Source organism: Apium graveolens, chromosome 2 (genome assembly GCF_009905375.1).
Source record: "Apium graveolens cultivar Ventura chromosome 2, ASM990537v1, whole genome shotgun sequence".
Lineage (NCBI taxonomy): Eukaryota > Viridiplantae > Streptophyta > Magnoliopsida > Apiales > Apiaceae > Apium > Apium graveolens.
The window spans coordinates 206669099-206741187 of record NC_133648.1 but is presented as its reverse complement, the minus strand read 5'-3'; the positions used below and the strand labels follow the sequence as shown (position 1 = coordinate 206741187).

Here is a 72089-nt window from a genome sequence, read left to right as displayed (position 1 = left end):
TTGGGGTGTTACAGAAATGGTATCAGAGCTAAGCGTTATAAACCTCAGAGATGATGTGGTGTTAAGATAATAAGTTCACTAAGATAATAGGAACTCTTGCCAAGTTCATAGTCAGGCTACCTAACGTAGTTCGCTATAGTATATGGTAGCGGGACTCCGAACCCTGAGGTTGAGGAGCAACCGCCCGATGATGTTTTATTACTAATTGGAGATCGGATTGTGGATCCGATAGAGCGTCCTAACTCAGGACCGGATGATGTTCATATTGAGGATGTAGCGGTTGAGGATGTTATCTTAGAAGGGATTGTTGTTGAGGAGGATCCCGTGGAGGATCCTGACAAGAATGAATAAAGGACCACTGATGAATTGATAATCATGGTTAGGGAGACTACCAAAGGTAGGATTGGACGGTCACTACCGGAGGTTCGTTCAAGTTTGTAAAGATAGTAGCCCCTTTAACGCGGCTTACTCTTAAGACTGAGAAGTTCGAATGGACAGAGAAATTCGAGAACAGCTTTTAAGAACTGTAGCAAAGGTTGGTGACGACCCCTATATTGGCGTTGCCGGATGGAAAAGGAGATTTTGTGATTTGTAGTGACGCTTCGCATAAGGAATTAGGGTGCTTCTTATACAACACCACAAGGTAATCGCGTACGCGTTAAGACAATTAAGGGAATAAAAAATTCGATATCCCCACCCATGAGCTTGGGCTCGTGGAAATAGTTTTGCCCTAAAGATTGGAGGCACTACTTGTATGGAGAGAAGTGCGAGATTTACACAAGCCATAAGTGCTCTAGTGGATTTTCACGCAGAAAGAGATCAACATGCGCCAGAGGAGGTAGTTAGAGCTAATTAAGGATTACGATTATGAGATTCTTTATCATCCAGGGAAAGCCAATATGGTGGCTAATTCCTTAGTAGAAAGGAGAGACTCAAGATGATAATGACTTTGGGAGAGTTGATAAGAGATTTCGAGAAAATGGAAATAGAAGTGAAGGTAACCGGAGCCGGTACCGAAAAGCTGTTTGAGATTGTAATGCAGCCTGAATTATTGGAAAAGAAAATCATATTGTGCCAAGAAAAAGTGATGAATGAAGGCAAAGAGCCAATGACTGGAGAAAAGATTAATACCGAGAAAGATGATAGGGCAATAATGAGGTAATCCTACAGAATTTTGGTTCCAAACGTTCAAGAGCTTAAGGACGAGATCTTAGATGAAAGCCATAGTTCGAGGAATAAGATTTAGGGCAAACCCTGAATGTGATAGTCAGGGAGGTCGCCATCAAGAAAGAAAGAACCCATAACATAATGGAAAACAAGGATTTTAACGTATAAGATAACCCTGATTATGGGAGAAGGATGAAACATTTCATACTGAGAAAACAGAAGTCGAGCAAGATAGGGAGAACCGGGATGGTACTCCTATGGGACAATTCATGGACCTGCCTAAACAAAAATTATACTTTTATTCCCAAACACCACCCTGAGGAAACAATGCGGTGGGAAATTCTTTCAGGACCTTTAAGTCACTAAGCTCTCAGAGTTCCAAGGAACAAGCTGACCTAGCCGAGGCAAGAGCCTGGCCAAAGGAAATAGAGGACTGATTTAATTTTCTAAATGATTGATGAAGCGCAAAAGACTGTTTTTGTCACTTACCTTCCTAAGAGAGAGGCCACCCGCTGGTGAAAGGCGAAGAAAGACACGGGGCCAGAGGTTATAATAAACCGATTAAAGTTCAGTCAATTGTTTTCGGGAAAGTACTTCCCAAGGTTATAGAGATAGTGTAAAAGCTTTAGAGCCAGAACAAAGGCGGACGGGTATGATGAGTTATGAATCTAAGTTGTAAAAGTTGGCAAGATTCATCCTGAGGACACGAATCCCAGAATGACTTGATGTTTGCAGTAAATGATTAGTGGGTTCATGAAATGTTTGTAAGAGAAAGGAAAATAAAAAGAAACTGAAGTGGAAAGGAATATAAAGGCAATAGAGTTTGAGGAATGATAAGGGAGTTGGGTATGAGGAAACCCTAAAGACTCATAGTAATAGAAATAGAAAGGTATGTAATCATCAGGATGAGGGTGATTCACCATGAGTTAAAGTTGATGGTTGAAGGCATAAGAGATATATATATTGTACCGCCTTTAAGTTGGGAGGATTCGAGGAAACCTTGAGATAGTTCGAAGGATAAACCATGAGACGCGGATAGATTGAGGAGACAAGAAAGTAAGAAATTAGGAAAAGTTGATGAAGGAAGTGACCTTCAAGAATGTGAAGTGTAAGACCGGGGGCATGATACCCAGAAAGGGAGATGCCGGGTATGAAAGATATCCCAACATTGAGATGTCATCTCAATGTTAAGATAAACAACAAAAGTAAATTGGGATTTATTAAGAAGAAGTTCACGTTGAACAAACCCAATATCTTCCAGAATATCCCTGCTATCATTACTAAATCAGGCAAGAAAAGCGGATAACCGTTGTTATCTTTTGGAGGCCATATTGATTGACCTCATTTTGAATAAGGATGCTATTGTGAAATTTGGTATAGACTATCGATATGGGAATGATTAAATAAGATAATCTATCAAGGATATATGACTTGATTTATCCATGAAAGGATGCATGTACCTTTTTAAAGGTGAAATTAAGGATAGAACATTGGTAACTTAAAATGAATCGTAGGGGAATGCATAAAGGTTGGCAATTCACCCTTAATAGGGATAGTATGAGTTTTGACAGTATGAATTGGAAAGGATTAAGGTAACAACAACCTTTAAGGATCAGTGGAGAAATTTTTCAGAAGTATATAGACAATGATTCTGGTATTAGTAAATGGTATCTTGATATGCCCTGTGCCTAGGGTGTACCTGATGAAGGATTTAAGGATAACCTTAGAGGTTTTACAAGGAGAAAGGTGATGTTCAAAGTTCTCAATAATAGAAATTTTGATGAAGGAAATATGACGTAATTATAATAATGCCAGGTAGGGCACGTGTTGAACCATAAGAAAGTATAGATCGACCCAATATGGGTCGGGATTGGTGAAAACAAGAAGGACCCAAGATAAGAGACGTCCTAAGTATGATCGAGAGTCAGTCGTGACAATGTTCACATCTGAAGACTAAGGCAATGACTTATGGAAAAATGGTGATTTTTTTTCTAACAAGAACTTAAGAAGAGCATTTTCACATAAGTAGTGATTGGAAATAAGGTAGAAAATTTAGTTGGAAGTGGTTCAAAAGACATTGATTATAAGGAACTATTACTATCATGAAAGGCCAATGAAGTGGCCGACATTTTAAGTATAAGAGAGTAATTATAGGCGCTCATGCCAGAGGAATACAGTAATGATGATTAAATCCGTGAAGGTTATATTATGGTGTAAAAGATTGACATTCCTTCTGATGATTGTGCAATACTCAACCATAATAGTAGGATGGTAAAGATTTAATTCATGTAATCACCGTGAGCGGGCTATCTATCTTAAAAGGTCCTATCTTGAGAATAAGCCAGGACCATGTTTCAAAAAGAACTAAACAAACCTTTGAGTTAAGTCTTCTATTGAAGGCATATGATTAAGAATGGTATTAACCTGCTATCGTTGCTTTGATTGAAACTCTTCTGCAATTTTATCTGCTTCATGTCATGTATGTACGTCAGGATCTGGAATGTTCTTCATGAATCATGAATGGTGATTAAGTTACCTCCTTAGAAGAGTTTTATACTATATGTATGGACTCTGTATGGTTAGATATTAAGATTTCATGGAAAACGAATGAATACAGTAGGTCAATGGTGGACTATAGTAATGCTACAATGAGTCTATGAATAATGAGACGATGACAACTGTGAGAGTTGTATTGTAATGAATGTTGAGATTGTGTACCACTAATCGGGTCGTGGTGATGTATAAGTTATTATTGATAGGCTATTTAAGTCGATTATCTACCTATTGTATATTTATTCCTTCTTATCAATAGAGGGTCGTATTACTATACGAAGAAGGTTGCGATGCAAGCATAGAATTCTAATAACGATGATGTCTAGAATGAAATCCCAGATTCGATTTTTGATGTCGAGGGATTTTCAAAGGTGATTGTTTATAAGCTCGGGCGAGAGCATGGGTCCATAGAACGATGGACGGAATAGTAAATATTCAGACACGTGAAATATGATGCGATAATACTTGATGTTGAGATATATACATATATATATTTTATTCTCCTGTGATAAACCTCTATAGTTCAGGGGTAGACTCCAAGCCAGATATTTTGTGGCAGTATTTTTTTATATATATAATTCTGTTCAATTCGTTCTTTTCTCCCCTTTTCATTTCGTGTAAGCTGAGAAGAACAACCCTTCCAGAAGGGGAGGTATTGCCGAATGACTATCTATATGTGTGATAGAAGCCTAGTAGGATACCACATGTTGTTTAATTGCTTGTCAAGTACTAAAGGCTAGCCACCTTCTGTACTAACTATGCAATAGAACAAGTGTTCATGATCATAGTGATCTCTCAATAAATTCTTTTACTTCTATACGAAGGACCAAGCTTTCGAAGATGGAGGCAGCTAGAGATGAAGTGGTACCAAGTACGGTGGTATTCCGATTCTAACGCGTTCATGATACTAAGGTTGACGCGATTATTAAAAAGGTTATAAAACTCTAGCGAGTAAAGGTATATCTGGAATAGTATTCTGTACGGAAGATAGTACCGATTACAAACTGGAAAAGAATGGGCATTGAGAAGCAAAAGCTATAATGCTAGAAGCTATGATGAGAGTCTGTGCAATAGACTTGAAAGAATTTGGAATGATCACTTAACGCGGATTGGGTTTTCTTACAATAATAGATCATATGTCATTATCGAGATGTCGCCTTATGAGATCCTTGAGGGAAGATAATGTCGATCTCCCTTATGTTAGGATGAAGTTGCAGAGCGCTAGATGCTCGGACCAGTAGTGGTCCAAAGGACCAGGGGTATAATAGATCTAATCAGAGGACGGCTGGTAGTAGCCCAAGATGGACATAAGAAGTAGGTTGATTTGACATGAAAGGACAAAGAATAGGAAGTAGGGGACCTAGTGCAGTTATAGGTATTCCCTTGGAAAGGATGGATGAGGTTCGGAAAGGAAGGAAAGCTAGGCCCACGAATTGTTGGACCCTAGGATATATTAAGTCATATTGGGAAGTTAGCATATGAGCTAGCCCTACCCCGAACCTATAGCAAGTTCATAACGTGTTCCATGTATCAATGTTAAGGAAGTGTAATCCGGATGCCAGACATATAGGGGCATATGAGCGCATAGACATGCAACCAGACGTAACCTATATGGAGCAACCAGGGAGGGTGACCAAAAAGGGACAAGTGCTTAGAAGAAGGATTATCATGTTAGTTAGGGTTTGTGGCAGAACCACAATGTGGGAAAATTGACTTGAGAGTTAGAAAGTGCAATGCTAAGAAAGTATCCCTATTCATTTTCTATCTGATTCCGGGACGGAATCCTTTTAAGGAGGGGAGACTATAATAACCCAAAAAAATTTGGACTTCTTGCAAACCTTATGAATAGTGATTTTGCTGATTATGCTGAATAAGAAAACTTTTCATGCCACACTTTGTAGAGGTTCTTTTATTTTTATTCTGAGATCTTATTAGTACTCTATGTGGTATATAAGTGTATGTAAAGATCGTCAGAATCCAAATTCGAACACTTTGATTTTTCCTAAAAATCCACCAGATACAGAAAGAATTGAGTATAAGGTAACAGGATAAAAAGGATTTAAATTCAATGATTATAAGAGAAGATTATAAAAGGAATATAATGTATTGAGAAAGGTTAAGGGAACCCAAGTAATAAGATCCCGGATATGATCCCTCAAACAACGAATGAGGACGAGAGTTAAGCGAACCGTAAAATAAATAAATGACTAAGGGACTAGCACATACAAGTAGAATGGGAAGGAAGCTTCCAAGAGAAGCTAAAACAAGTGGTTAAAAGAGAAGGTGACATCATCAAACCATAAGGGAAAGACATGTGGCTTAGAGGTGAGGTCATCCAAGTGATGTCATCACTTTATCAAAGAAATCTCCACCAAGTATTCATTTCGCAAACACAAAAATCAAAAGCAACCAAAACAAACACATTTTCTTCTTCCCCCATATTTTTGCTTCAGCTTTTTGAAGAAAAGCAAGGAAGAAAATTCCAAAACCTAAGCTCCACTTAATCATAAGTCAAGAGGTTTATTTCTTTAGCTTCCATAATTCATAACTTAGATGAGCCATAAGTTTAAGCTCAAGATTCCATGTTTAACATAGCTAATCAATTCATCAAAGTTCTTGGTGAATAGTGTTTTCAAGAAACTAACTTTGTGTTTTCTTATGTTTTCTTCAAGATCCAAGCTTAGTAGAGATAGTTAGTGGTTATTTAAGGCTTCCTAAGTGATTCTCCACTCTCCAAGGAAGGTATAACTTCTCAAACTCTTAGTCTTAAGTTTTGTTGGTTTAGATTTCATAATGTTTAGATGATGGGTTAGTGTAATGGGTGTGTACTCATGTTTAGAGCTTTGTTTAGTAAGTGGTTTTGTTAATTTTGGAGTTAGGAGTGATACTTGTTGGATTTGATGTTCTTGGTCACATTTTGACTTGGTTTAGATGAATAGGTTAAGATCTTGAGTTATAGTTAAATGATCTTGTATTGTAGTTGAATGATGGTGGAATGGTGTTGATTGGTGGTGGTTTGATGTTGAATTGATTTGGTAAAATTTTGGGAAATCGCGTAAACATAGTCGTCGTAATGCCCGATTTACCTTAGACTATTTTTTTTCTTAACTTCAGGACCCGTTAACTCACTTCCATGAATTGACCATTACCGTGTTTAGATAGTTCATGTTACGAGCTTCGTTTTGATATATGGTTCACTTGAATCCGATGTACGGTTTTGGAGAAACGACCGTTTTAAGTAACGGCATTTCGCGAACGAACCATTACCCCTCACCTTACTTTGAAACCTTGGTTAAGGCCCTTAAATGACTAATTGGAGTATGAAACAATTATGTAAAGTGGATTAGGAAGTTGGTAGGGTACTCGCGAAAGTATCGCCTTAAAATTCTTAATGGTTAATTTATTAAAAATGGTGGAGCCGAGGGTACTCGAATGACTTATGTGATTCATTAAGCGTAGGAGTGACCATAAGCGAACGTTAGGGTTCAATTGGTTAAAGTCTAGTTTCTTAAGCGACCGGGGTTTAATTCCGACTTATGTTTTGTTCATAGGTTATCGGACCCACTCTAAGCTTAAGTCTATCCGGGAACACTCAGACAAGTTTTCTACCCGTTATACTGTTGTTGTGATGTATATATGTATATGCATTATCTTGTGATAAGTGCATGATTGTTATTAGCAAATCTTGCGATATATTGAAGCATGTTGATATGGTATATATGCATGCCTGTTTCGTAATCTTGATATCTAATTATTGATTCAATTGCTTATAAACTGCATAATACATATGCTAGAGATAAGCAGTAGTTGCGTATACCCTTAGTATAGGGGACCCAAAGGTAAACATTTTCTAAACGGGGAGTCGATATTCCCGAGTATAATATATATATATATATATATATATATATTTATATTTATATTTATATATATATATATGAATAGTTTTCAAGACTATTATTCGAATAATGTTTATTCGATAACTTTATTTTACTTAATGAATATTTCATTCGAGGACTTATGACTCCGCTTATTTTATTTAATGCATATTATTTTGAATATTCATTCGAGGGCTTATGACTCCGCTTCTTTTATTAAATAGTATTCTTTATTTTATTAAAGAATAATGCTTCGATAATCGAACTTATTTTCGATTATTCAAATAAAGATCGTAATTTCGTATAAGTATATCTTTGGTTATTTATTATTCATTTCAAGTATGAGTTGTAAAACTTCTACTTCAATTATTTTTATAAAAGATTATCCTTATGGGAATATTATTTAAATAATAATATTCAGATATTTTCATATATATCGGGACTGATTTATTTTATTAAATCAGCATTACTCCAAACATACTTAAAAATGTTTTCGAGTCTTCAAAATGATTTTAAAAGTCAGAGCGGATCCCAAAACTCGTTTTCAAATTTAAGATCTTCCTTTCGAAGGGGATTTAAATACTCGCTTAAAATCTGAGGGATCCGGCTCCGTGATGTATTTTTATATTCGCAACAAGGCTGATGTTTTGATAAAAAGGGTTTTTGATTACTTACCCAACACTCGGGAAGTAAAATTCTTGGAATGAGTTTAATCCATTAACAGGCATCGCCTGGGAAATATCGGTGAGCTTTCCTTTCCAACTAGATACGACTTCTTGGTGGAGCCTTATCAACAAGTTTCTAGTTGGGGAAAGGGGGGATGAGCTTTACGTTTCAGAGTCATGGATTTCATCTGAACTAGGAGTGGCGTAAGTGGTTGAGTGGCGTCGGCCCAGCCTTATTATATTGGCCCAAATGGCCTGGAAGTTCCGCTAAGACGGTCCATTCCTTAGGAGTCCAGGGTTCGGTTGACAAGTAAATCCGACTGTTCTCCTCTACATGTAGAAAATGGCGGGGTTGCACTACTGCGACTGATCATCGTAAGTGGTCTTCCTGGCGCAGCAAACTCCCGTAATGAGTTCATCATCCAGTTTGGATATTTCTGCAACACTACCCGGAGCATTCGATCGATAGGCTACGGATGGGTGATTGCTGAAGCATTGACAGGGTCAAACAGTTATAATGATGTTTCCCTCAAATGAAGTATCTCATAACTTCATTTCTTTTAAACAACATTTCAAAGATTGAATCTATTGAAGTCTTATCTTGTAGTCTCATCTATATGATGAACTTTCGAAACTATTTATACCTTGAACGGTGGTGGTTCAAGTAGTATTCGGAAAAGATATAAGTATATTGGAGTATCTTGTAACTTCATCTTTTCAACTTATATCTAGTTAATTATTATCTTATGCATGACAAAGATTTTCAGAAAAACGTTGAGACAAGGTTAGATATATGAGATCACCTTGCAACGATATTTTTATACAGTTATAAACTGGAACTCTGTGTATATTATGCATGGCAGAGGATTTTAAAGATTTTGAAAAGTATGTATATATATATACTAAATATTTTGTGACTTGGTCGCATTAAGAGTTCAAACTTGGTTCATCTCTTCTTGACCAAGACTTTCATGAGTACTATGAGAATGCTCATATATTGTTAATTATTATACATATTATTTCGGTGGGCTTGTTGCTCACCCTTGCTTTCTTTTTTCATCACATAACAACAGATAGACAAGATGAACAGGACCAAGCTCCCAATTTACGAGCGGATAGGAAACATTCCGCAATTTCCTGTAGGCGTTGATACCGCTGTAGCTGAGGTAGGAATTACCAATAGGCTAGGCTTTCAACTTCTGATGTACCGGACTTATGTATCTATATGAATTGTAATAATGGCAAAGAAATGTAAATTTATTCAGAAACCCTTTTGAGGTGTAATGGCTTATAATTGTGGAATAAAACGACTTGTGTTATTTTTGGTATTCATCTCTGATACTATAACTTGTGGTGTGTGTGTGTGTATATTGTGGGGTCACAGTACGCAGTAGTTGGTTGTTTATTAAGATTAAGTGTTATTAAGGGAAATGGAACTCGTGACAACCCGGATCCCCGACCCCGGATTTGGGGGTGTTACATCCTCGAAAGCCAAAGGAATTAGAACTAAGTCTTCTTCTGGATTCCCTCTTTTCTCATCATTTTCACGGATATCTAGATCTTCAATAGGCAGAACCTGCCCCCCAACTCCATCAGCCCTAAGAGAGGCCACATAACAACTCTTTGCCATCTTTTGATCTCATCTCTCTTCTCTAATCCCATTTCGGGTGGGAAACTTCATCACTGAATGGTAGGAAGAAGGGACTGCCTTAAAAGCATGTATTCCCGTTCTTCCCATGATTGCATTGTAAGTCGATCCATCCTTTACCACTACAAAGTCCAACATCTGTGTTGCTTATCTTGGTTCCTGACCTATGGTCATTGGAAACTTGATTATCCCTTCCACAGGAAACTCCACTCCTGTGAATTCATATATTGGCATATCGGTCAGGATTAATTGAGAATTATTGTAACCCATCCTTAAAAATGTAACATGGTGCAAAATGTCCACCGAGGCACCATTATCTACAAGGACCCTCTTCACCGGGCTGTTCCCTATTATCGGTGTTATAACCAGCGGATCATCATGAGGAAATTTCACACCCTCCAAGTCAGAATCATCAAAAGCCATTGTCACTCTTGTCCTAGCCCTCTTCGGGGCTTCCCCAATGATATGCATAACTTCTCTAGTGTATGCTTTCCTTGAGTTTTTGGATGAACCAGCACCAGTTGGTCCTCCGAAAATTGTATTTATCACAGGCCCTCGGGGTCGTGGTCCTCCAAATATTGCATTTATCACCGGTCCCCTAGGCTGAGGATTTCGCCCCTGATCGTCTTGATCCCTCCTACGATCATCAAAATTCTTTCTTCCATTGTTATTCATATCTCCTCCATCTCCAGTATACTTGCTCAGCCTTCCTTTTCGAATGAGGAACTCTATTTCATCTTTCAATTGCCTACACTCATCGGTGTCATGACCAGTATTCTTGTGAAACCTGCAATATTTACTTTTATCCAACTTGGTATGATCAGCCTTCAGGGGCTTCGGCCAACGAACATCTCTATCTTTCTCGATTTCCATCAAGATCTGACTTCTAGGGGCGTTCAACTTAGCATATTCAGTGAACTTTTGTCCAGGTCCTCCCTTCTTCGGGGTTGAATTATTGATTTGCTCAGTTCTAGGATACTTATCCTTAGCAATATATTTCAGATCAGTCTTTCGTTTCTTGCCACCAGCAGGCTCGTTATTCACTACCGTCTTCCTCATGCTTTCCTCCACTTTGATGTACTTTCCAGCCCTGTCTTGGAGCTATAACATGCTTTCAGGGGGGCGCTTGGCTAATGACATCTTGAAGAACTCATCCCTAGTTCCCTGTTGCAGTGCTATCATAGCTACATCGTCATCAAGGTCTGGGACTTTCAAAGCCTCTTTAGTGAAACGATTCAGATAATCTCTCAAGGACTCTTTTGCTCCTTGCACGATGCTCATGAGGGATGCTGAGCTTTTCTCATGCACTCTCCCATTGATGAATTGCTTAATAAAAGCTTGACTTAGCTCTCTGAAGGACCTAATAGAATTCAGAGCCAGACGGCTATACCATCTTTGAGCCATTCCCGACAGGGTTTGAGGAAAGACCTGGCACTTAATAGCGTCATTCATGGGCTGCAGCAACAGCGCATTAGAGAATGTCCTGACATGATTAGCGGGATTTCCAGTACCATCATAAGCTTTTAAGGTTGGCATCTTAAACTTCCTTGAGATATGGGCATTCATTATCTCTTCAGTAAATGGTGGAGTGGGATCGTCAGGATCTCCTAGGGGCGGAAGATCACTTGGATCAGCCCTTGGAACAACTTCCCTTCTCTGCTGTGGACCATCCAGGTCTATGATTGGAGGAGGATTTCTCCTCCTCGGTGGTAGTGGGGGTCTGGGGGTCAGGTGCGCCTTCAGATCACGCTTCATCCTTTGAATCTCAGCCTCGCGAGCCCTGATTCTATCCTGCACTTCTTGGGGATTCGTCCCTCGGGTGCTCCTAGGACGCTAGCCATCATCAGGCATCGGTTCTTTGCCAGTACGCCTCCTTCTTGGAGCCACATCATCATCCGAAGATTCAGAGTCTCTCTCAGTGTAAGGGCTAGAGAATTATTGATCCTCCGGGATAGGAGCCAAACCACGTATATATTAGGACATCTGCCCTTGTGCTTCACTCCGATTAGCATGTCCACTTCCTCCAACCTCGGGGTAAAGGGGAATCCCATAAGGGGGTTAGTGGTCACAACAGTTGAATACTCATACCCAACATGTCGAGAATTCACAGGTGTATGTAGCTGCTAAAATTGGGAATTCGCCCCTTGAGAAGCTGGGGGATTCGTCCCTTGTAGAGTCGGAGGATCTGTCCCTTGTGACTGAGGCTCGGTTACCCCTATCGGGGTTTCTCCTTGGGTTGCGGCATAGGACGAGTGTGGGGGTATCTCCACCGTTGACAAAATCGTTTGAGTAGTCTCGGCTTGTATTCCTTCAGGGGAGTTGTTTCCACTCCGTGTTCTCACCATGGTTGTTGTTATGCCTTCCTACAGTCGGCGCCAAATGTTATGGATAAAAACTTAGGGTGTATTAACTGTTGTATTTATTACTAAGGTTCGGGAGCTCAAGGCCTTTAATGGTTGCTCTTGTGTTTCGTAGCTTAACTCTGCCTTTACGAGATGCCTACGTATCTCTGTGAATTAGAGAATCAAGCCAAAAAAATGTAATTCTGATTGATGAGGTGATTCCTTTTATATAGATGTTGAGAGTCCTTGAATTGGACTAGAGTTAGGAGACTTTTTGAACAAGTTCTCAGTCCTTGGATAGACTTTGAAGTCCTAGAATAAAGGAATCACACTCCTAGTCGGTGTAAGTGCCCTTGAGGCTATCTTTTATAGAAGCATATCATTGTTAGGACTTATTTAATGAGCTGGTAATCCTCCCTATTTATTAATTATGAAATTAATAAATAATCAGAGCTTTGGGCCTCATTAATTGAGCTTTGTTATTGGACTATATCAGGTCTAATTAATTCGACATTAATTATATTTCTAGGCTAATTTTAAGCCCATATCAATAACACTTTCACTAAAACATTTATTTATCTCAAACCGTTAACTAAATCGATGCACTATTTTCGTGTGCACGATCTAGATAACATTTAGAACAAATTATTTGAAAATGATTTTCTGGGCAAAACGGCAAATTTCTCAAAGTGGCATTTTATAGGTAGTAGGTGTTCTTGGTGATCACTCCATGCGCGACCTTGGCTCCGACATTTTTAAAAAATATAAAAATTAACATCTATAGCTGAAATTTTAAAGAGGGCTTCCTCACTGTATAAGTAATCTACTGACCAAGTTTCTTAATTTTAAAAAATGTTTAATGGCCTCAATTATACCCTCAAAGTCAGCACGAGGCAGCAGTTTAGTTTTCTCGACTATGTTCACTAAAATGAACTTTTCTCCTAATCCGTAAATCATATTGGCATGTTAGGTCACACAACACTATAAAAGGGGGTTGAATATAGTGTTTATACAATCAAGTCGATTTAGAACACAAGTATGTAACAATAATCAAGTTTATTCAATATAATAAGCTCTGTTACAAAGTAGGTTAAACTACTCTCTCAGTGATGAACAATATCACTTAGAGCTGCTAGGTTACAATGTATAATCTTTCTCGTGAATGATAACACATATAGTGTAAACCCTAAGCTATGTTTATATAGTACACAGTTTCAAGATGTCTTCTAATTGATATGGAATATAATTCTGTCTCCTAAAATATATCAATCAGATATTATCTTCTACAAGTCTTCTAACTGTCCAACTCTTCATACATATCTTCTATTGTTTTAGTCATGATCCTCTCCTGTAAATCAGCTGCATTCCTTATCTGAAGTATCCGCACTTAAATCCTGATATAAATCATGACGGCCTTAAGTTCTGATATAAGCTCTGACTTCAGTAAGTTCTGATTTCCAGTAAGTCATGATATTAAGTTCTGAAACTAAACACAACAGATTAGACATGACATCACAAATATCTAACAATCTCCCCCAACTTGTAAATTATGAAAAATATACAAGTTAATAGATTTGATGATGTCAAAAATATTTAAGTACAAATGCAATAAGAGTTTATTTAGACAACTAATTACAACTTACAGTCCTTGTAGCTTTAACCAATCTTACTGAGTCAATCTGAATCCAAAGTGATTCTTGACAAAGTTTGATATCAGCTTCTCTTCTGCATTCCTCAGGACTTGAGCTAATGTAGCTTTGACTTACTTCATTTCTTTATCTTGACTTCCAATCTGGTAGACTGCAGTCCTAAGTACTGAGATGTGATTTCTTTCTAATCCATTACCAAGTCTGATTACTCTTGGATGAAATGAGTCTTCATTATAGCACAGACATTTCTCTTTCAGAATAACTTCAAGTTTAGCAGAATCCTTCTTCATTGGAATTTCACTTCCATCATCTTCAACTATATTTGGAATGAATTCTGTAACCATTGATCCAGAAATTCTTGCTTTATCCCTTATGGTCTTCATTATGAAATTTGACCATCTTCTAGTAATCTCAGACTTTATCTCCAAAAGACAATAAAAGAATTGAAGTTCTTTCAGAGATTTGTTCAGCACATCTGATTCTGACATTCTGTATGTTCTTCCATCTTCAAGAAACAGAATCAGCTTTTCTTTGACATTACTTTTATCATGAGCATCCAGTACCACTTGAACAGATATAACCTTATCAAGGTATTTCTGTGTAACTTCTTCAAGAGGTTTGTCAGTCAATAAGAATGGATCTCTTGTAAGTACTTCAACTCCTGTCTTGATCTTGGCTTCTTCGAAACCTAATCCAGCTCTGTCTCTTGCTTCTCTGGCATTCAATCCAACAGTTATGAAATCAGATAACATTTGACTTTTCTTAGGATCTGATGGATTAATATTTTTCCATAGGAGTTTTCTCTTATCAGTAACTGTCATTTTGTTCAAATCAACTTGAGCACTGTCAGAGGTTGATGTCTTGATGACTTGATCAGAATTTGCTATTTCTTCCGTAGCTTGTTATTCTTCACTCTGAACAACTTGAACTATATCAGAGGTTGTCTTAGATTCTTCTGTTATCTTCCTTCTTTTCAGAGTTTCAACAGTTTCATCTTCAGTGGCTGTATCATCAAAAACTTGAACCATTTTGCACACTCATTTCATCAGGATTTGAGGAATCTTCATCTCCTGTGTCTTTGTTGGTTCATCAATCTTTCCTTTCCCTTTTGCCTTGGGATCAATTTCAACTTGTGATCTTGTCTTGGGCTTTGAAGCCTTAGAGCTTTCCCTGATCACAATGCCTTTTGCCTTAGGCCTTGGAGGTTTCTTTGCATTAGAAGCTTTAGACTTAAGATTTATCTTCTCAGCTGCAAATCTAGCTTCTTCCTCCTTGAGAGTCTCTAAATCCATTCCAGGATTATTCTTAAGAAATAATCTTCTGGCAATTTCTTCATCAAGTGTCTGAATCTTGGGATCTTTATAATTGACTGTAGTCTCCCTTCCCTTGAGCTTCAGAGTTTGTAAAAACTTCTGAGAGTCTTAACTATCACCTTGAATGAGAAGATCAGAACTTGATATCAGACTTTGATCATTAGAACTTGCTTTCAGAACTTGAGCATTCACAGCTTCAGAACTTGTCTTCTTTTGTGTAGAAGATTTGCTAGAATCATAATTTGCTTCTTTGAAGAAACTTTGCTACTTTTCCCTTGACCTTGACCCTTGCCCTTGCTAGGGTTTCCCTGATCATCTTCTTTATCATCCTTCTTCTTCAGTACTTGACTAGTTGAGCATTTGGACTTCACTACCTTCTCCCCCTTTCTGGCATTATCTGGTAGTAGTAAAGAGAGAAGAAGTTCTACTGAAGATTGGATTTCATTCAGTTGAGCTTGTTGAGAGGCTTGATTCTGCAGGACCTCAGTCAGTTGGGCCTGTTGCTTTTCTTGAACTTTCTTAATAGCCTCTACCTTTTCATGAATAGGTCTGATAAACCTGTTCTTGTCTAGCTTGATCATCACTTCCAGCTTATCAGCATTTTCCAGTAGTTTATCAACCTTAGCATGAGTAATGTAGTGTTGACCTGGAAGACTTTTAGTACTGAGAGCTGTGACTTTAAGTTGAGCTTTAAAATCAGAATTTGTCATCAACTCATCAGCCTTCGCAATATGATCTGATAGAACTTTTGAGCTTGGAATGAAATCAGATCCATTCCACTTCTTGGTCCATTCAACTCCTCTGTGAGTTTCTTCCCATGGAATAGGAGCTTCTTGTTCAACAAACTTTTTAAGCAGTGCCTCCTTTCCAAGAGTTTGAGCTGGTGTGATTACTGGAGCTGACTCTCCAAAACTTGTAAGAAACTCATCATCTTCTGACAACACAAGTGTGTGTGTGGCTGTAGGAGATTTAGGTACAACTTCATCTGTTTCCACATCCAGAACTGGAGTAGTTGGAACTTCAGCATTTATTGGAGAAACAGGTGGAGTTGTCACTTGTCCTTGTGGTGCTTCCAGAAACAGAACAGATGGAATGATCATCCTATGAATGTCAATTTCAGGACTTAATCCTGAATATTCAACTTGAACATTTTCTTTTATTGGAGAGACAGGAGATGTGATCACTGTGTCTGAAACAATGTCTTTAGCTTGAGGTGGAGGTGGCAAAGCTTCAATCACTATTGGTCCTGTTGAGATCAGAGATTCCTGATCCCCTTCCTCAGCTTCCTTAGCATCCTCAGAGTGAGGTTGTGCCATATGCCTTCCTGCTCTCATTTTCTTTGATCTTCTGGATGGTGGAGGAGTTGCTTGAGCAACATCAGAACTTGAAGTTCTTTTCCTCTTTGCAATACTAGAACCCTCAGCTTCAGTTTCCTTCTGAGGAGTTACCTTTTCAGCTGCTACCTCCTTCTGAAAAATTACATTTTCAGCTTCTACTGTCACAGATTCTGATGCATGAACCTGGACTTGCTCCTCTTCATCTGATTCATCCCTAAGAATCATCTTTCTTCTCCTTGGTGGAGATTTAGGAACAGATTTTGCTCTTAAAGGTATGGGTCTAGATGTTGTAGCAGATGGTTATGGTTGAGAAGATTGTGCAGGTTGGAAATAAGTTTCGATGGTAGGCTGTGGTTGAGGTTGAGAAGATTAAGCTGGTTGAGTATTTGTAGTAGGTGCTGATGGAGGTTGAGAGGGTGCTACATCAGGATTCTGTATGTGAGAGGATCAGAATTTACTAAGAACTGTTTTACTGATTGAGGAATTTGGAGGGGGTCTTAGTGTAGTCTTCTTATTATCAGTAGATTATATGTCTGTGAAGGCCCTTTTAGCAAGTTTAAAGGGTTGAATTGTCTCACTATAGTTTTGAGGCTTATCAGGACAACAAAAACTGTAAATTAACTGACAAAATCTAGCAACGTACACAATATTTGGGTCCTCATTCATCCTATCCCCAATAAAACCAAGAATAGCAGTAGCATAATCAAAGTGAGTTTGATTTAGAAGTGCATACCCTATTTGCTGACTGAGAATGGAAATGGCATCAAAGTTGGAGCATTTGTTGGCAAAAGCTCTGGTGATGCAGTCAAAGAAGTAGCTCCACTCCTTTCTGATGTATGGCCGCTTCAGTTGTCCAAACTTGGACAAACCTTTCTCATAGCCAAGATTAGCCATCATACTTTGCAGAAGTGGCTCCTCAATCTGAGCATTGAAAGTACAATTCTCTGGTAAGTGCAAAGCCTGTCGAACTGTTGACAATGTTACCAGATGCTCTTTTTCCCCTGTTGTAAAAATAATACTTGGGGACCCAGCTTTACCACCATCATCATAAACACCAGTCCTCCAAAACTCCAATATTTGAGTTCTTGAAAGTAATTGTGGTTGGGTCAGAGCATACCCAATCTCACTTCAAGCCAGAAAGTCTTGAACAAAATGAAGATCTGATGGAGCATCATCCCTGCTGAGAATAGCCATGTAATTGTTGGGGATGAACTTGGCTCCATTAAAGATGATGTCCTTGGGTGCCATTTCTATAAGAAATTAAGTGAAAGTTGTGTGTACGAAAGGTGTTTGATAAAATGCCTGTAAGAAAAAGCTTCAGAGAATATTAGAGAGTGAGAGAGAGAGAGAATAAGAGAGATTAGAAAGTAAAAATAGTAGGTAAAAGATTGTAAAATCTTTTAACTCTCTTATTTATACACCCCACATGACAACGGCTAATTTTGTGAAGCAGAACAGACTTTTTACACCTGGCAGCATGGAAACAGTCAAAAAGTAATGAGTGGGCACGGTAAACGTGCAGTAATTATTGCTCACATGTTGTTTCCAAAACAAACACGCAACCCATAAACCAAATGATTATCACTGTTTTTTATCTCACTAAATTATTTTCTGACAAAATATAATCGTTACAGTAAATACTAAAAATAAGCCAAGTAATTAAATAATGTCATGCAAGCATCAGAGTTTCCATCAGGATTTGCATCAGAACTTGACTTTTATCAGAATTTAACGGTCATTGGAACATGGCTTCTGTACTCAAAAAGTGAATGTCTATATCTGTGATTCTTCACACAAATACTGACTGGTTGCTTTAGAGTGTAATCATCAAAACTTGTCCTCAGAATTTATGCAAATAATACTTAATTGTTTGTCAGAAACAACTTAATCACCACAGTAATTTTCATCATTCATATGGAGTGAGAGTGTGTGTATTTGCAAATGATCAGATAAAGATTAAAGTCTGATAAACTTCAGATATCTTAGAAATAAGGCATAACTAAGAAAAATGCTTAAAATCTGTCTTTAATTTTAAAGTCTACTATAGAATAAATTTATGCAAGAGTCCACCTCAACTGTTTTTGCTCATTTTATGCATCTTTTGACATTCTTTTTAAAGTGGCTTCTTAGTGTAAATGAGTCACAACTGCTATCAACATTTATGCTATTATCAGAGTATTTCTCCAGTAATCAGAGAATGTGAATAGTCACCAAGAAAAATTTATTTGCTTTTCTAATGCATATAACTTAATACCAGCAATGCACTTGGGTCTTCCCTTTCACATATTTACTCTAGATCTCAAAAGAGTGCCTGACTTCAATTTTTCTTTTCTTTTTTTTTCTTCAGATAAGTGAGGCTCATCAAGCATGTAGTTCATCCTTAAGATTTACTGACAACAGAATTTGACAGATGAGAAGCAATAATCTAGTTTGTAACTTAGTAATAAGATACACAAAGTAAATTTGACTAAGATCAAAATCAGAGTTTGCTTGTGTTATGGATTTCTACATAAATAACTAATTCAAACGTGGGATACACAGTTTGTTAAAGACTACTAAGTCAGCATCTAACAAATAATCCTCATTGGAGTGAATAGTCACAGAACATTCAAAACACTATCAAAGGTATACAGAATCACATCAGATAACAATCAGTATTTAATATAATACATTTTAAGCACATATTACATAGAGATAAAATAATCTGTAAACACTTATCATAAAGTCTGATGCATGAGAACAAAAACCAAACAGATTTTGAGAAAGAACCTGAAACCATTCCAAGTTCATTTATCAGTCTTGCAAAGGTAGCTTCACATAGTGGTTTTATGAAGATATCTGCTAGTTGTTGATCTGTTGGGAAAAAATATAATTCCACCGTACCTTCCATCACATGTTCCCTAATGAAATGGTACCTAATACTGATGTGCTTTATCATTGAGTGTTGAACTGGATTACCTGTCATAGCAATAACACTTTGATTATCACAGTAAATGGGTATTTTAGAAAATTCTAACCCATAGTCCAGTAATTGATTCTTCCAGTTGATGTGGAAATTGATTTCTATTTCTTGCTAAACCAAGAAACCAATCTGCCTCCAAGAAACTGGTAGCTTCCATTTGTGCTTTTCCTGTCTATTTTGCATCCTGCAAAATCTGCATCTGAGTAACCTATTAGCTTAAAATCTGATTCCCTAGGATACCACAATCCTAGATCATTTGTACCCTTGAGGTACTTGAAAATTCTTTTCACAGCTATTAGATGAGGTTCTCTTGGATCAGCCTGAAATCTTGCACAAAGACAGGTAGCATACATGATATTAGGTCTACTTGCAGTTAAATAGAGTAAAGAGCCAATCATACCTCTATAGTTAGTAATATCTACTGATGCTCTAGTATCTTTATCTAACTTGGTTGCAGTGGCCATGGGAGTGGATGCAGTTGAACAGTCTTGCATTCCAAATTTCTTGAGTAAATTTCTGGTGTACTTGGATTGATTTATGAAAGTACCTTCTTTATTTTGCTTGACTTGAAGTCCCAGAATATAGCTAAGTTTTCTCATTATACTCATTTGATATCTTGACTGCATTAGCTTTGAAAACCTTTCACAGAGTTTGGCATTTGTAGAACCAAAGATGATATCATCAACATATATCTGTACCAAAAGTAAGTCCTTTCCATGGTTGAGGTAGAACAGAGTTTTGTTAATTGTGCCTCTGGTAAATCCACTTTCCAGAAGGAATTAAGCTAAAGTCTCATACTATGCTCTTGGAGCTTGCTTAAGGCCATAAAGTGCTTTATCAAGTCTGTAGACATGATTAGGAAATTTTGGATCTACAAATCCTGGAGGTTGTTCAACATATACCTCTTCTTCCAATTATCCATTGAGAAAAGCACATTTTACATCCATTTGAAGGACTTTAAACTTCTCGTGAGCAGCATAAGTCAAAAAGATTCTTATGGCTTCCAATCTAGCAACTGGAGCAAATGTTTCATCATAGTCAATACCCTCCTATTGAGAGTAACCTTTAGCAACCAGCCTTGCTTTGTTTCTTGTAATTATGCCATCACTGTCAGTTTTATTAACACCCATTTTTTGCTAATAATGGATCTGTTCTTTGGTTTTGGCACTAGGGTCCAGACTTTATTTCTTTCAAATTCATTTAACTCTTTCTGTATTGCTTGCACCTAATCAGCATCTTGAAGAGCTTCTTCCACTTTCTTTGGTTCAGTTTGAGATAGAAATGATAGAGACATTCATTTGATGTTGATATTCTAGTTCTGACACCTGCTTCAGGATCTCCAATTATTAAGTCAGGTGTATGTGCTTTAGTCCACTACTTGCAGATGGAAGTTGATCTCTAGAACTGGATCCTCCTCCATGATCCATGCTGTCTCCATCAGCATTTTCTGATGCTCCCCCTGAAGTTATGCTCTCTGAAATTTCAGAATTTGAGTTGGATCCTTCAGGAATTGAAGAATCAGATTTTCCAGAATTATCAAAATTTGGCTCATCAGAACTTGATGAATCATATTTTGAAGAACCAGTGACAGGTTCTGATGCTTCTTGAGAGTCTTGAGATGTGGTATATTCATCAGCTTGCTCCCCCTGAACAGGTGCATTTTCCCTTGGAGTAGTTACCACAGTTTCAATGACATCAGAGTTTAACCCGTGAGAACTTACAGGTGCAGGATTTAGGTCATCAGAATTTACAGAATCAGAATTTACATCTTCATTTTCAAATCTCAGCTGATCATGATCATTGAAATCTTCAAGTCCAGTAATCTTTTTATCATCAAAAGATACATTGATAGATTCCATGACAACCTTTCTTCTTAAATTATAGACTCTGAAGGCTTTTGTGGAAAGTGGATATCCAACAAAAATTCCTTCATTAGCTTTTAGATCAAATTTTAACAGCTGTTTAGGATGAGTCTTAAGAACAAAACACTTGCATCCAAATACATGAAAGTATTTCAGATTTGGCTTCTTTTTCTTCACCATCTTATATGGTGTTTTTCCATGCTTGTTTATGAGTGTAGCATTTTGTGTAAAATAGGTAGTCGACACAGCTTCAGCCCAAAAGTAGGTTGGTAGCTTTGCTTCATCAAGCATAGTTCGTGCAGCTTCAATAAGAGTCTTGTTCTTTCTTTCTACAACTCCATTCTGCTATGGAGTTCCAGGTGCAGAAAATTCCTACTTTATTCCATGTTCTTTACATAACTCTTCCATGATTGAAATCTTGAACTCAGTGCCATTATCACTTCTTATTATTTTAACATAATCTTTGACCAACTTATCCAGCTGTCTGACATGATCAGTTAGAGTAGATGCAGTTTCATTCTTCTTGTGTAAGAAATACACCCAAGTGTATCTTGTGAACTCATCCACTATAACCATAGCATATTTCTTCTTTGCAATAGACATGACATTGACTGGACCAAATAGATCGACATGCAGTAAGTGATAAGGCTCAAGAATTGAGGATTCAGTTTTGCTCTTGAATGAAGATTTTCTTTGTTTTGCCTTTTGACATGAATCACAAAGACCATCAAGAGTAAATACTGATTTTGGCAGTCCTCTCACAAGATCTTTCTTTACTAGCTCATTTATGTTGTTGAAATTTAAATGAGAAAGTCTCTTGTGCCAATTCCAGCTTTCTTCAATTGATACTCTGCTTAACAGACAGATTACAGAACCATCAGAGTTTGTTGAAAGTCTAGCTTCATATATGTTACCATGTTTGTAACCTTTCAGAACCACTTTGCTTATAGAATTACTTACAGATTTGACTCACACGTAGCAGATTGTGTTTAAGTCCTGAGACAAGAGCTACTGATTCAATTATGACATTCCCAAGATTGATATTGCCATATCCCAGAGACTTTCCCATGTTGCCATCTCCATAAGAAACTCTTGGGCCAGCTTTCTCCATAAAGTCTGATAGCAGGGCTTAATTTCCAGTCATATATCATGAACATCCATTGTCTAGAACTAGGATGTTTTTCATGTTGCCCTGCAATCACAAAGACCACTATTGGTTAGTTTTAAGGACCCAGACTTACTTGGATCCTTTGGCCTTTTTAAGTTTGTTAGCATTTGCAGCGGATTTGGTTTCAGAGTTTATGCTAACATGCTTCTTATCAGACTTTATATCAGACTTTGCATCAGAATTTACACTAGAAGGAATTACACTAACTTTCTTCAAAGAAGGTTTTATTTGATAATAATCATAGTACAAACTATGATATTCCTTACAAGTATAAATAGAATGCCATAAACTACCACAATGAAAATAAGGATTTTGTGGTTTAAACCTAACAGACTGACTCTTAACTCCTGATCTAGGAGGTAAAGAGTTTATATCTTTATTTTTCCTGCAAAAAGAAGTAAGATGGTTAGAGTTTCCACAATTATAACATTTCTTTCTAGGAGCATTAGGAACAGGCATATAATTATTGCTTTTATTCACACCTTCCTTTCCATTCCTATTTTTCCTAGCTTCCTTTACCTTGTTCATATTTCTAATCTCTTTCAGCTTATGCTTAAGCTGCTTCTTAGTCATTAAACCTATGTTTACTAAAGCTGGTTTGTCTTGTTTTAAATTGTCAGAAGTTGACTTTTCTTTGACTTCTGTCTTAGAGTCTTTCATCTTTTCAGAATCAGACACAACAGTTTTTGCTACAAATTTAACAGGATTAACTTTTGGCTTTTCAGCTTTCTTGGTAAAGTTTGGTTTAGATGACTCAGTTTCCTTTTCTTCTCTATCATCTAGGTAACCTGGACCTTCTTTCCAATTTCCATTTTCTAAGATTTTCTGAGTTGTTCTTCCAGAGTTAGTCCAAGTTTTGATTATCTCCTTTTCCTTTTCCAGTTCAGATTTAAGAGATTTATTCAATTTTAGCACTTCATCTCTAACATACAAAGCCTCATCTCTTTCTTTCTGAGTTTGATGGAACATAACTAACTCTTTTTCTAAGTAGTCAATTCTGTTTCTAAGAGCAAGACTTTCAGATGTTAATCTTTCATTTGTTAAAGTCTGATCTCTAAAACTAATGAACATGGTTTTAAGATATAATCTTAGCTCAGAAATATCATCAGTATGAAAAGCAAGATTTGATTGAGGTATCTTTAATTCAGTAGCATCAGAATTATTATCAGCATTTGCCATTAAGGCATAGTTCACCTCATCTTCAGAATCTGAAGTGTCTTCCCAGTTTTTCTTCTTTGTGATAAGTGTCTGGCCTTTATCACTTTTTCCTTTCTTGCAGTCAGAAGAGATGTGGCCTCTTTCACCACAATTGTAGTATTTGACATTTGAGTTATCTCCTCTGTCAGATTTTCCTCCTTTTCCTTCAGACTTTCTGAACCCTTTCTTTTCAGAACTTCCACCTTTCCTTAAAAACTTCTTGCCCTTTTTGAATTTCTTGTAGGCTATCTTTGTGATACCCTTCACCATAAGATCACACAGTTACATCATCTCTCCATCAACATCCACTTCAGATAAATTTTCAGATTCTGAATCTTCATCATCAGAATATGATGACTCTGAATCAGACTGTATGATGAGAGCCTTTCCTTTGCCCCTCTTTGAGACAACAACTTTAGGAGATTCCTCCTCAACTTTAAGAGCAACTGTCTTTGACTTTCTTCCATGCCTTTTTCTCCTTTGATCCATCTCAAGTTCATGAGTCTTGAGCATACCATAAATTTCATCAAGAGTAGTTTCAGCAAGGTCATAGTTGTCTCTTATGGAGTAGACTTCAAATCCCAATTTTCAGGAAGAGCTAAAAGGAATTTTAGATTTGAATCTTCAAGATCATATTCCTTGTCCACCAGTGACAGATCATTCAAGAGTTTGGAAAACCTGTCATATAAATCAGTTAATGACTCATCGGCTTTTGAGTCAAAGTGCTCATACTCTTGAGTGAGTATAGTCTTCATGTTCTTTTTGATTGCATCAGTTCCCTGGCATCTTGTCTCCAAAGCATCCCATATCTCCTTTGCAGTCTTACATCCAATTACCCTGTTTGACATGACATTGTCAATTGCACTATGCAGCAGATGTCTTACCCTTGCATCCTTGGCAATAGATGAGATGTCTTCAGTTGTGTACTCACTTTTCTCCTTTGGTATCATCTTTGCTGGTTGATCAGCAACTGCAACAGAAAGCTTGGTAGGCTTATATGGTCCATCATTAATTCTATCAAGGTATTCTGGATCTGTGGCTTCCAGAAACATAGCCATCTTTACCTTCCATATAGGATACTCAGATGCTCTCAGTATGGGAACCCTAATACTCTCATATCGACTGTGAGTTTGATTGTTTTGAGTATCTTGAGTTTTGGTGGGCTTTGGTAGAGTTTGTGTTTCTTCAGACATGATTGTAAACTGGATCTCACTGTTTGTAAATCAACAGAGAGGCTCTGATACCACTTGTTAGGTCACACAACACTACAGAAGGGGGTTGAATATAGTGTTTATACAATCAAATCGATTTAGAACACAAGTATGTAACAGTAATCAAGTTTATTCAATATAATAAGCTCTGTTACAAAGTAGGTTAAACTATTCTCTCAGTGATGAACAATATCACTAAGAGCTGTTAGGTTACAATGTATAATCTTTCTCGTGAATGATAACACATATAGTGTAAACCCTAAGTTGTGTTTTTATAATACACAGTTTCAAGATATCTTCTAATTGATATGGAATATAATTCTGTCTCCTAAAATATATTAATCAGATATTATCTTCTACATGTCTTCTAACTGTCCAACTTTTCATGCATATCTTTTATTATTTTAGTCATGATCCTCTCCTGTAAATCAGCTGCATTCCTTATCTGAAGTATCCGTACTTAAGTCCTGATATAAATCCTGACGGCCTTAAGTTCTGATATAAGCTCTGACTTCAGTAAGTTCTGATTTCCAGTAAGTCCTGATATTAAGTTCTGAAAACTAAACATAACAGATTAGACATGACATCACAAATATCTAACACAGCATGATCTGTATATGGTTACAAACTATAAAACAATACCTTTATATCAATGTTAAGAGGTGTTTAAAAATATTAAATTTAAATTTTGTATTTATTGCTTAAAACAGTCCTAAATACAAATGGACATTACGACGGCTATACGCGCAATGATTCCCGATTTTAACTACGTTAATTTCATTGACAACAACTCAAATACCAATTCCTTCATATTTCTTGCAATATCTTTCCATAAACTATATTAAATCATCACTAACATAAATCCATAATAATCAACCATCCAAACCCAACTTTTTACTCAATGAATCAACATGTACTTAAACATAACTCAAACTCAATCTTATAACTCAAGTGAATCAAAGGGTGGATGATATTAATACCTTTATAGGAGCTTATTAACACTTAATAAAGTTCTAAGATCCTTGATGAGATCTTGATCTATCTTTAGGAGCCTTAAACTTCCATGAAAATCAAGAAAACAAGTTTGTGATTTTCGGAGTTACTATTCACCCTCAACTTCAAAAAAAATCATAAATTGAAAATTTAATGAATGGCCTTGAAATTTTTTACGAGCCTTACCTATGATATGGAGGAGCTATCATTAAAATTTGGTGATTTATGAATGAGTAGAACATGGAATTTGAAGTTTTCTTTCCTTAGTGTTCTTGAAAATCAACATTGTGTTCTTGGGAGAGAGGGGGAGAGAGAGAGAGAGAGAGAGAAATTGTTGCTTGCTTGCTTTCTTCTTGGATAAGTATTGGTTAATTTGGTGTATATAATCTAGATATTCATATCTTTGATCAAATCTAGTAGCATGGTCATTTGACAAAGCCTAAAACCTTAGCCAAGTACTACTACTATGCTCATTTACTATTCACCACAACTAGTTACTATGCTTCCTGGATGTTTACTATTTAATCACAATCCTTGGTTGCATTTCATATTAATTAGTTTTCATGGCATGAAAGGGAAGTTGTATGTGCTTGATACGTTTATTTATTTATTCGCATACGTGTTCTCTTGGTCGCTTATTCGTTATTGTGACTAATCCTTGTAAGAGATTCGCGGGGTAATTCTTTTCTTATAAATTCTTTTATGCTTTGTAATCTTGTACTTGGGTTTTAATTTGTAGAATTCTATATTCGTGATTGTAACGTGATTCTCGTATTCCTTGATAGTTCATAAGATAAGGTCGTTTTGCAATATTGGGTTTCTTCGAAAACTAACAACTTTTACATACACTCATTTAATACGTATAACCACAATATGAACTCGAAAACTTAATTTTTATACTCTAATATAGTGTGGGCTAAAAAAATTCCTCAATCGTCAGGATTACTATTCGTTCATCATTTTAAAAAGTCCTAAAAATCTGGGTTATTACATCCTCTCTCTCAACCTTTCAGCTAACTCAGCCTTCCTTATCCTGGTAAAAGCATCCTTTGCATTACCCTCTCAAGCTCTACAATGGAGTGGTTCTCAATAACTTCTTTGTTTAGAAAGTTGAAAGTCCCATTCCTTCTCTCAAAAATTCAACACAGACTTTGACTATTTCTTCAGCTAGCTGTTTGTGGTAGTAATCATCTGATATGTTTCAATATATATATTGGATTTGCCATCCTGATGAACAACGACATCTTCTTCTTCCATAAGGTGTAGTTCACTTTGTTAACGACAGTAATCTTGATATTGCTAAGTTTCTGTGTACTCATACTTCCAATATCTAATCTGTTTACTTTTAGATTTTTCTCTGATACCACTTGTTAGGAATGAAATGTAACACATATGAGGGTGAATGTGTTTTCTTTGTTTTCTTAAATTTACTATTGAAAATCAAACAGTGTTTTGGATTTTGGAACTTAATAGCTAGATATCAATTTGTAGTGATAAAAGACTAAATGTAAAGGCAAAAGTAATTTATCAAAACTCATTTGATTTATATTAAATCAAATTTATTTGTGCTACAAATCTGTGTTCTTGAAAATAAGAACTCAACTACTTCTCTTGACAGAATACAAGGCTTCTAGATATGTTTTTGTTACATCTAAACAAAGAACCCGTGACATGTTTTATAGAACAACATACAAAGATTATACTAAAATGGACAACCACATATTCTAAATCTATTTATCTATTTCCACTTTTACTGCAATAAATTTTCATACAATCTAACAGGTTTGTGACCTTTCTTTGTCCAGTTCATCTTGCCCCTTGATCTTGCATTCTTCAAGATGCATTACTTTCCAATTCAGTGATAGAATTGTTTGTTGACTGATAATCTCAGATCTTCAAGTTGTCTGTATTCTGAATTTTTAAGCTGTTGTCGAGATCTATTCTACTGTATAGAGAAGTTGCATATCAATATGTAAAATGACTTATCGATATCTCTACTTCTCTATGAATATTATGACTTGTCGAGATCTCCAGCTCTTTACAAGTAGATTGACTGGTCGATATCTCCAGTTCTCGACATAGACTTTTGACTTGTCAATATCTCCGATTTTCTACAAGTAGATTTTGACTAATAGATATCTCAAGTTCTTTATAACTAAATTTTGACTTGTTGATATCTCCAGTTCTTTACAAGTAGATTTGACTTATTGATATCTTGACTTCTCTACAAGGAGATTGACTTGTCAAGATCTTTTTGAACTTCTCTATAAGTCATTTTTTACTTCTCGACATACATCTTTATGCTTCTTGATCTGCGATTTGTCGATATCTGACTTAGAACATTTTTTCAAGAACAACATTATTCAATTCCAAGTTTCTACACTTTTTTCTGAGGTATTATCAAGATTGATCTTCTTCCAGAGTTTATTCCTTAGCTTGACGGTTGTTCACATAAAAATCCTCTAGTCTAATCCCCTTAACATTTTTACAGAATCAAGAAATCCAAATATAAAATACAATAAAATTATCATATAACTAATTCTCAGGTTTATCACAGTGACTTAGTCTTGTTATGTGCATACATGTCTTGCACAACACGAGTCCAAATATGAAATGTGTACATGTTATATAGTTGAAAAATACGTTGAGATGATGCATTTTGTTCCAATTTGGTAACCGATAACTAATAGATAATATTTGTAAAAGATGTATTCGGAAGTGTTTTTAAGTTTTGAATTTTACGATTGACAAGTTCAACATTTTTTCAAAAACCAACACCAACTATACGTATAGTTAGTGCTAGTTTAAATCCCGTGCGATACACGACTTCCCGTTAATATTTATATTTTTTATTTATCCCGTGATATTATAATTTTAAAATTATTTATATAAATATATAATAATAATGCATTTATAAAAAAATAATTGGATAACCCGTGGTCGTAATTTAGTAAAATAAGTATACTATATCTAGTAGTTTAACAATTTAGTAGTTTAGCGGATATATAATAAGTTCTGGTTTTAATTCAGTAGGATAAATAGATTATGTGTGTAGTATTTTAATAATTTTGAAGTTTAGCGGATATATAACACTATTTATTTATTTTTCTAATAATCAAAATTAGAGAATTACCGTTGAATCAAATTATACATCATTCTGATTATTATGGCATAGTATAGTGTAGATACAGGTAGAAAGTTCCGTAGCATTTTTAACACTTCGTGTTTAATATATACTAATAGTGTTTTTTTGAAAATGGTCAACATATTAACACACTAATAAGTTCATTTTGAGATAATTTATAAGTTTTTTCATGTATTTTTAGGGGATTGAAAAATATATCAAATTTTATTTTTTTGATTTTTTTTTCTGAATTAAAGCATATGTTAAATTTTAATTTAGAAAAAGAAAATTTGAAAAAGATATATTTTTTACTATATTTTCAAAACTCTTGAAAATACGTTGAAAAAGTCAAACGGCCTTGCACAATGGATCAGAGGAGTATCAAATATTTTTCCTTAATATTTTTTGGAAGTTAAAATATTTATCCAAGATGTAAGATCAAGTTATCATTATTTTTATAACTATAAAATTAATAAAAGAAAATTTGTGTACAAGGCAACTTTATTAGAAATTTAGAACGCATTTAGATTAAGATTAGCAGGCCAGCAATACAACGCTCCAAAACAAAAAAGTTATTTGTTTAGTCTATACTTACAGTATACATACATTCTCAAAATGTCCAGCTGAAAATAGCCAACTATCTGGAGAACAAATTGTAAATTGGGAGGATATTCCAAGAAAACAATCCATTGTGCCTGCTCTAGGGTTTGTCATTTCTTAACTACCCTTTTTTTATTTCTTGATCCTTTTCATTTCACTTTGTTAATTTACTTCATAGTTCATTCTCTTGTGTTGATGCTCATCTGGGGTCTTCTTAAATCTTTATAATTATGTATTTTTTTGGCATTAAATGATTTTTAGATTTGTTAGATGCTGATTACTTTTTCTGGGTATGTCTTTTTTGAGTATCTTATAAATTGTATGTATAATAAGTAGATGATTATTACAGTAACTGGGAACATTATTGAGTAGTTATGTTTTCTTGAGTTTTTAGTAATGTGAAGATTAAAGCTACTGTATATTTCATTTTTTGTGTGTGCTTGTTGTTGTCTCTGATGTGTTGTTACATTTCTCAAGTTTTCGTTAGTGTATGAAATTGCCTTTGTTTTTTTTTGCTGCTTCTGTTTAAAGAGGGAAGTTAGTTTATTGATTCAAGTGAAATGGATGTTCAGTTTAGACTTTTGAATAAGTTGTATGCGGAACTTTAGGAAATCCTCTTTATAAATGAAGAGTATTCTGTACTCATGTTAATGACCTTATAGTTCGATTATAGCCATTGGTTTTAATTATTATTTTGATCCTTTTTATAAACGAAGAGTATTCTGTACTCGTGTTAATGACTTTATAGTTCGATAATAGCGATTGATTTTAGTTAATTTTTTGATAGAAGAGGTAGATGCAATGAGTGCAAACGTCAAGAGGAAGACTGTAACGGAGAATGTTGATAGGGGTCAAGTTTCGGTACTTTTGAATCTGATTAGTAACGGAGAGGACTTGGGTCCTATGGTACAGATGTCTTTTGAAAGTGGGAGGCCTGAATTGCTTATGCACCAGCTTAAGCATGTTGTGAAGAAAAAGGAAGTTGAGATCGAGGAGTTGTGCAAGCTTCACTACGAGGAATTTATTCTTGCAGTTGATGAACTCCGTGGTGTCCTGATTGATGCTGAGGAGCTGAAAAGTGAGCTTGCGAGTGAAAATTTAAGGTTGCAAGAGGTTGGGAGCAGTCTCCTTTTGAAACTTGAACGGCTTCTCGAATCATATTCAATGAAAAAGAATGTCGCTGAAGCCATTAACGTGTCTGCTAATAGTGTTCGAGTCTTGGATCTTTGTGTTAAATGTAATAATCATATAGCTGAAGGCCGTTTTTCTGCTGCTTTAAAGTCTGTTGATCTCATTGAGAAAGAAAATCTGAAGCATATTCCTGTCAAGGCACTGAAGGTGCTTATCGAGAAGAGAGTACCGCTAATAAAGTCCTATATTGTGAAGAAGGTTGTTGGAGAAGTTAATGAGTGGTTAGTTCAAATAAGGAGCACAGCAAGGGAAATAGGACAAGCAGCAATAGGAAATGCTGCTGCTGCCCGTCAAAGGGATAGTGATAAGATAGCTCGTCGAAGAAAGGCCGAGGAACAGAGTTCTAAGGGGTTAGTAGATTTTACGTATACTTTAGAAATTGAAGATTCTTCAGATGATTCTATCTTGAAGTTTGATCTCACTCCTTTATACCGGGCATATCATGTTCATACTTGTCTTGGAATCCAGAACCAGTTTCGTGATTACTACTATAAAAACCGGCTTCTGCAGTTGAGTTCAGACCTGCAAATCTCTTCAGCTCAACCATTCCTTGAATCTCATCAGATCTTCTTGGCACAAATTGCAGGTTATTTTATTATTGAGGATAGAGTATTAAGAACTGCTAGCGGTTTGCTGTTAGCTAATCAGGTCGATAAAATGTGGGAAACAGCTGTCAGTAAAATGACATCTATGTTAGATGAACAATTCTCAAACATGGATACTGCAAGCAATTTTCTCTTGGTCAAGGATTATGTGAGTTTGCTCGGGACAACCCTCAGACAATATAATTACAAAGTTGGCCCTATTCTTGAGTGGTGTAGCAAGGGCCGGGAAATATATCATGGGATTCTTTTATCTGAGTGTCGGCAAAAGATAACTGCTGTCCTTGCCAATGACACTTTTGAGCAAATGGTAATGAGAAATGAGTCGGATTACCAAACAAATGTGCTTATGTTTAATCTTCAGCTCTCTGATATGATGCCAGATTTTCCATATATAGCACCGTTCTCTTCAATGGTGCCTGATTGCTGTCACATTGTTATGTCGTTTATCAAGGACTCAGTCAATTACTTGACGTATGGCGGCCAAATGATTTTTTTTGAATTTGTGAAGAAGTATTTGGACAAGCTCTTGATTGATGTCTTAAATGAAGCTATGCTGGACAAAATGCTCAGTGCTAGCACTGTTGAACGTCAGGCAATACAAATTGCTGCAAACATAGAATTAATGGAAAAAGCTTGTGATTCCTTTCTCAAGCATGCGGCCCAGCTATGTGGCATCCCAGCTCAAGCAGTGGAGAAACATCAAGATGGTTTAAAAGCAAAGGTTCTTTTCAAAGCATCTAAGAATGAAGCGTATCTGGCTCTTATAAATTTAATTGACTCCAAGTTGGATGAGTTTCTGGCACTTCTTAAGAATGTGAATTGGACTTCTGATGAACCACCCGAGCATTCAAATGATTACATGAACGAGATTGTAATCTACCTACACGCTACTATGTCTACTGCTCAGCCTATTTTACCTTTGGATGCTTTGTACAAAGTGGGATGTGGGGCATTAGAGCATATTTCAAACTCCCTTGTGGCTGCTTTTCTTAGTGATAGTATCAAGAGGTTCACTGTTAATGCAGTTATGAGCATCAATATTGATCTAAATACGCTAGAAGCATTTGCTGATGAAAGATTCCACAGTACTGGCCTGAGTGAGATATACAAGGAAGATAGTTTCGGGAGTTGTTTGATAGAAGCTAGACAACTGATGAGCCTTCTATTGAGCAATCAGCCTGAGAACTTCATTAATCCTGTGATTCGCGAGAGGAACTATTATGCTTTGGATACTAAGAAGGTGGAGAAGATATGTGAAAAGTACAAAGATTCCCCTGACGGTCTATTCGGGAGCCTTTCAAATAGAAGCTCAAAGCAGAGTTCAAGGCAGAAATCAATTGATGTGTTGAAGAAAAGGCTGAAAGATTTCAGCTGAGAGGTAGAACATCTCTGGTTTTAGAGTTTCGGAACTATTACCTTCTGTTTGTTGCCTATGTAAAATCTGCTCTATTGACATATGAATATCACAACTGCAGGAAACACCGCCTGTTCATTAATTTTGTCAATACCACCAAGTTTTTTTTGCTAAATAGTGCCGCCAAGGTTAATGCTTATGTTTCTTTTTTATTAATGTATCATTGACAGTGTTCTAAAAAGCGGAAATCGGGATTATTCGGTGGAGGGACCTTTTAGTGATTAATCGGATAATCGGTGATTAATCGGAGTATTAATCCGAAGCAATTTATTTAATAAATAATAATAAATAATTCTATTTAAATGTCACTAACCTTCCATATGATTTACAAAAATAAAACCACATATCATTAATTCAGTATTGATGTTTAAATGGTAAAATTTTAAAATAAACCACCATCACTAGTCCATAATTGATATTTAAGTGGTTTATACTAATTAATTACTATTTGACTACTCACTAGTAACTACTTCGTATTTAGAAAATTAATAATTACTAGTTCAAACCTTAAGATTTAAAATATTATTATTATTATTATTAATTATTAAATGTTAATTATTATTTTTTTTTAAATAAAATTTTTCTTAAAAATATATTTTTTTATTAATTTTAAACTTTGACCGATTTTTGACCCGAATTGACCGATTTTTCCCGAACTGCCCGATTTTTGACCGATTTTTAAAAAAATCGTACGTTGACTCGATTAACGATTAATCGAAACGGGACCATCCGAACTCCGATTAATCGATCGATTAATAAGCCGATTTTTAGAACATTGATCATTGATTATGCTTATATTCACACTTCACAGTCGCAAATTACGACCTTAATTTTTTGTGTATTTGGAGTGTTGATTATTTGTAGGGGTGTTCAAAAAATCCGTCAAACCATGAATCCGGATCGGACCATGGTAATCCGAACCAAGAAAAACCGAATTGCGCTAAAACCGTTTTTAATGGTTCGGTTAACCGGACCGTTTACGCATAAATGGTTTGGTTATGGTTTTCAATAAATTAAAACCGTTTAAACCAAACTGGACCGTTATATAATAATATATAAAAATTCTAATATATACATATGAGTTATGATTATAAATTATGGTTCTGTGTATGTGAGTGTATATTATATTAAAAACATCTAATTACTTTTTAAATAAAAACTTAATTAATTGTTAATATGTCGTAGTTATACTCTACTTCATATACTTAATATTATTTAAACAAATTAAAGTATATGAAAGTCATATGTAAACTAAATATTTGTAAATATATATATCACACACTTATATGTAATATATAATAAATTTTATATTACATTGACATAAATAACTGTTTAGTTGTAAGTTTAATATAAACGAAACAAAGTAAATGATTAAGCTCAAACCGTGGTTCGGAACCGAACTAATCCATTATTTTATGACCTGGTTTGGTTTGGTCTCGGCATTTAATTGGTCTGGTTTGGTTTTGAATTTCAAAAAACCGTTCTTACCGGTTCGGTTCGAAAAAACAAGAATCCGGATCAAAACAATCCGTGAACACCCCTAATTATTTGCATTGAAATATGTGTGGTTATCAAGTCTTTATTATTGATGACAGTCAAAATGCACCTGATTGTAAGTGTTTCCATCTCTCCAAACATAGGAAGAAAGGACACGGTTGCGGGATGTGGGTATACGAGAATTTGACAAATATAAAAACACGAGGATACGGGTGCGGGGGACATGGGAAAAATAAACAAAAAATTCATATATATTTCATGTTAAACATAATAAAACTTACTAACCAAACCAAAAATTGTATGAAAAATGAATCAAATTCATAATTTGCTAATCTAAAACACAAAAATACAAGTAAAATCTTTTAGTTTATGCAAAAATGAATATGATAATCAATATTTTTTTAGTAATTAATAAACATGGATACTTAATTTTGTAAATGTGGTTTGCTAGAATAGATTTTAACTACAATTTCTAACGATAAAATGTCATGTTAGTATCATGGAAGAATCCGTGTGTCTGATACAGGTACGTGTGTCTGAGAATCCGACACGGAGACTCGGCAGCGACCTAAGAGTCCGTGCTTCTTAGCTCTTAATAATCTTGTTGGTGGTGGGCACTGTATGTTTATTGTGAAAAAGGATAGCATTTCCATCAGTTAGGTGCTTTTAAATACTACTGAACTGCTACACAATGCAATGCTAGCTTCTTTAATCTACTTCTCATAAAATCAATAGGGCTAAAAATGTGCCTGAGATATAGCTGCCGAATCGTTTAGAGGGAAAATCTACAGGCACGAGGTTTTATTTTATATGTTCAGTTTGACAGTTTACAGTATCCTTGGTCACTTCCCTGAAAAATTCTTCAGTCTTGCTGCAAAATTTGTTGGAGTTAATAGAAATAATTTAGTGGTCCTTTGCATGCCTACAATACCCAAACTGTCTCTAGGTTAGTCTTATTGCAGAGTACATTCTTATTGCTGAGTACATCTCTTGTTTGTTAGTAGAGCTCTCAGATGAGCATGTCATGATTGATGATGGACCACCATTATACCTGTCTACATTTGATAAATCAAGATGTACTTTTGTTCTTATCTTCTCTTGGAGTCTTTGTTTAGTAAGTGAGTTGCAACTCTTTAATTGCTCTTGATCAACACTATGATAGGATGGAGGGTTCAATTTATGTTGTCTGCAAAATGGGTGTGCAAGTTTTTTTTTTTTTTTTAAAAAAAAGATCATCTGTAGTTGATTACCCTATTTACAATGTGGCCTTGGACATAAAACATTAATAAAGTAACGTGCATCCTAACACATCTTTTAACTAATCATGTTATCATCCCCTGATAACAAGAACTAGACTGGAATGTGGAACCTGGTTTTCTTGCCTTCTGGGGAGATGGAACAGTAAGTTCTTTCAGAGTTGCGATACTTTTTACACGGGAGAATTCTTGTGTTGTTTAAGGTTGCTGTTGAATAAGTGCTATGCCGAAAAATTGAAGTGAGATAAAATACAAACAAATGTATAATTTTTCTGTTAAAGGTAAGAACAATCATAGTCAGATATTTTAGATATTAAGTTGAAGGTTGATTTTATTCGTGAGAAATGCTACAGCCCCAAGACCGTTCGAGGTCAGGTTTTAAGAAAATCGACGGTTCGAAGTCAGGTTTTAAGAAAATCAGATATGATATCTTAATGTGAAATTGTGAATGTATGGGGTATCTGTTTTGATAGGTAAATTAGGCCTCAATAATTGGAGTTTTGAAACTCAAGGTATTTGCTTTCCGTCTTTTCAGCTACGAGCCAGTGACTACCTTTGTCACTACTCGCTGCTAGTCGGCCAAGTCCTCTGTCTCTGTCGGGTTCACAACTGTAATCTAGTCTGAATTTTGACATGCTATGATATACCAGTATCAAAGTGAATATGGTGAATTCTGGAGACGAAAAAACGTAAAGTAACACGGCAATGAATGTTATGGTCCAGTATGTTTAGGCACTACAGCCTCAAAACTAGAGGACATGTAGTCGAATGTTGTTGTCATTACAAATGGGTACGCACTCGGGCATGTCTGAATCTGATAGCTAACTCCACTCTGCTGCTAAGATTATGTGAATCAAAAGCTCACATGATTCATCTTCAATGATCTGTTATGAAGGTATTTGCAGTTTATCAGCCTGTGCTTCTGCATGCGCTTTTTGGACATGTTTTCTTAACAAAACATGATCAAGCCTGTGTGCGCTATTCTCTTATCTTATTTTAAACAAATTAGCATGCCACAAATCTCGGAATAAACAAGAGTTCGAATCCAGGATAAGAGACGGAAAAAAAGATAAACTCTTACCACTTTAGCTATCTAGTCGCGCTCATGCACTCTAATCTTTTGTAATTTGAACTTTTAAATGTTCATTAGTTTAAATCTAACTTTTATATCTGTTTGTCAATTAGTCCAGTGGGCGGATGTTTATTTCTAAAGAATCTGCACCAGCATGTTCTATACAAAAAAGAAAGAAAGAAAAATACTGACATGGAGAATTTGTGAAGGTGAAGTGTGATTATACCTGGATGGATGTTTAATCTAATATTCTTCGCATATTTGCTTTAAAATTGATTAGAAGTATGTCCCTTGAGTTTGAAACAAGAGGTATGGTATGGAGTTTGAAATGAGAGTCACGTGTCTTGTTTCTTAGTTTGAAATGAGAGTCAAATTTATATTTGAATACAAATATTATGAGATTTATTTAATAATCAATGTGCTAATAATATCCATGCAAGTTGACTGAATTTTTCAAAAAAATCCTTAATTGTGTGATCAATTCAATCAATCAATATTTAGCAATCAGCTCATCTAAAATTTTAAACAATCAATCAATATTTAGCAATCAGCTCATCTAAAATTTTAAAATAGTAGAAGTAAGACCTGAGGCGGGAAATTTTTTTGAGTTCACTAAAACTCAGTAGGAGCAGTAGCCAACAAGCAACATAATAGTACACTGAATTCAAAGTTTGGTTAGTTTCTGTGGGCGACTCTAAAATATGACGTACAGTTAGGCTATAGAAAAATTTAAATATATTTTACAGCCCACCAGGGATTGGCTGTGACTCTGTTTTGGGCAGAGGAAGATGAAGACCGTTTTCAGAATTTTATATTAGTATTCTAATAATTTGCTTCCAAGTTAAATAATAAAAGGAAAAAAGTGTGCTCATTTTGTTGTTTAAATTGAAGAAATAATAACCATAGCACTCACGGATTGTCGTGTAGTGTAGGCAGTATGGTCACAACTCACAAAGTCGCATTATGCAGAGATCTCCTGGCGCCCACCCACCATCTCTCTCCAGTTTGGTGTGTTTTTTTTATCCTTTTCTAAATTTACGTCAGCAACTACATCACCCCCTATTCCAATTTTTTTATTGTTTGTTTCTGTCCTACATGAGTACTCCTTTTCTTCATTTTCATCATTTTTTCTGTTTTCTTTATCATCTCCATTTTCATTAAAAATACTCAAAACATATTATTTTCAAAAAAAAAATAAGAATACAAGGACCAGATGCTCGACAATTTACGAATTTATTAAACTAGTGAAAAGGATATGGCATTATGAACTTTCATTTCATTATATACTTCTGATTTCTGATAGAACAAGGGATTTTATAAAAATTTTAACCAAGTTATCGGTCAGCTCTTGTCCTATCTGTTTAAATCTTGGTTTTTAAAAAATAGACATTTTCAATTTCTCTTGTTAGAATGTTAGCCAGGATCATTTTTCTCCCTTCCAAAATAATTATCCATTTTAATAAATTTAATAAATAAAAGGTAAAAATTGTTGTCGGGGTTTTATATTATAGCAGCAATCTAGGTATTTGATCAGAAAAACGGGACGAGGTGAGTAATATTTTCTTCTGTTAGATATATATGAGCTGAAATGGCAAAAATACTCACTCGTAATATAATTCTCTTTTCAATTTTTTATTTAATGATATATTTACACATACTAATCATAAATACTCATATTTATCCCTCATTGATTATTATACAATTTTTAGGGAGATCAATTCTGAAAAAATATCCATAAATTTACTTGTAACTTAATAATGAATATATTATGGACAAAAAAATCTCTCAAAATAGACTCATCCTACTTCTTTTACAATTCTATTCTTTCTATAAGATTAAATTATTAACTATTAAAGTTTTTCTCGAGCAGCAACTCCAAATCTTCAACTTCAACGGTTTGATTAAAATTTCGGTTCAAACTATAAAATGATTTTTTTTAATATTTTAAGGTTTTATAATAAAAAATATTTCATTCTTGTATGATATTAAATTTATCTTAATATTTGATTATTACTATTATAATTTAAATGTATAATTTTAAATATAAAATTTAACAAGTAATGTAATTCTAATTAAACTTTAAATATGTATTTGATATGGGCTTAAAATTAGCCTTAAAACATAATTAATGTTGAATAAATTAGACCTGATACGGTCCAATAACTAAACCCAATTAACGAGGCCCGAAGTTTTAATTATTTATTAATTTCGTAATTAATAAATAGGGTGAAATAATAGCTCATAAAGTCTATCCTGTAAAGGATAAAATCTTTTATTGAGTAGCCTCCAAGACACCCAAATTAATAAGGAATCTGCTTCCTACCTATCAGACTTTAAAGTCTACTCTAAAACAGAGACTTATTCATCAAGTCTCCTTAACCCTAATCTAATTCAAGGACATCCAACAACTATATAAAGGGTCTCACCCCATCAATCAGAACTACTACGTTTTTTGGCTTGATTCTTTAAACTCACAGAGATACGTAGGGATTTTTTGAAGGCAGATTGAAGTTACGAAATACAAAAGCAGCCATTAAAGGCCTTGAACTCTCGAACCCTAGCAATATATATCGTAATAAATACAATCTAGTTTTGATCCATAACAATATTAAAAATAGTAAACACATTTATTTTTATTTTTATAATAAAAACATTAATAATAAACATTACATTCAAATAAGAAAATTACAAATATTAATTAAATATTAAAACATTGTTAATTAATACTAATTCTCAGAATTAGTATATTCTTCCCACCCAAAGGGTAGCGGCTGCGGGTTACCTACGATAAAAAAAATAACCCGATCTGACGGATAGCCAATCCAAAACCCGAAATTTTGGATTTACCGAACCCGATTTTTTGGATTTGAATTTGGATATGGATTTAATTTTTAAACCCAATAATTTTTAGATTTGGATTTGGATATTAGGTATACCGATCCGAAATCCGAAACTTTATCTGAACCCGATCTGAAACCGAAATCCGAAAAAACCCAGAATTATTATATATATCAATTATATATATATATAATATCAGAATTTTATATATTACACATATAATATTATATATATATACATATATTTTATAATATACATTATACATATTATTATATAATTTTTAGAACATATATTTTTATATTTATATTAAAAATTGACACGTTAAGACTCTTTCTCTACAAGTCACGTGTTCGATCTCAAGCACTTGCAATATCAATAATTATACAATTTTTCAGATTTCGGGTTCAGGTATCGGGTTCAGGTATGAATATCCAATTCAAAAAAAATTCGGGTTTCGGGTATATTCGAATCCGATCCGATGGATCGGGTTCGGGTATTCATTTTCGGGTATCTTTCGAGTTCGGGTCGGGTTCAGATATGGATAAAATTTTCGGGTTTGGATATGGATTCTGCAATACCCGACCCGATCCGACCCGATTGTCATTCCTATTAGTGCATCTCCAAGCGTAATATGAGCCTCGTTATTTCTAATTTAAGAAATGTAAGTATTTTTAATTTAGTTATGTTTTAGTATTTTATTAATATAAAATTATAAATAAATAATAATGAATTCAAATATTAGTCAATTACATTTATAAATATCCAAAATCAAAATTATATGTAATAAATTAAATAAGAAAAGTTAAACATTATTATTTTAATCTTGATCCTAATTTGGACTAGTGTGGATGGCCGGCTGCTATTTATCGATCTAAATTTGGACCGAGATTTAGGTAAATATTAGGTGAATTTGGAAGTAGAAGTACTATTTCCAACAATGTTGTTTGTCAATATTCTTTACGACAATATTATCCATTCATGATTTGTTAGTTGTGTATGTGCGTACATCGAGGTTTGCTCTGTGGCATCATTCCAATTATGTTGTTATTATTACAATGATGTACAGTTATAATTTTCGACAATTTCAAGAAATACTTATATCTCATGTAGCGCAAAATAAAAGTTTACAAGTTGTAGATGCATGCATTAGGAACTGTAGTCATGTACAGACAGGTAGTCTTGCGTGTGACCCCGATTATAAGATTTGTGAAATTTTTGACTAAGATCTCGTAAATTTCATGATCGACGTGAAATGCCTACGGATACAAATAGTTATGTTGAAGTGATAAGAATATAAGTATGAGCAGCAGGGGAACTGATAATAAGAAAGCCGTGATCGATCCCACTCAACATTTCCCTTGAAAGGGTAAGAATATAAATTCCACGTGTATATGCAGACACTGAAGGTGGTCAGATTTTGGTCCCAGACAGGCAGCTCCACTCAACTCGTTGTAATATAAATTGACAAGAGTGGTGTAACTAACTAGTTCATCTCTTCCAGCTCAAGCTCTCTGGAACAATCACCAATAAAATCCATGGAGCATTCCGAAACGAGGAAAACACAATATGTTGAAGATGATGATATGAAGGAGAAGAACAAGAGAATCAACCATGACAGAAGGAAGCGTGGAGGGCTTAGAACAATGCCCTTCATCCTTGGTAACTTCGCAACTTAAATATACTCTTCATTTTTTAATCTTTTTTTTTGTTTTCTCTTATTTTTCATGTTTTGTGTTTTTCGATTAAAAGACAATGTAGGATTTCATTACACTATGCATGTATCTATTTCGATTTCCTCCAATTTGTGTTTTGGAATGAGAAAATCGACATTTGGTTGTTGATAATAAATTTTTGAACTACTTTTTAGCAAGATTTTTTTAGTAACTTCCAGGTCGGGGTTAGTGATAAGGATAAGACTGCGCTCATGGGGATATGATGTTAGCATGAATTTATTAGAGTTGTTAGAGCATATTGTTGGTTTTGAAAACATTATGGTTTGATAATTGAACTAATTATGGATGTTTGTTGTGCTATTGAACTCTACGTGCAGCAAATGAAATATGTGATAGATTTGCGGGTACTGGTTTTCACGCCAACATGATAACATATTTGACTACTGAGCTCAACTTGCCGCTTGTAAAAGCTTCCAACATTCTCACCAACTTTGGTGGAACTTCGAGTTTAACACCTCTCATTGGTGCTTTGATTGCCGATTCGTTTGCTGGCCGCTTCTGGACAATCATCGTCGGATCCCTAATCTATGAACTGGTATCTTTCTCACCTCTATAACATATAAATAAATTAGTCACTCATAATTGAATCCGGGCCATGACCCAGTGAGCGTTCACAGGGTTCACAAATGACTGACTATAAGGATTCGCCATTGATTACAAGTAATTTTGTTACAGGGAATGGTAAGCATCACCACATCTGCAGTGCTACCACAACTCCGCCCCCCATCGTGTCCAACTCAAGAGAACTGCACTGAAGCCTCTGGCAGTCAACTTTGGGTCCTCTACCTCTGTCTGCTTCTCACATCAATCGGAACAGGTGGCATTAGGCCTTGTGTGGTCACCTTTGCTGCAGACCAATTTGACATGTCTAAAGCAAAAAAAGAGGCTCGAGGATGGAATTTTTTCAACTTGTACTACTTCTGCATGGGATTGGCTACATTGACTGCTCTTACGGTAGTTGTATATATCCAGGATCATGTAGGTTGGGGTTGGGGTCTTGGACTTCCAACCATGGCCATGGCTCTTTCCATTATTGCTTTCGTGGTAGGCTCTCCTCTTTATAACAAAGTAAAACCAGGAGGCAGTCCATTAGTTAGGTTGGCTCAAGTTATAGTCGCAGCCACGAAGAAGAGAAAAGTTGTTCCACCTAGAGATCCTAGTGTTTTATACAATAATAGGGAGCTTGATGAAGGTATTTCATACAACGGAAGACTCGTGCATACGAATCAGTACAGGTAATGCTGGAACAGCTGTCTAATCTTCTACCATTAGTTAAATTTTACTAGAGAAATCATGTCTAAACTTGTTGTTTTTTGTTTGAAAGGTGGTTAGATAGAGCTGCTATAGTGACAGAAGCTGATGCAAAAGATTCAGATTCCCCGAATTTGTGGAGGATAGCCACTGTCCACAGGGTCGAGGAGCTAAAATCTATTATACGTATGTTACCAATCTGGGCTGCAGGAATTTTACTTGTCACTTCACATTCACATCAAGGGAGCTTTACCATCCTTCAGGCTCGCAGCATGAATCGCCATCTCTCTAAGTCTTTTGAAATACCTCCTGCTAGTCTGGCAATCTTCAGTGTGCTGACCGTACTCATTGGTCTTGTTGTGTACGAGCGGGTATTTGTTCCTATTGCTCGTAAGTTCACAGGGAATCCTGTTGGAATCACTTGCTTGCAAAGAATGGGCATAGGCTTTATAGTCAATATTATTGCCACTATCGTTGCAGCATTAGTTGAGTTGAAGCGGAAATCAGTGGCTGCAGAACATAATTTGCTTGACAAGCCCACCGCCATTGTACCTATAAGTGTCTTTTGGTTAATTCCTCAGTTTGTCTTACACGGGGTTGCTGAAGTGTTTATGTCTGTAGGGCACTTGGAGTTTCTTTATGATCAATCCCCTGAGAGCATGAGAAGTTCAGCAGTGGCACTTTATTCACTAGCAATCTCGGTTGGAAGTTATATTGGCACCTTCATGGTGTCGCTAGTTCACAAATACACAGGCAAACAAAGAAATTGGCTTCCAAATCGGAACCTCAATAGGGGCAGATTAGATTGTTACTATTGGCTAGTGACTGGTATACAGGTACTGAATCTCATATATTATGTAATATGTGCATGGTACTATACTTGGAAGCCTTTGGAGGAGGTGAAAGAAAACAGCAGTGAAGGAGATGTGGAGCTGGCAACCGATAAAACTCAATCAAAGCCATTTAATGGTGTAAATGAAAATGCCGAAATCTAACCATGAGGCAAGACTATAGTACTACAATTGAGGAATTAAGTATGATAAAGGCCATACTGATGTACTATACAAGGCTTCAACAAAAAGCAGGGTTATATGTAATGTTTCTAAAATCCACTTAGTAAACTAGGTTCTCAAAGATAGCAGGGTCTGAGAAAAATGTCAAAGGGCTATTATTCAAAGAGACAACAGGAACTACTATATTGAGAGGATGAATAAATAATTCTTCATCTCCTGTATCTATATGCATTTACTCGTATAAAGAACAAAACAAAAGTGCAGGATCCAGGTTTCTTATCAAGTAATTGTATGTCTATGGCTATCATCTAAAATATGCATTTTGCAGTCTTAAATTTTTTCAGCTTTGCAGTTGGAGTTCAGCTAAATTAAAAAAAAATACCTATTTACAGGCAAATCCAATGCATATTTATTAATTTATCGCATAAGTGGATATTTGTTAAAAAGATTACCACCATGAGATGCTCTTACAAAGAACAAAAAGTACATAAAGATTTGACCTTCCCTAATCTTCTAGAGAGCAAGATTGGAATTTAGATTCTTATATCGTAGCATGTCTTTTTTGTGTCTCTTAAGAAGTAAATATATCTTAAACGACAAAGCACAAGATATTTTAAGGAGATTAAAAACTGAAATGGAATTTATCATCTAGGATTTTATCAAATAAAAGTTTTTTGAAATGAGGCCACTATCGAGGATTCATGCTTCTAGCTCTCTTCTCATAAAGTCTAAACTGTTTCATTGTAAAGCGAAGAATACAGCCAATATGCAATGTACAACCATGTGGATTTCATGTCTTCAGTATTGTACACAAGACGGTTACAAATCAACTACTAGTCTTAAGTCTGAAAATACTGAAATCAATAGCAGAGAACAAACCACTCATCTTCCATTTACGGTAACCTACCTATTACGGAAACAATAGCATGCCCCCTTATAAACCATGTTTAAAGACCTTCAAAGTACCTCATATGGTCAGCAAATGTCTCGCCATGCCGAATTTTGGACACTGTTCCATCTTCATCAATCTACAAAAGTTACAAAAATATAAATAAAAAAATTCAAGGAAGTTAGAATAGATCATTGCCAAAGGACGTATACAATTAAATGCTAGAACATATAAACAGGATGTGTCCTAAATGCTGTGACTAAATGACTTGTAGTTGGACCATGAGAAGCTCATTAAAGAACAAGGCTATGTATCACGACTGCAGAAGTTCAAAACACAATGTACTATTAGAATCCGTTTAACCAAGTAGAGACAACTCTAGTTATGACGAATTGGATATGTTTGGATCTGGGCATTGGTTAATATATATTGTTTATGGGCCTTCTTCGCATTTATGTACAAGTCTCGTCAACCAACCCAGAATAAACATAACTGAAAACTGTTGGCTCATGGAGATGGCAAATAAATATTTGAAATTTTTGGTTAAAATCAAAAGCACGAACCCAGTATTCTGGTGGGCGCATCTTTAGATTGTAGGTTGATGCCATGCTCATGCAGTAAGCACCTGCATCATGAACTACTAGGCCAGCACCCTGAAAAAATCAGTCACCAATCAGTAAATATACTGACAACAAAAAAAGCATAGCTCCAACTAACCCCATTAATAAAGTAACACATTACCCTGGCTGGAGTAGGAAGCTCCCTGTTCTTTCCCAAGAAATCTGCTGATTCACAGACTGGACCAACCACATCAAAAGTAGAAACCTCGGCATCAGGTTGTGTAGGAGAAACTAGCTCTATGTGCTGCGTTTAGAGACAAATTAGCAAAGTACCATGATTAAAAGCAAAACACTGTGAGTAACGTAGCTTGCATTTTATAGTAATATAAAAATATTATTCTGAGGCAGCATGCTGTTATTCGTTTTACGAACAAATGACAGCATACTTAAAGAGGTAACTAAAGATTTGGCTTCATTTCTTAAAGAATGCCACACAATGCAAATTACATATGATGGAAGATCCATGACTGTTCTAATAACAATGAGAATAATAAGTTGATGGCAGCAGAAATCTTACTTGATAAGCATCATAAAGACTAGGACGAATGAGTTCTGCCATGCTGCCATCAATTACAACAAAATTTTTGGCTCCATTTGTCTTTACTCCAGTGACCCGATTAACCAAGCAGCAAGTATTTGCAATTAGTGATCGCCCAGGTTCAATAATGAGGTTGAGATTCCTTGAAAGAACCAACTCCCTAACCTACAACAACCATCATTTAGAAAATATTACTGATAATTCTACATGATTTGAGAAAATAAAACCTGTTGATATTAAGGTCAATAGAAATAATGACATTTCTCATTTTAAAGCTTTGCTAATATGTGGCTGTGACCAATCTTTGGAATTACGCAAACCACTTGCATAAAGATTGTCAACGTGGCATGTCATAAGATGGCAAGTGGAATCACAATGAGAATTATCCAATTGAATGGTCAATAAATATAAGTTATTGTTTAAAGCATGAATGTTCTAGTCTATATGTCGTTCTCCCTCGAAAATACATAACTTCTGCCAATTCCCTGCACAAAGGAGCTCTCTCTACCATAGCATGAAGCATCGCATCAATTAATTAATTTAAATATCCACCTACTTGCATCATTAAAGACGTTCACATACCGTGCATGGAATTTCTGTGAAAATCCCTCAAACAATTTCATGTATCAATGAATGGTACTTACAGTGTCAATAAGATCCCTAGGTGTCGGAAGTATAGCTCCAGCATGATAGTAATCAATTCCCAGACCACCTCCAATATTTAAGTAATCAATTTCAAATCCTTGAGCTCGAATTTGATCAATGTAGTTCACCATCAGAACTGCAGCATCTCTAAAAATATCTACCTTCAGGAAGCAAATGACCATTCTTATTAACGAATGAAATGTTAAATCTAAATAGATATACTATTAAGAGATGCAAATACGAGAACACAGATGATTGATTGCGCAAAAAAATGCTTTAGAAGAGTAATAGCAACAAGAAGAGACGGCATCGAGAATTCATTAATACCCTAGTTGCAAGGCTCCGCCCCACTTCCTCTGACCAAGTTTTTGTGTTTGAATCCTCTATTCCCTTATACTTCAAAACTAATGATTTGAAACATATATAATATACCAAAAACATGTTCTTTAGAAATACAATGATAGATGCAGCTTAACTGGGAAATTATATAGGTTTGGCGACAATCCATGCTACAGAGTAAGCCAATATGCGATATAAGACTCTTCAAAGTAATTATTAAAAACTTCTGAGTCATGAGCATCAGAAGGTTTGTTCTCCCCTTCCACTAACATAAGAATCAAAGTAATGCTGGCATGTAAGAGAGAGAATCTCAAATATGATATATTATTGTGCCACAACGAAATCACTTTCTATCAGTGACAACAGCTTTTAGTCTCAAGCCACTAACTTTTTTCTGGGCACAGGGGGGTGCAGAATTCTGTTAAGCAGCTCATAAGACTATAATTAAAAAGCTATGATCCTTGAATAATGCATCCACTGCATAGTTTAAATAACTCTTCGTTCCAAACTATACCAAAACCCATTACTGAAAATACAAAGAGATTCAGAAAATTCTAAAGGCAAAAAGACGGTATAATTACAACTTTATAGGTAGAAAGACAGTATAACAACTTAATAAGTGATTGTGTGTGACTTAAAAATTTAATACAGTTCTGATGCATAGGACAAGGTCTGAGAAATATTGCTTTCCCAAAGCCTATTCTGTCTAAAATCTTACAATTTACGTTAAATGAACATATAGACTTCAGAAGACGTACCTTGGTAATGGTAGACCCAAGATGACAATGAGCCCCAACAAGCTTCAATTCATCAGGATGAGACTTCACAGCATCCAGAAACCATTGTAACTTCTCATTCCTGATACCAAATTTCGAGCTTTTGTTTCCAGTGGCAACATAAGGGTGAACCTAGAAAAATGTTACAATGTAGAAACAAATTTAGTTACTTAAATATTACAATTAAGACCTGAAAATTGAAAACATCCCACTACCTAAACAAAAAAGCCCAAAGAATAAAAACGTATACTCTAAATGGAAAAAGCAACTAAATCTGCAAAGTCAGGTATCATATTTCCATATTTCAACAGGACATTAGTGTGGAATTCAGTTAGAACTTAGAACACATCCATATGGTTTAGTGCTTTTATTTTGACCATGAATTTTTTTAAAATGCTAATTATAAAAAGGTGGAGTTATCTTTCTACTATTATATATATTTGGTTTCAGACTTCTTTAAATAAATCATCAGATTTTTCATTATGCAGCTATAAGCATAAACTATATAGGTGGAAGCCACATGCCTGAGGGTCCACATCTGGATTGATTCGAAGAAGCACATTGACCTTCTTTCCAGAAATCCTAGCAGCTGATACAATATTTTCCAAATCAAATTCACTATCAACATTGACAAAGACACCTTCTTGGGCAGCCAGCACAAGATCCTCCAAAAGCTTTCCGTTCCCATTAAATATACACCTGTTTAAAATAAATTCGAGGGCTTATTGCATAGAAGAAAAGAATCGAAACCAAACCAGAAAAGTAATTACTAGTTGTCAAGTTTTATAGTGCACGCGAATGTCATCAGAACAAAAATACATTGTAAAATTATATCACATGAATGTAAGGATGCGTTTAGGAAATTGTCAATATTTACCATTTTATCTCAAACGTAAAACATCTGTTCTATATCCTATTAATACATTGGATGTGCTAAAAAAGTTAGTACAAGTTCAAAAGATAGATACGACAAACTAGTGTGCATGATGTGAGGTAATGGAAACTGACATAAATCTCAAATGTATGCTCATACTACAAACACTAAATGAATTTACAGAAAGCCAAAGACATTTCAAACATCAATCATTACCAGACTCTGGATACCAAATGATGCACAAGCACACTGTTATAAGGAAAAATTTGGACAAACAATTCTTCATTAATAACTTAAAAGAGTCCACTGTCAAAAAATCACAGCTGTAAAAAGTCAGAACTACGATCTTTTAGTTAAAAACACAAATATAGTACTAAATTGATGCAATCTTGACAGCAAAAGGGGGTTAATGCACCTTTGCAAATTAAGCAGGTGATGGTAAATCATAAGGCTCTACACTCCAATACAGTATTATGTTTCTTCCACACAAGCACACGGTATGTGCATTTATAATTATGCATAAACCAAATGAAACAGCATATTTTCAACTATAATTAACTGAAACAGAATTGGTTAATTAACAACTAAGACACGGGTGAAGCATAAGACTATAATATATCCTACTCCGACTCTTCTAATTTAGGTGCAGTACCCGACACTTATACGGTTCAATTAATACTACTAAGATCACATTTCCTCCCAATATGAGTAATAAATGTAAATAAGCAAATCCCAAACACTAAAAAAGCCAAATACCAATACAAACCAAACCCCATTACAAACATAAACATACATACATTCATATTAATACATTGTTTCTTACTTGGTAGGATCAAAACCAGCTCCAAGCGCCAAGCGAAGTTCATTACCACTAACCAACACAGCTCCACACCCTAAACCCCTCAAATGCTCCAAAATCTTGAAATTATTATTAGCCTTAATAGCATACCCGATAATAGAATTCAAACCCTCTAAAGCCTCAACATAAGCCTCAACATTTCTAGTAATTTGGGGTTTACTATACAAATAAAAAGGCCTCCTTTCCACACTTTCCATAACATCTTGGACCTTAAGACCCTCACAATACAAGTACCCATCTTGTTCAGATTTAGTGAAACAATGCTCAAATTTCTGGGTTGTTTTTGTGGGGTTTTCAGACAAGATTGCTCTAAGATTTAAGCTCTTGAAAGTGGGCTTGTAGGTGATGATTGTGGGGTTTGAGAAAAATGGGTTTTTAAGAGATTTCTGAAAAGGGTTTTGATGGGTTTTTAGGGGTTGAGACAGCAAGTTAGAAGCCGCCGCCATTGGTGTGGAGAAGACACAAGGAGCTTAACAGGTCTCGAAGTAAAACAGATGCGGTTGACAGTTAACACGCTTAAAACTAATACACACTCTACCAAGAACTTCGAGGAGATAGGAAAATATTATCAAATTAAAGAAAAAGAAAAATTGCAAAATAAATTATCGCGCTATGGCGACACCGAATTCTTTTAAAAAATGTGTACCAACTTCGTCCCATTCTTTACTGTTATTGTTTGCACAATATTTTTATAATATTTTTATAATTTTTTTTGAATAAAAGTTTAAATATTAAATTTTTATTTAGAAAAAAAAATTAAAAAAAAAATATTGTGGAGTTATGTTTTAAAGAAGTATTGAAAAGCGTGCCGAAAAGTAATGTATAGAATTTAATGGGACAGAGAGGGAGTAGTTGATATATTGTTTATCGAGATTAATTATATGATAATTGATATGAAAAATTGAAAATTATACATCATATGTTATGGAATTTGTGATATTAAATTTTGTATTTTATAATTAAAATTATGGGATAATAGATAATAATTTTTGTGAATGTTTCTAAAGTGGTAAATAAGAGGGGAACAATTAATTATTTACGAGGTATAAGTTGTTCATAAATGTTGTAAATAAATCTAGGGTTCATTCGTATCTTTTTTATCGTAGTTAACCCGCAGCTGTTACCCTTCGAGTGCGTACTGGGTAAACCCTACGGGCTCACGCGGTAGCCTGCAAATCACGTGAACCAAGGTAAACCACATTTAAGCGACAGGCTCTGGCTCAGGAGACATATTTATAAATTCTCTTCCCGTGAGATTCGAATATGTGAGCAAGAGGATAATTATCCCCTTTTTAATCAACTGAGCCAACCCTTGCGGGCGGGTTCGTTAGTACTTAATAATAGGGTTTGTGAGTTTCTAGATTTAATAGTTGTTCTCGTGATGGGGACAGGCTGTTTTCGCAAGATGCCTATGTATCTCTGTATTGTAGAAAATCAAGCCAAAAACGTAGTTCTAGGCTGAGGGGTAGAGCCCTTTATATAGAAGTGAGTCTAGGGTTAAACTGGTGTTGGGAGACTTGGTGGATAAGTCTCCTACTTAGATGGTAATTCAGACTTCTGTAAGGCAAGGTAGTCTATATCCTTCCTTGTAGGAGTTAGTGACCATGTTGGACATCATGTCTCTGTTCTTTTAGCCGTATTGGGCCTAGTCCATGAACAACTCATGTTCGTGGACCTTGACGACCTCTACTACTGGGCCTTGACTGCTTTAGTCTATTACGAGCCTATACCAGACTCGTTTGTATAGGGCTTTGGACAAGAATTCCAAGTCTAATTAATGCGACATTTAATAGTGTTTAGGGTGTATTTTCTATCCATATCATTTGCCCCCAACTTCTAGGGAAACTACTCGAGTTTCCGTGAAAGTTATAATAGTCTATTCGCGATTCGGGGTACTTTTGGCCCTTCTCAGTTATCGGCCATTTTATGGGTATTGTCGTTTTATCGTAAAGTGTGGAGCGACCTACACAACGACTTATATTCTTAGTGTGGATATACACACTTAGGGCCTTTGTACAGGCGATTTGACACTAAACGTCGTAATCGGGACTAAAAACGAGCGTTTATCACCCTTCAACTTTCGTCAAGGTTAATTATAGGGTGAAAGTTGTTAATAGGCACTAATCGGCCCTAAACGACGCTAATTTCCAAGTTCAAGCTACTAATTAGGCTTAAAATAGCTTAACTTTAAGCAAAAGTACGATTTTTGGCCTTAATCGATGATAATATGCCCTAATCGGGGCTAATTTGTCTCAATCAAGACTAGTTAGCATGCACAATCCACTAATTATCCTTAACCCACGTTAATCATGTGCGCGAATAAGTTAAACGACCCTAAATGGGGCTAATTATATCACACGGGCCGATAATCACCCTTGATTCAGGTTAATTATATGTAATATACATTAATCGAACCTAATCGGGGCTAAAACTCACTAATCGGCCCTAAACGAGGCTAATTTAAAATCCTGAAAATTTCAAAAAAAAATCGAATTTTTCCAACTTTTTCCAACAAAATTTAAAAAATTTCACAGGAGGGTCACCGAAAATCCTCTAGGAGGCTCCGGACCAACCTCCCAAGAGGTTCTGGTCAACAGGAGGTTCACTCCCAGCCGACCAGGATGGGCCGAGTCCTCCCCTGATTTTTTTTGCAGAAGTTTCTGCTCGGCCCTAAGCCCCCTATGTGGAGGACTCGGCTTCTCCTGCTCTTGATCGGCCATAAAGCCACTGTAACTGGTCGGCTGGGTTATGGAGCCTCTCGAAAATTTTCTGTTCTTGTTCTCGTGAATACTATGTACTTGTTCTAGTGAACATTTTGCTCTTATTCTAGTGGACATTCTAGTTTTCACGAAACTTGTTTTCGTGGATGTTTTATCCTTCATGAAACCTGTTCTCGTGGACTGATGTGGATATCCCCACAAAGAATGAAAATAAGAGGAAGAGGATATTTCAAAAGAACAAGTGTTATTCCCAAGCAATCTATCAACAAAATTACAGAAGGGGGGTTGATTGAAGTTCTGGTTACTTTATGAAATTCTGAAAACTTCTTACAAAAATATAATTGTGCTTGAATATGCTTGAGTGCAGACTAATAATAATAGTATTCAAGAACATAAAGTAAATAAACATACATTTAAAAACTTTCTGGTGGATGAACTTTCCACTAGAGATATATTTATGTGAAGAAATCCCTGTGATACAAAGTTGTACACAGCTGCTTACAAGTAACACAACTAAGAACTTGAGAGTGTTAGAAATACAGCTTACAAATACTCTTTTGTTAATGTGCTTGATTGCTTTCTAATTTTCTTAGTCTTTTGTTACTAGCTACTCTTGGTTTATATATCACCAAGTCATATGTGAAAATAAGACAAAATGTAAAACCTATCAGCTAGGTCCAATCACACGTTTCTTCATTTCTCTATCCAATGCAATTCAGTTAGATACTGAATCTTTGAACGTTCTTGTTTTGCATGGAAATGGAAATACTTCATTTTCTTCTAAATCCTGACTCCAGACTGCCACATTCCTTTTGTATACAATCAATTCATGTGACTGTCAAGTCACTGTCAAGTCCTTTTCAACTACTATTTTGGTTGATCATTTGTTGAGGCTTCATAGGAGTTATCCGTTGAAACTTGACTGGATTATCTGTTGAACTTTATAAGGTCGTCCGTTGAAGGTTTGTAGATTAGCAGTTGAAGCAGTTTCCATAGCAGTTGATACTCTTTCACTTATACAAAATTACAAGGCATCTTCTATATACAATTAGCCCACCTATTTTGTATATCTTGCTAGTAGTCAACATGACTTAAAAATAACTAAAACTCCCAAATCCCCAACTAATCTAGTATACAGAATGTGTTACAAATTTATTCAAATAAGCTACTCTTTCAAAGGATAAATAATATGATCATCTGTTGAAAGCTACAAAATCATTTAACTTATCTACTTAAAGTATTTTTGGTAAGTTATCATCAAGTCTACAACATATTCCTTACAATCTCCCCCAATTTATGTCTAATAGAATTGTAGGTATAAATTCAGGTTAAGTTGATGATAACAAAAACACCCCAATTAAAAATATTACAGTAAACAGTAGATAACGTGCAAAATACTTTTATTGAAAATTTAACCAAGAAAGTAAGTAATATTTAAATGTCATTTTCAAGATGCTCCTCTAGACTGAGCTGATTATTTCCTTTTCCTTGAATCCCTTGTCTTTTTTCCCAACCTCTAATCATTCTCCTCAATCTGGTTTTGAAGTTTTCTAAAGAATTCAGCTTCATTCTCTTTATTGATATCCAGCATCTCCTGCATTTCCTTGAGTATTTCGTTATTTGATACTTGCAGCTGGTCTTCAAGTCTGAAAAATCTCCTAACAAACTTTTCATCTCTAAACTCCATCATCCAGTAGGGTCTCAAACGCACTCCATCACCGGTGTATGGGATAGTCAAAACTCTAGGTAGTGCATTTGGATCTCTCCAGCTTTGTCTGATTTGGCTGATCTTGTTGAGTACTTCTGATTTGGCCACCTTAGTGAATTCAAAATCTTTCTTCATTGCAGAGAACACCTTCACTAGGACATTGTAGCCTTCATTGAAAATTTTGTAGAGGGGCCATGTAATCTCCTGACCACCTTTGTATCTAAACACCAATCTTTCTGGTAGCTTGTATGAAGCACCAACCCCTCTTATTTCTTCTAGCTCATCCAGATAGAGATTGTTTTTGAGAATTCTTTAATGTCACTTATAAAGAGTTTATCCTCCTTGTTGACTATAGTCTTAGGCTTGAAGATGGCTTTAAATTGAGGTAGATTAGTCTTGATTCCTTTGTGTTTCCTTCTTGGAGTCTTCCTTTTGACTGGTAGTGGAAGATTGAGATTATGCATAGGTAAACTGTCCCAATCTATGGGTTCATCCTTAGGTATAATTGGTTCACCATGGAAATTTACACCCGGATTAACCTTAATTTCAGTTGGCTCCACAGCAGGCACAATTGATTGACTTAAGGTTGTAGATTGTATTAGCTCAGCTTCCTTTTATTCATCTTCATTGATCTTCCTCTTGGCTCTAGCCTTCCAGTACCCTTTTCCTGACTTCTTTGGTGCTTGCTTTTCTTCAGATAAAGGTTTCTCAGTTCCAGTTGAAGTTGCAGGCACCTCCAATTTTCTTTTAACTCCTTTAATGGCCTGCTTCTTCCTCCTTTTCTGAGCTCCTAGCCTTTTATTTTCTTCATCTTTAGCTTCCCCAAACTTAGGATGCCCATTCATGACACATAGCATATTTTCATATCTGTAAATTCTTGTTATTCTTGACCTTAAGATGACATTCTTGGTTATTTTGAAGCTTGCGATAGATGCACCCATCAGCTTTTCTTCATCAGGCCTATGTAGAGAATAATCAACTAACATTGGGTGCTTTGTTGACATTGTGACACTTGCTTGTTTAGGCTTTAGCACCGCAAAGTTTTTGAATTCATTCTTCATTGAAGATTCACCCTTTTATCCTTTTCCTAGCTTCATTTCTTCCAAAGTAATTGGCTTCAACTGTGTAGAATATTTTACATATTTTACTTGGATAGCAGTTGAACCAAATACCATTGCAATATTTTCATCAATTTGTTTTTGCTTTTCTTTCATCTTGAGCTTAGCTACTGCAAGATTTATGAGATCAATGTTGTCCAAGGTTGGTGGATTTGAGATAATAATAGCTGGCACTATCACTTTACTGGCTTGAATGTGCACATCCTTCTCCTCTTTTTGTTAGCATCAAGTAGAGCAGGGTTTGAAGTTTGAGCATCCACCAACTATTGAAGAAGTTGAGTCTTTTTATCTTGACCTTCCAGTATCTTAGCCACATAATTTTCAACTTTTGAGAGTCTGTCAGTTAGGGCCTCAATTCTTTTTGCCAAATCACTTTTTTTCCTGAGCTTGAGCTCCACTTCTTTCATAGTTGACTCTGATAGCTTCTGTTCAATCTTCTCATTTAACTATTTCTTAACTGCCTCAACTGCATTCTTTATGTCATCCACATCTTGAGTCTGTTTGAGATTTTGAGTTTTATGTAGTTGGAGAGACTCAAGATGGACTTCTAGCAGAGCTTTGGTGCTGTCATTGGTAGTGGCTTGAATGGCTGACTGAGTTCGACTAATTAATCTGAACATGGTTGATGTGAAGTGATGATAGCTGCAATCCTTACTGAGCATTCATTCTGGAGTTTGTGTAGAAGAACTAGGGCTTTCATCCCCCCCAAGTTAGTGTCAGCTTCATTATCAAAATCATCTTCAAATTCAAAATCACCATGAGCTCCAAAATTTGAGTCCACGTCATCAGCTGTAGGAGGTATAGAGGACAAAGCATCTTTAGCCCTTTGCATAAATGTTGTTGTGTGTACTAGATTGAGTGTCCTTTCAGCCTCATCATTGCCCTGAACATCCAATGTTTGGTAGGCTGTAATAGGGTAAGTAAATGTCTCAGCATCTAGGGAAATAGAATATATAACAGCTCTGTACTCTTGCTGATATAGTCTTTTCCTTTCAGCCCCATTGACATTCATTGACTCACTTGAAATGGCTTCCAACCTTATCTCTCTTATACCTGCTTTTCTCTCATAATCTATCTTTTCTTGCATCAAGGGCTCCCATTGGCTCACCACCCTCACACCCTCACCTTCACTATTTAAGATGGGACTTATCTCACTCTCTTTTGCCATGCTGGAAGAAATAGCATCCATAGGTTCACTCTTTTCCTCTCCTTTTGCATGGGAACAACCCAGCCTCTCACTCAATTCACTCACTTCCCTCAAACCTAAGGAGTGAATGGACAACTACTAAATCATCTGCACTTGTAATAGATTTGAATATATCAACTTGTGCAGTGACATTCAACGGATGTGAAATATTCATTAAAAGTATAATTGGAATTATCAACGGATGACTGTTGTGAAGCACATCCGTTGAAAGACAATCACTTCTCAACAGATTATTAATATCCGTTGAGGAAGAAGAAATAATGGAAATAGGAGTTAAAACTATTGTTGAGTATGTGGAGATTGATTTTAAGTTTTGGTGCACAGACCCTTGTTGGTGAGACTGCGTAGCTGTATGAACAATTACGTGATAACTCAACACGAGAACAACACTAGAACATGACAGGTAAATAATACTACGCCTACACAAGAAATCAAGAAGTAATGAAGACAATGCAAATACAAAGAATCAAAAGATTAGAAGAAAACTTGAAGTCTGTCTATAGGTCACTGAAAGAAGTTTATTAATATATTCATGCCTCAATAAAGAATAAAGGTTAAAGACTTTCAGGATTTCATAAATGTCAAAGTTTTAGTGTATAAGTGCTACCAGAAGATTTCAGTGTATCAGCCTTGATTGAAGATAGACAGTGTTCGAAGCATAGGAATCTGAAAAATTGAAGACATGGTATAGACAGAGGTTAAAGAAGATAGCTACAGTCTTGAATTATACTCACTGACAGGAGTTCACTTATATGTTCTAGCGTCAGTGAAGAACAGTGAATGAAGTATTCAAGATTGTAGTAGCAATGGAAATGTTGTCTAAGTACCAGGAGGATTCTAGTGAAATTACATTTTTTATTGGCAATCAGTGTTCGAAGGGATGAAGTTGTTGCAAGCTTAACAATGTAGTCAAAGATATAATACGAAGACCTGAATTGAAGTTAGTCGTCTGTGAACCAGACCAGTTGCACTAGGCGTCAACATTTTATGAAAAGAATCTGAGTATTATCATTAGAAGAATTGTTAAGTGAGGATTCTTATCTGAAGATGAAGGTTATATGGTTTATACGAAGACTCAGAGAGAAGACTTGAAGACGGGACAGTCAAGGGGTTTAAGCTATCTACATAATTAAGTCAAAAGTGATCACTACCTTGTAGTAGGAGTCACCTTGATTAGTATATTGGATTTAAGAAGCAATATCTTGGTAATACAGTTCAATATTTAATTACAGGAACTAATCTTGACTTGGTACGAGTCTCAGGAAATAAACAGGAGCAAAAGTAAAATTCTAAGTGCATGTTTATACACCTTGGTCGCCAGTAATGCTTGTTGCTAATTTCTCTAAGGCAAATTGACTTCCCTAGCTATACTAGGGAGTCTTGGTCGCAAGTAACTCTCCTCCTTGGTAAAAGAGGTCGCAACTAACTCTCTACAAGGAGTAAATGGAGCAACTAACTTCCTACAAGGAAGTTATGGTCGCCAGTAAGTAGAGTTGGTGAAGAAACTAAGGCAATTTCCCTCCCTAGGCTATTATGGGTCGAAATTAACTTCCTACAAGGAGGTTAGGGTCACAAGTAAGTAACCTTGGAGGAGATTTCTCTAAGGAAAACTCTCCTACAAGGCTGATGGAGTCACAAGTAATTTGATAGCTTAAGAAAATGCTAAGGCAAACTCATTCTCTCCTCTCCTGGTCGCAAGTAACATGCCATAGGGAGAGATGGAGTCATAAGTAACTTGTTGGGTTGAAAATGGCTAAGGCAAACCTCCTTGTAGTCGCAAGTAAAATAAAGCTCTCCCTGGAACAAGTATCTCTCAACCACTATTTTATTGATTGATCATTTGATTTATGTGGTGAGGAATTGGCCATATATTTGAGATGATATAAATAAAAGACTACACAAGCAGCAAAACCAATATCAATCAAGAATTGGATTGTTCTATTCATCTTCTCTCAATGAGAGCTGGTGAAACAAGAAACAAAGAGAATACAGAGAAGCTTAACACATTGAATATCCGTTTAACTTCTCACCGGAGAAACGTTATAATGCCCGATTTAACTCTTGTATATTCATAGGAGCATTATAATCCTTATCCGATAATTAGACCTTAGACAAACAAAAAGATAGATCACTGTATAGGATTTAATTTGTATATCTTTATAGAAGAAAGAACATTGTTGTTCTTTAATTGTAGCCGGTAAATTTATTTACCGGAGTGTAGCAACACCCCCGAGGATTTATATATGAATATATACTTCCCCGAATATCTTGTGTTCGTTATTTTATCGTCCTAAACACTATTCACCTCAAGAACACGGAACCACTAACCGAACACCAAATTATTTATCTGTAAAAGATTCAAAAGAATTTTTTAATTTAGTGAGTATCGTATTCAACCCCCCTTCTACGATATTTCGGGACCTAACAATTGGTATCAGAGCTTGTTGATCGATATACAGATCAGATCTGGTGTGTCAGCCCAAACAATTAAGTTCTCATATTTTCGGATTTTTTAATTTTCAAAAATTATCAATACTTGAGATTTTTGAATTTTAAATAATTTGGACTTATTCCCGAAATTGAAGCAATTCAATGATTTTATTTGCTCCATAATTCAAACTAACTTCAAATAAATAAGCATCATGATTGAGTATAATTAAATCTGTCAACAATTGATATCTAGTATATTGATTGTAACTTATGTGTTATAAGTTAATTATGAGATTTTGGTTTTATTGAATTTAGCAATGTTTACATCTCAAGAATTCACTGAAATCAGAATCATGATTGTAGCATGATTAGTCGTGTACTAATTTTTTACTTATATCAGCTAACGATATTTAGTTAAGAGTTTAACTATGAACTAATTATGAAGTATTAATATTTGTGATATTACTTAGAACTCCTCAAAACAATCAATGTTTATCCTCAGTCACTTATATTAATATAAAAGGTGTGAAAATCATTCTTAAGTACAACTATGGTCAATATGGATAATACTTTATTTAAAGTAACCATACACTGTACAATTAGAGTAATTTTTATACTTACTTGCAAATTCCTAAATACTTTGATACTGATGCCATACTCAATGGATCAAAGTATACGAAACTTAGAATATTTTTCTAAGATTGCAAAGAAGACAATATTGGTTAATGTTGCTTTATTTATCGAACCAGTATTGTATGAGATATTACCGTTGTTAGGAGTTAACAATTGTATAATATATGAAATTGAATGATAATGTCTATTTAATAGATAGTTGGTATTTAATTCATTGATATCTTATTTTAATACTTAAAATAGGGTGCAACATATTTATTGGTATCTAAAGTACTTGATAGGTATTAGTCAATGATATATTGTTAATATTTTGTTGCAGATAATTGTGAGATTTTAAGTTCTAGTGAATTTATATGAGTTGCTATATCTAACAGATTCACTACAATTTGAAACTAGCAGCATAGTCATTCCTATTAAGGTTATTTATCAATAAACAATATTGTTAATTATAATCTTATAATGATAGATTATGGAGCTTTTGACATGAATGAGAATTCCTTAGACTTTACCCTAAGTGATCAATACTTTTACAAAAACTCATTCATATTGAAAGACTAAATCTTTCTTTCTCTTCTTAATACTGCTAGGTCATCAGTCTGTGTCTTTTCAAACCATTTATCTTTTTATACATAAAAATAGACTTGTGCACTCAAACAGTTTTAAGAGAAAATCAAACTTCTTTCTATAGCGGTGATTGCTTAATTCATGACAATCTTTTTGAAATCACTACTGTACATCATTTCCATCAAAAGATTAAATACATAATTTTCATTCATTATAGATCTTAAATGCATTTTATCTTTATATTGCCATATGTTTTGTGATGCAGGTTCAGCCTCCAATGGCCTTCTTTCATTGATAGTCATGAGGTTGAAAACATACAACTTCTATCCCAGACTATAAAGAAAAACACAGAAACAGAACCAACCAACACTCTCTTACCACTAAAATGAAGTATGAATGAGCGTGAGGGAGAAAGTGCCTTAGTGCACCACATAAAGAAGGTTCTGAAGTCAACCCAGTAGCTCTGTCTCCTACAAAGTTGAGTAATATCAACACTGAGATAACTGCTAGCTCCCATACATCTTCTCAAAAAGATGTACTGGATAAAAAGGCACAAAAACATTACTAGATTCATCCTTTCACAAAGGTGCATCTATTGAAATTCGCCTGTCGGCCAGGGTATCCGATGTAGTGTCACCACCTCAAAAACAAACAATTTTTGATGCACAAGGATAGGTTACACACACAAAGGAAGAGTTGACGGAAATAAGAGTTTTAACCATTTTATGGTCAGATTCAATTGTTCAAAATTCTTTAATGGATCAATTGCCTTTACAGGTGTTAGGAGAGGAACTGATCCAATAGCCATATGTCAGTGGTCAGTGTCTACCTCCCCAGGCTTAAATACCCTGGATGCATCTGCGGATAGTGGATCTGAATAGGTGCAGATCGACAACTTGTTGACAATGATTCAGATTTACCTGATGAGTCACAAGGAAATATCTTCACAGATATTAGAAGGAAACTTTGATCTTTATGCTAAATTCTTTGGTACATTGCTTACCTTCCCAGAGTTCAAATCTGGAACCCTAAAAGGGAATCTAGAAACTTGTAGATTATGACTCAGATTCATCTGATGAGTCTAACAAGGATGGGGATTTGCGAACTCCTAGTGCACCACCTGTGACCTCCTTAAGGATGGCTAAGGTGATTTCCTTGCAGGTATAGCTAAATTTTGGATCTTTGAGAAGAGTGATACACTTGTGAGAATGAGTGTAAACATGATTGGAGAGAAGAGTGAAACACTGGTGAGGTACATGAAACAGAATCACACACTCACGGTGAGGAAGAAGGAGAAACATCATATCCCATTCCCTATCCCTAAACACTGATTCTGGATACTTCGGGTCTCGAATCTGTTTATGATTGGAACCTAACTCTTAGGGACCTAACATTTACAGGTTGGAATCGAATAGTTGGGGCCTAAAAATTGTGATCTTACAGTTGGGAGGTGTAAGGAGTTGGGAAGATTGGTTAATAGGATGATCAACGGTGAAGTCATTCTTGCAGCATTTAAAGGGACATGGTTGATCAGACTATGACTTGTTATTTCTTTTCCAACCAAGTAAGATATGAGAACTCCTTCAGACAACATTATACATTCCTTCTCTAAGGGGAAGATAAAAGCTTAAATAATAGTTTGGAGGATTACTCAACTAAGGGGAATAAATAGCAAGCAGGAGGAAAAAGGTAAAGCAAATGTAAACCATCCTATACCATTATTGTTTGTAACTATGGATATTATTTTATGGGAGAGGTGTTAAACACGAAGGTGATTTCTTAGTGATTAGAATAAGTGGATTGGTTCATCACTATTCTTCATAAGGGGAGAAGCTATTTTCCAAAAGGGGAGTACCATTGGTTTTTAATCTCCGGATCCTATTATACGGGAGAGGTGGTAAACGAAGGTGATCTCCTTTAAGTAGTTGACTCTCATAAGGGGAGAAGCAAGAGAGATATGTGCTTTTCAAACAGGAAATGTGGTTATACAAAAGAAGCTGTTGATGATTACTTAAGACCGAGAAGTGTTATCTGGAAGAGATCTGAAGAACCAAGGAAATGAAGATGAAACTACTTGAATATCAGTTCAGTGCTAGAGGAACAAGCATCTTTCATTTCAGCAAGAAATCTGGAAATACAGAATTTGATCCAAAAAACCTGTAGCATTATTTACAAGTCCGGGTACTTTACTTTTTCTAATTGTTAGTTGAGTTATACTCTCTATATAATTTGTTTATAGGTTTAACAATCAAATAGGGGGGATTGTTGGTGAGACTGCGTAGCTGTATGAACAATTACGTGATAACTCAACGTGAGAACAACACTAGAACAAGATAGGTAAATAATACTACGCTTACACAAGAAATCAAGAAGAAATGAAGACAAAGAAAATAAAAAGAATCAAAAGGTTAGAAGAAAGCTTGAAGTCTGTTTACAGGTCACTGAAAGAAGTTCATTAATATGTTCACGTCTCAGTGAAGAATAAAGGTTAAAGACTTTCAGGGTTTCAGAAATGTTGAAGATTCAGTATACAAGTGCTACCAGAAGATTTTAGTGTATCAGCCTTGATTGAAGATAGACAGTGTTCGAAGCATAGGAATCTGAAGAATTGAAGACATGGCATAAACAGAGGTTAAAGAAGACAACTGCAGACTTGAATTATACTCACTGACAGGAATTCACTTATATGTTCAAGCGTCAGTGAAGAACAGTGAATGAAGTATTCAAGATTGTACGTCAAAATTTGACTTAATCTAATTGGAATCGATTTCCATCTATCTGACCTTTAAATGGGCAAAATTAACCAATTAACTTACTTAATTGATCAATTGCACCAAGTGATGACTAGTTAAATGAAATCAAAGACCAATTATATATAGTCAGATTGGCTGTAACAACCTCTTTCAAAAATCGAGATCACAATCATTTGGAGTATTAACATGAATATCAATAACACACGGAAGTATACTTTCTATCTTTAAGAGTAGGGTATTTTCCGAAAATTTGGGGAGCATCTCCTTTATATTATTGACTACCAGCCGGACTCAAGCCGACACCAACAATTAATCAAACAACCAACAATCAACTCACAAGGAGACCAATCAACTTCCATCTTCCAAACTCACCATTTCACCATCACATATAATACTAACCAGTACAACCCATATTTTAGTTCAACTTAAGATTATAGCGAACAATTCTTCTTATATCATACCCTTTCTCATATCCTTTGATTATAACTGAATATCACTACTGAGTACCATTATAAATTATTCTAAAATTCTTCTAGTTAATGTTTCAATTCAAGCTCTCTTATTAACAATTCGTCTATCCTTGACAATATACATTTGTTCTTATTAGTTAACTCGTTCAATTTCTAATAACAAACACATGGTCTCAACCAACACTCTCATAATCTTGTGAAAGAATTCCTTTAGTTTAAAATAATCACTTCTTAAAAATCCTTACAGTTGAATCACCATATCTTCATCTCCCCTATGTCTTTTCTTACTGAACTTCTTTCACTGGCTTAGTTACGAGTATCAAATTTACCATAACTCATTTACTTAAGTGGGAAAACCCAACCATTCCTTGAAGAACACCTTTAAAGTTTATTCGTAACTAGAATTTCTTCGATCTTGAATCTTCATGATAAATATCTCCTACATGATTGAGGTATGCTTCATCTTCACAATGTATTAATCGATTATCTGGTTACTATTAAAAATTTCTTCATTTGCTTCTGCTGTCCAACTAATCATTTGCCTTATCCAATATACGCAACTTTATTTTCTTATTCCTCTAGTTAATTTTCCTCATACGGTTCGCTAACTACTCCAATTCACGCCAAAATCTCATACTTGCAACGTATCATGTATACAGATTTCCGCCTCTGATTTGATGTCCTCGTAACAACCACGTCGTTGGTATAAGGGTTCTTCTCTGCACGTATATGTCCACCATTTATTGGCTTGCAATTATCCATATTTATCATATACCCTATCTGCTACACGGGTTCATTTCACTTTCTTTTGAATTATTCAAAGAATGGACCTTACACAAGAAGGAATTTGTGTATATGATTCTGATTGGAAACTTTTTGCAAGGGATAATAGTACAAGGAAACAATCGGAAGGATTCATAAGTCAAGAAATCAAAATTGAAGAGGAAAGAATGAATGATGATTTAGATATGAATGAGACAACCATATTTGTACTCAAGATGGCCAGTCTTTCATACTATATGGCATACAACACATAATTAGGTGGCGTCCTACCAGAATCTTCGTTATTCCGACAAAGAATCATACTATAACATTGCTTGTCTCAATCAGAAAATAAGTCTTGAGGGGAAAATGATTTTTTGAAATGAAGACAACAATTTCCTTATCACCTCATAGAGCTGATTGTGAATGAAGTTCATATCTTGTTCAAGATTCATAAGAATATATGGTATTATAGAAAAGAATGATAACATTGGTCACCATCCACATTTCATCTGTTCATAGCTTCAACTCTTGATCGATCAATATATCCCATTACGAGTCATATATTGACTTTTAAAAGTTCTCTGAAATGCCTTCTTCAATCGATCATTAGAATAAATTCCCATGTATTAGATTTTGCATCTTTAGCGTCACACTTCCATGTTCAATATTTTTATAATTTGACCTTATTTTCACCCTTACGAAATTTACAATCATAACTTCAAATTTCTCTTAAGCTACTGATCATTCAACATATATACTCCTTTGCTAATAACATTCTTCCAATTAGAAAAGTCTGGAGATTTTCTCAAGCTTCTTTGCTCCTACTCGGCTTCTTGTGAATCGACCTATTCTTTGGACTTTAATTGTCTCAGAAATTGGATGAACAGTTTCTCCGTACATTGATTCTGTCGTTAAACTAATCATACAACATTTACATTCTTCTGCTGGGAGTAATCAAATCTTCTTCATAATAGCGAGTCCACCTGGCCTTCTAAATGAACCATACTAACTTCTAGAACAAGTATTCTTCTAGATAATCTGAATCTTATAACAAATAAGAAACTAAAGTAGTAGTTTGACAACCAAGTTTCAAAAACTTGTTTTGTTTAAAGGACTTTTAGAAAATTTTGTGAAGAAAAACTCTTTTGCAAACTGTTTAAAATTTTGAAAATCATACACCTGGTCGTCATTACTATATGAGTTGGTTGTTGTTCTTTTCAATAATTTCAAGGTATCAAGTCAGGGAAGCAATCATATAAGACCCCATTCATTTCCATATATCTTCTACCCCTTATTGGGTCCATTTTGCCTTCGTTGGTCAACAAAAACTCCAGTTACAGTTTCATATTATCTTATTCATTGCTTCACTTCCAATCTTCCATACTGGTAACATTCCCATCATCATCTCTTATGATTACTAAGTATAAAAATCTATCCAGTAATCATCAGATCTATTTTATAACACAAGGTCGATTTATATCACATTACTTCTACACGTATCATGTTTGGTCATAACATCATCATCTAATTCCAAAAAACTCTCAATCTCCAATCCTCTCAAATTTCTTTAGAAATCCATCTAGCTTACTCCACAAGATAATCATGGGTGGCATACTCATTAGTAGCTCCATATATCCTGGTAGCAGCTATCCTTTGAAATAACTAAATTATCTCTTTAGGTTTCTTCTTACCCTCTTAATATCTTGTGTATTTACTATATGATGTAGCTCTCGAATCCATCCTCCTAGGTGTTGTTACTTCATAAGACGGGTTTTAAACTGATGGTATAGAACGAGGCGTAGGGTGGACAGAAGAGATGCGCTCACAGCTAAATATCCGGTAGAACCAGAATCAACATGTGGGGAATTCTCGAATAGGTAGTCTCACATCAGGGGATGAGATACTAGCTTGAAAAGGTGCAACCATCGCAACATGAGGGGATATGGCTAACACCGGTGGAAGAGCATGGCGTGAATCAGATGATAGTCTTCCGACTAAAGGCTTCGAATGATTAGACGATCCTGGGATAAAAGAGTCTACCATCGCCGCTATCTGACAATCGCGTCGCTAGATAAGAATCTCGAATCTCATCATGAATCATACCGAAACCTACTATATCATCGCACTCAACCTCTCGATGTTCTATTTTTTCTATTTCTTAATTCTAATCTTACCCTCTACCCATTCCCGACAATCTAGGCTTGTTTTAGTGACTTATAACCTGTAGCTCTGATACCAAACCTGTGACACCCTCCAAACCTGGGTTAGAAGTTTGGGGTTCACAACACACACACTCAATATATATATACCTGCTTATGAAAGTAATATATGAAAAGACCCTACTTATCACAACCAGGGATCGCAATAGGTTAAAGTATGAAAATAAGCCATAACCTAACTTTTATTACATCATACCAAAACCCAACTAGTTCCGCTTATAACTGATAATGATATCATTCTTACAATCTTAATAACTCATCTACATTATAAAGCTCCTGCTAACTCGGTCCATCTTATCTTGGAATCCTAGCTCGTACACTGGACTGGGAATCCTCGTTACCAACAATTTCCTTTTCAACTGTAAAATAACATAACAGATTTGTAAGAGTGAGCTAACTAGCTCAGCAAGTCATAATAGCAATAACCGAGGTTCAACAATGATCAGTTGAAATGATTCATAAGAATCAAGTTTCTAGATAAGCAATGAATAAAATTGGATATTATTTTCATAAAAAAAACAAGGTTAGGCTGCTGATCAGTCACACACTAACCCCGAGCAAGGCTCCCAGCTTTGCTCTATATACTGGATCCAAGGGACGCATTAGCCTAATATGACCACGAATCTGGTCTGGCCACGAATCTGGTTCACATTTGTAAAACCATCCAATTCTAAAACAATTCAATATGATAACCATTGCAATTAAATAAAAATAGAATCATGATTAACATTGATAAAACATTTATCTTAGAGCATAAATATTTCACAGGTATCAGCAGGGTGTATCAAGGTGTAAATATGAATAATGGCTTCAAGCCTGATGAAGAACAATGGTTCAATGATAATACATGGTATTGATATTTGATGTGATAGGGTATTCCAGGGTGTATAAGTTTCTGTATGCTCAAGAAATTTTGTTGAAATACTTGGTTTATGGTGTGTATGTATTTGTGGAGTAGTATTGTATTGGTATGGTTTAACATCTGGGAAATCAACCGTTGGTGGTTTACAAGAAATAAAGCTTACAACTCAAGTTCAATGATATGATCATGGTTCAAGGTTGACTAGTTTAAAGCGCTTGCAATATAAAACAAGATTTATTTTGAATACTAGCAACATGTTATGAGAAAGTTCAGAAATATTTGCAATATATCTAGAGGAAAGGTTCAGAAGGACTTGCCTTATCACAGATGATTTCCAACTTTACTTGTACACATCTAACAATTTTACTTTTTAATCACTTTCCTTCTTTTTATATGCCTTGCTTCTATTCGTCAATCACTTGCCTTCTCTTTTTACGCTTCAATTCTATTTACGGATCACTGACTTTCTTTTTCTATGCCTCGCTTACTCTGCTAGGAATCACAAATATCTATCAATACTTAATCTCATATCATTATAACCGTCACTTAGACGTCATAAGCTTTTATCTACCATTCGTTCTACCCAAATCCGATTTACGGATTGAAAGTTACAGCAGAAGTGAAAGGAATATGTCCTAAGTCCAATCATGTATGAGGATTTAGGAATAACTTTTATGTAATCTGTTTTGATTTCATTGATATTAATAAAAGACTTGTTTTATTTTTATTACGGGCTTTATCTATTTAAGTGTTTAAATAAGATATACCATAGTTTAGAGTAAAGCTTTTTATGGATTATGATGAGATCATAATAGTGAGACCTAAAAGATGATAACTCCAAACTTAAATAGTTCCTGATCATAGGATTACTAACTGGTAATTAATAATCCGCAAAGATCGGTACATACTATGCTTGCTTCATTATGAAGGATGTCTGTTCTCTTAGACATTTGTGTGGTGACACTATAGCTAGTATGTAGGTGCTTATTATAGAATAAGTTCACTGAACATGACTCGCACAGCTGAACAACTGATGGAATTCACTCACGTGTCAGCAGTTGTTCACATAGTGATAGTTGTACAAGTATCCTTAGACTTGAGGTCATCATAGTCATCTTGTGTACACTGAACTATGCTTTGGTTTAGTTCTTAGTCTCCAGGGACAATTATTAGGGCTCTACTGGGTATAGGAATTTGTACACGAAGATAGTGTATGATCAATAAAGGATCTACCCCTTCCAGTGAAGGAAGCGAATGTTCAAGGCTGATCCACTTATGCTAGTTCAGGAATCTCTGGCCAGAGTGAATGAAATTAGAAAGGAGTTTCTAATTTGCATAGAACTACGCATAGTAAATGGTAAGCAAGTGATTGAATTAGATAGGCTTGACACGAGATCCATGCCTTGTATTTAATCGGGACATTGTAGGGTAGAAGGAGTTTATTGTACGGTAACTATTTACTGAATAGGTTCTTGGTATTCTAAGCAGTGAATTCATATTATCCGGATAGTCGCGATATACTGAGAAGTATCCCTCACGATGTAGAATAAATGTGATTAATTAATTAATCATATTTAATAAATTAGAGAATTTATATAAATAATGATAAAATAGTTTTATTATTATTTATTTCTACTACCGGCTTTAATATTGAACCTACAGGGTCACACCATAAAAAGAGAATGATTTAATGGTGGAGGAATTAATTAATAATGGCTAATAATTATTTATTTGTGAAATAAATAATTAATTGGCAAATTTAATAATTGATTAAATGAGATTTAATTGATTATAAATTAATTAAGAAAAGTTCTTAATATTATTAATTAAGGATTTAATTTTTGGAAATTAAATCAAGAGAGAGAATTATTTCTAAAGTGTTTAGAAAAAGGATTAATAATTAAAAGGTGTTTTAATTATTAATGAGAATAATAAATGGGATAATAATAATAATATTTATGGGAAAATTTCAGCTGAAAATTTTGCCTATAAATATACTATTATAGACCCTATTTTTATTTGAACCCAAAAACCCCAAAAACCCAAAAAGTTTGGAAAACCCAATTCTCTCCACCTCCTTCCTCCTCCTTAACATCGTTTTCTTGGTGGATACCGGTGGAGTGCTTCACACTTGAGGAGCAACTGCTAAGGATCTCTGATCGTTGTCTTCGAATTATTTTAAAGGTTAGATTCGATCCCTCGAATTTTTATTCATGATATGTATGCTTTTATTTGGATTTTATATGTGCGAAAGTGTTTAGCCATGCCCCTCTGCGTTTAAAATCCAACAATGGTATCAGAGCATAGGTTGTATGCATATAGATCTATGGTAAAAATTTCAGAATTTTATGTGCTTGTATGAATTAATTATGATTTTTACAAGTTATATCATGGATTAATTTTATCTGATGAGAAATCATTTCTCTGAATAATTTTGAATGTTGATCTGGGTTCTACAAGTGTTGTAGATCGTCTGGGTATTTTTTTCATAATTTTATAATGTATAGATTTTTTATTATGAATTTTTGAAGTTCTTACAATTAAATTCGTAATTAAATAAGTAAATATATGTATATATAGTATATATATATATATATGTTTGTATTGCTTGTCTGCATAATCTGTGAGGGTTCTACTGTTGAATGCACGGAGAAAGTGAAGACAGACACGGCAGAAAAGGACAGGCACGCTAATCGAGAAAAGGCGGCTGCTGTAAAAAAAAAGGGTGTCGAGCATTCCGGGAATGCGTTACACACCTGTGGCGCATTCACGGAATGCGTTACGTTACACCTTTTAATGGCTTAAAAGGGTTGTAACGCATCACCGGAACGCGTTACAGGGCTTGTAACGCGTTCCTGTAATGCGTTACAGCCCGACTGTTTACATTAAAATTGTTTTTCTGGGAGTTTCGTAACTCCGTTTTAGGCGTGCAATATACCGTTGGATTCGTTTTTCTGAGACGGATCTAATGGAGTGATCAATTTTAGTTTATATAAAAGTTTTGAACTGTTTATATTTTCATGAAGTGTTTTAAAGCTGTTTTTGACTGTTTTAATTGCTTTTAAATGCTTCATGTGATACATAGAGATGTATAATGCTTAGACTAATGTTCTAGATGATATAACATGCCTACCTTGATGTTTATTCATGTTTATATATGTGATATATGCTTAGTTTATCATGCGATGATAGATTTAGGTGAACTTAAATGAACATAAGGCGTTTGTTAGACAACCTAGTATAGTGAAATTGTTTCATAACCTTAATAACAATATTATGAATACAATCATGAGATTCTTGTGTTTGTGAAACACGTAATTGAATATGAATTTTCGATATGAGAGAAAGGATGATTCTGTTAACAACAGATTTAAGTGACGCCTCTTGACAATGCTCCACCCGATCTGGGAATCATCTGATTAGATTATTGATTATTGATTTGAAATATTTAATTTAAAAGGAAGAATTTCTTTATAATATGATTATGATTGTAACGTAATATAATCCCTCTAAAATTAAATAATATCAAGTAGTAATTGGCTAATGACACAACGGGCTTGTGTCGGTCATAGCCTTCCAACATGATAGAAAGTAGTTCTTATTTTTGAATCATTGTCGTTTCGTGCCACAGCCGAGGGCTTTGATTTCGAAATAAGAAATACTTGTCTATTACATAGAGATGTGTACATTGAATAAGAATCTAAAGGACGTTACGTGCCACAGCCGTGGGCCTTTGGGGACTGATTCAATTGTACGGAATGTTGGGTTAGACTTGACTTAGAATATTGAGTTTGTCGTGCCACAGCCGTGACTCAATTATTCAAGAGGCTAAAGTTTGATTAGGGAATAACATTAGATGTAATTGACAAGAGTTGTCTGCCTATTGAACATTACATGGTGTTTCGTGCCACAGCCGGGGTTGTGTAATGGAATGTAGGATCCCTATTCCCACTAGCATTACGAATGCTTATTTTTCACGTAGGGGGTTGAATAAATTAGATAAACTAGTGGGAGCCACTTATGAATAAAGACCCGATTCATATAGTGTTTTGAAATAAAATCGAATATTTGCTAAGTGTTGTTATGTGTTTATCATTTACAGATTTACTTTGCACGTTATGTCTTCTGCACTATCACTCAGGAGCATACTAGATGCTCACAAATTGACTGGTCCTAATTATGCTGACTGGCTTCGAAACTTGAGAATTGTTCTCAGGATTGAGAAGCTGGAATACGTGATTGACTCACCTAAGCCTACTGAACCTGCTACTGATGCACATAATGATGAACATGTTGTGTATCATAAGTGGATAGATGATGCAAATGTTGCTCAATGCATCATGCTAGCTTCCATGAACATTGAGCTACAGAAGCAACATGAGCATATGGATGCTCACACTATCCTAATGCATCTACAAGAGTTGTATGATGTGGCGGGGAGGACAGCTCGATATGAGATATCGAAGGAGCTGTTCGGTTGTAGGATGTCTGAGGGATCATTTATGAATGACCATGTACTTAAGATGATCAATTTGATTGAACGTCTTGGACAACTTGGTTTTGCCATGGATGGGGAGCTGAGCCAAGACTTGGTCTTGCAATTGCTTCCGAGTTCGTTCTCGCAGTTTGTTGTGAACTTTCACATAAATAAGTTGGATGTCAGCCTGCCTGAACTCCACAACATGTTGAAGACTGCGGAATCGAATTTTCCCCCTAAGAAGAGTTCTGTTCTTCTAATTGGTGAAGGTTCCAATCCTAAGAAAAGGAAGAGGAACTCTTCCAAGAAGAAGAAAGTAGGTGAAGAAAAGCCGGTTCCACCAAAAGCTGAAGACCCCAAGAGCAAAGTTGTTTGCTTTCACTGTAACAAGGTGGGGCACTGGAAGAGGAACTGCAAGGTTTACCTTGCAGAATTGAAGAAGAAGAAGGGTAGTGAGACTACCGCTTCTGATTCAGGTATGTTCATGATAGAAGTGAATATGTCATTAAATCAAATTTCTACTTGGGTATTAGATACCGCCTGTGGTTCTCATATCTGCAATTTGTTGCAGGGACCAAGGAGAAGTAGGACTCTTGAGGAAGAGGAGGTGATTCTACTGATGGGAAATGGAGCAAGAGTTGCTGCTGAAGATGTAGAATCATTTCATTTACATATGCCTATGGGCAAGACTATTGTTTTAAATAATTGTTATTTTGTTCCCTCAATTGTGAGGAATATTATTCCCATGTTAGACTTGGCTGGATTTTCATTTATTATTGAGAATAATGAATGTTCTATTCTTAGAGATAATATTCTTTATGGACGTGGTGCTTTAAATAATGGTCTGTATATATGTGACATAATTACTTCAGATTGAACAAACTAATAAAAGAAAAAGGATGATGAAAATCTTACTTTATTGTGGCACTGCAGTCTCCATTTAGTAGACATGGAGAGAGGACTGCAAATTTGCTAGGAATGGTACACACAGATGTATGTGGACCAATGTCTATGCAAGCCATGGGTGGATTTTCATACTTCATTACTTTCATAGATGATAGATCTGGATTCGGATATGTGTTTGATG

General features: G+C 35.4%; 3 protein-coding genes across 4 annotated transcripts; 2 read left to right on the top strand and 1 right to left on the bottom strand.

Annotated features, from left to right (window-relative positions):
* The first annotated feature begins 29610 nt into the window (after positions 1–29610).
* On the top strand, positions 29611–32991 carry LOC141708087 (exocyst complex component SEC15A-like). Of its 2 annotated transcripts, none has more exons than XM_074511564.1 (2): positions 29611–29771; positions 30457–32991. In XM_074511564.1, exon 2 carries the CDS (start codon positions 30468–30470, stop codon positions 32835–32837), a length of 2370 nt encoding a protein of 789 aa, XP_074367665.1. In that variant the 5' UTR covers positions 29611–29771; positions 30457–30467; the 3' UTR covers positions 32838–32991. The 2 variants fall into 2 exon arrangements, with proteins under 2 accessions (XP_074367665.1, XP_074367664.1); XM_074511563.1 differs by having other exon boundaries at positions 30454–32991.
* A 7978-nt stretch (positions 32992–40969) lies between these two features.
* On the top strand, positions 40970–43871 carry LOC141708086 (protein NRT1/ PTR FAMILY 3.1-like). Its single transcript, XM_074511561.1, has 4 exons — positions 40970–41198; positions 41590–41807; positions 41948–42507; positions 42597–43871. The coding sequence occupies exons 1-4, from the start codon at positions 41075–41077 to the stop codon at positions 43516–43518; spliced, it is 1824 nt and encodes a 607-aa protein (XP_074367662.1). The 5' UTR covers positions 40970–41074; the 3' UTR covers positions 43519–43871.
* A 381-nt stretch (positions 43872–44252) lies between these two features.
* LOC141708085 (diaminopimelate decarboxylase 1, chloroplastic-like) lies at positions 44253–49616 on the bottom strand. Its single transcript, XM_074511560.1, has 8 exons — positions 49041–49616; positions 47868–48042; positions 47326–47475; positions 46228–46389; positions 45563–45748; positions 45167–45289; positions 44989–45078; positions 44253–44564 (listed from the first exon to the last, which is right to left on the bottom strand). Exons 1-8 carry the CDS (start codon positions 49520–49522, stop codon positions 44484–44486), a joined length of 1449 nt encoding a protein of 482 aa, XP_074367661.1. The 5' UTR covers positions 49523–49616; the 3' UTR covers positions 44253–44483.
* Between the last annotated feature and the right edge of the window lie 22473 nt (positions 49617–72089).

Excerpts from the sequence above, each read along its gene's own strand:
- LOC141708087 (XM_074511564.1), top strand. The coding sequence starts at position 30,468 with ATGAGTGCAAACGTCAAGAGGAAGACTGTAACGGAGAATGTTGATAGG.
- LOC141708086 (XM_074511561.1), top strand. The coding sequence starts at position 41,075 with ATGGAGCATTCCGAAACGAGGAAAACACAATATGTTGAAGATGATGAT. Across the intron at positions 41,199-41,589 it reads AACAATGCCCTTCATCCTTG|CAAATGAAATATGTGATAGA; the intron begins GTAACTTCGCAA and ends CTCTACGTGCAG. Across the intron at positions 41,808-41,947 it reads GATCCCTAATCTATGAACTG|GGAATGGTAAGCATCACCAC; the intron begins GTATCTTTCTCA and ends ATTTTGTTACAG.
- LOC141708085 (XM_074511560.1), bottom strand. The coding sequence starts at position 49,522 with ATGGCGGCGGCTTCTAACTTGCTGTCTCAACCCCTAAAAACCCATCAA. Across the intron at positions 48,043-49,040 it reads GCTGGTTTTGATCCTACCAA|GTGTATATTTAATGGGAACG; the intron begins GTAAGAAACAAT and ends TATTTTAAACAG. Across the intron at positions 45,079-45,166 it reads AGCTTCCTACTCCAGCCAGG|GGTGCTGGCCTAGTAGTTCA; the intron begins GTAATGTGTTAC and ends TGATTTTTTCAG.